The following is a 69,818-nucleotide window of genomic DNA, read 5'->3' on the forward strand; positions in this document are numbered from 1 at the left end:
GTGTTTTTTTGTTTTTTGAGACGGAGTCTTGCTCACTCACCCAGGCTGGAGTGCAGTGGTGCCATCTCAGCTCACTGCAACCTCTGCCCCCCAGGTTCAAGTGATTCTCCTGGCTCCGCCTCCCAGGTAGGTGGGACTACAGGCACCCTCCACCACGCCCGGCTAGTTTTTGTATTTTTAGTTGACACGGGGTTTCACCATGTTGGCCAGGTTGGTCTTTAATTCATGACCTCAGGTGATCCACCTGCCTTGGCCTCCCAAAGTGCTGAGAGCCCGGTGGGGAGTTCCGTTTATTAAACAGCATGAGCCCTGGGGCGGCCTGTAGTGAACCACACCCTCACTATTCAAGGCACTGTTCGACCCCAGCATCACCCAGGAGCTTGTTAGAGTGAGGCTGCAGCCCAGACTCCCTGAATCAGAATCTGATCTTACAGGAGCCCCTGGTTGCAGATAGACATCAAAGTTTAGGAAGTGTCCTTACACTTCGTCCCTACATCGTCACTAATACCGGGGAGACTGTCCCATCACCCTCATTTCTGTTTCTGGGGGCCACTGTGGGCTGGGCCTGGGGGTCTCAAGTGGTCACATTAAGGGTGGGAGAGACGAGGTTCCTGCAGAGCTTTTTTTAGCGTGGTCACTGTTGACGTTGAGAGCTGTGTCACTGTCCTACAGTGGTCCTGAGCAGTATCCCTGAGCCCTCCCCACTGAATCCAAGGGGAGCCCCCTTATCAGGACAATCGGAAGTGTTTGCAGCCAGTGCTCAGGTCTCCTACAGGCCACCATGGCCCCAGTGGAGTGCCTCTGTGCTAGTTCTGTGGTTCTCATACCTGGCTGCATAGCAGGTGAAATAAAACCGGCAAACCACAGGTTCCTCGGCCTCATGCCATCAGACTGTCTAGAACAAGGCCCTGACGTACAGTCGTGGAAGCTCCCTGGGTAGAAGATGGTGATTGATCTGTGACTGTACCAAAAACCACTCAATGGCATGCTTTAGAAAGGTGAACGTTCTGGTGTGTCAATTATACCTCAAGGCTGTTATTAAAAATAAAACAGGCTGGGCATGGTGGCTCACGCCTGTAATCCCGGCACTTTGGGAGGCTGCAGCGGGGGGATCACGAGGTCAAGAGATGGAGACCATCATGGCCAACATGGTGAAACCGCCGTCTCTACTAAAATACAAAAAATTAGCTGGGCGTGGTGGCACGCACCTGTAGTCCCAGCTACTCGGGAGGCTGAGGCAGGAGAATCGCGTGAACCCAGGAGGTGGACGTTGCAGTGAGCAGAGATCGCGCCATTGCACTCCAGCCTGGAGACAGAGCAAGACTCCATCTCAAAAAACAAAAAACAAAAAACAAAAAAAAAACAGAAAAAAATGAAAATAGCTCCTAGACTGTTTTCACATGCCATCTAGTCATGCCCCCCACATGGCGAGTGGGAGCCTGCAGACTCGATCCCCGGACTTCCAGAGCACAAGGGTCCCCTGGGTGCTTGTTGAACACCCACGTTCCCGGCCTCTCCCTTGAGGCAGTTGTTCTGGAGGAGGGTCAACAGAATCCGATTTGTTTTTTAGAGACAGGGTCTTGCTCTGTTCCCCAGACTAGAGCGCAGTGACGCAATCATAGCTCACTACAGCCTTGAAATCCTGGGCTCAGGTGATCCTCCCACCTCAGCCTCCCAAGTATCTGGGACTACAGGCGCACGCCACCACACACTGGCTAATTTTTTAAACACTTTTTTGTAGAGATGGGGTCTTGCTATGTTGCCCAGGCTGCCCTTGAACTCCTGGCCTCAAGTGATCCTCTTGGTTTGGCCTCCGAAAGTGCTGGGATTGCAGGCGTGAGCCACCTCGCCCAGCCCCAGATCTGATTTTTAATAAGTGCCCCAGGCCTGGTGGGAACCACTCCCAGCGGGAGCAGTCTGGGAGCCTTGGGGAGGGCGGGGCTGGTGCTGGGGCTGGCAGTGCAGGTGTTTGCTGGCAGATGCAGAGGCCCTACCAGGTGTGCTCGGAGCCCCTGGTCGCAGGGGCATCTTACAAAAAGAAGGGGGCTGCGCCCGTGGGCTAGGACTAACTCTAGGGGAGCCAGAGGTGGGCCTACGAAATCGCCACGTGCCCCAGACCTTGAATATGACACAAAGAACCTGGAGCCTCCCATGACTTCTCTAAGCCCTGAAAATTGAAAGCAAAACCAACAGGAGGCCGGACACGGTGGCTCACGCCTGTAATCCCAGCCCTTTGGGAGGCCAAGGCGGGTGGATCACCTGAGGTCAGGGGATCAAGAGCAGCCCTACCAACATGGTGAAACTCCATCTCTACTAAATACAAAAACTTAGCTGGGTGTGGTGGTGCATGCCTATAATCCCAGCTACTCGGGAGGCTGAGGCAGGAGAATCGCTTGAACCCAGGAGGCAGAGGTTGCAGTGAGCCGAGATGGCACCATTACACCCCAGCCTGGGCAACAAGAGCGAATTCCATCTCAAGAAAAAAATAAATCAGGAGGGTTTATGGGAAAAGCCTCACTTCCAACTTATCTTGGAAACTGGAAGATTTGGTGCAAATTCCCTTAAGGCCATAACTGGCTGAAACTGACCATGGCACTGGGGACATGGCCTGGCCTGCCCCTGCCAGCCTGCTCCACGCCACCACAGCCATACACGAGTCCAACTCCTGCGTGGGAATCGGCTGGAATCCCTGAAGGGGGGTCTGTCTTTTCACCATGGGGAGCTTCAGAAGTAAATGCCCTGTCCAGTGGGGTGGGATGAACGTCGGTGGACAGGGCTCCCCCTGGAAAGGGCTGTGAAAACAGATGGCTTGTTCTTCGAGATGCTCTCGGTCGAGGGGTTCTCACCAGGGGCTGCTGAGTGTCCCCAGGGTCTTTGCAGCGGTCCAGCCAGGGTTCTCTGAGAACACCCTGCGGCCAGCCACAGGGAACCAGACGGTCTCCGAGGCTGGCTGTGGGGCCGGGTGGGGCTGCTGTGGCCCTGGAGGTCTCTGAGGGGCTTTCACAGCAGTCCCTGGCACAGGACAGATGAGTCCTTTGACTCCGGTCTTCCTCCCCAAATAGGGCAGACCTCCTGGGTTGGCCAGAATGGAGATCTTTTGACACAAGTCTACTTCTAATTCCTGCGTTTGGAAAGTTCTCTGGGCTTTTGAGCGCTGCTCATATTTGGGCAACGGATGTATTTCAACAGAGCCTTAAAAGAACACAGCTGTTTTGGAGGTGAGGGGCTGCCGAGTCCTTCTGGGGAGGGCAGGAACTGGGGGCCCCTTCCAGGATGACCAAGGACTTGTCAGTGGCACAGCGCTAGGCACCGGGGAGCCTGCTGGTGAAATTCTGCTCTGCTTCCCGGGGTCATCTCTCATCTCCTGGGGAATTGCAAAGCCACAATCTTGATGGAGTCGTTTTGCCCTCATCCCAGTGGAGCCACAAGCAAGGCGAGGGAGGCAGAAGAGAGAAACCCTTCTCTGCCGGTTGTGTGTGTGGAAGGTCTCTGCCTAGAGCTTGCACATCCATGGAGAGTCAGAAGTCAAGCCAGCCAGGACAGTGGGCGTGGGGGGTTGGAGGGAGCATGTGTTGATTTCCGCGTCCCTAAGAAGTCGCTGCATGCCAGGCCCTTCTGTCTGGTGCCTGAACCTCCACCCTGGGCGGTCCACCTTCGGGTACTGACAGTGCCCTTTTCCAACACACGTGCCGGCGTCTGTTGTTTATCCCTTAGTGTTAATGAGTTCACGGTCCTTGAAAGGGAGAACACGTTGAATGACTTTCACTTGCAGGAGTGGGCTGGGCTGGGCCTGGCAATGTGAGGTAGTCACCACACAGCATCTCCTCTATTCCAGCAGCATCTCAAGGTGGGACCTTCCTTTCCCTTCCTGCCCACCCCATTCACAGAGCCCGGCGCCCCTCTCCCCTCCCCACATGACCAATTCATCTGTCTTCTTTTTTTGTTGTTTGAGACGGAGTTTCGCTTTTGTCCCTCTGGCTGGAGTGCAATGGCACGATCTTGGCTCACTGTAACCTCTGCTTCCTGGGTTCAAGCGATTCTCCTGCCTCAGCCTCCTGAGTAGCTGGAATTACAGGCGCATGCCACCACGCCCAGCTAATTTTGTATTTTTAGTAGAGACGGGGTTTCATCATACTGGCCAGGCCGGTCTCGAACTCCTGACCTCAGGTGATCTGCCCACCTCGGCCTCCCAAAGTGCTGGGATTACAGGCATGAGCCACCACACCCGGCCATGTTGTTGTTGTTTTTTCTGAGACAGGGTCTCACTCTGTCACCCAGGCTGGAGTGCAGTGGTGCAATCATAGCTCACTGCAGCCTTGACCTCCTGGGCTCAAGTGATCCTCCCACCTCAGCCACCCAACTAGCTGGGAACACACACATGCACTACCACGCACAGCTATTTATTTTTTTGTAGAGACTGGGTCTCACTGCTGCCCTGGCTGTTCTGGAACTCCTGGATTCAAGCAATCCTCCAGCCTCTCCCTCCAAAAGTGCTGGGCTTACAGGTGTGAGCCACTATGCCCAACCAAGCCGCAGCTGCTGCGCAGGGAGTAGCGAAGCTCCCCGCTCCCAGCTTCCAAGGCCTGCAGGCCCCACCCCTCTGCACTAGTGTGGGTTATGGGGATTCTGCCTGCAGCTCCCACCTGGGACCAGGCCAAGGCCAGCCTGCCCCACACCCTCCCTTGGGCACTGCCTTCTTCCGGGACTGCTCCCCATGGGCCTTCTGTGGGGCCGGGGTCCCCACCTTCCCAAGCCCCCAGGCGGCCTGTGAGGATGCAGAGGAGATTCCCCCAGGCCTCGATCCTCACCTGCTGGGCTGCAGAAACTCACTCCAGCCCTAGCTTGTACACCCAAGAAAGGGGTTGGGATGGTGCTCTGGAGGGGTCCAGTGGGGACAGGCAGTGAGGGGCACTAGGGAGAGTGGGGCCCAGTTGTGCAGGACCGGGGAATGCCCTGGGTGTCACGTGTCAAGATGGCCTGGCCTGGTGTCCCCCAGGAGCCCTCCCCTCCCAGCTCAGCAGAGCAGGGGCCACGCCTCCCTGCAGTGGGAGGGGGTGGAAGTCACAGGACCCAGCAGGTTCAGCCTCCTGGTGGGGGCCGGCAAGTTCGGGCCTCTCGCTCTGTGACTCTGGGTGCCTTCTCTCCTGCCCATGGGCTGAGCCTCGGGTGGTGGCTGGCGGAGGGACCAGCAAGTCCCACCTCCCCACACAGAAGGCACTCCACCAGTCCCCTCATCCACGATCTGAAAAGTGGAAGATTTTGTTCTCGGCAGAAGTTGCCTAAAATACTCATCTGTGGTATGGGGGTTGGGGTGGGGGCCGGGGCTACACCAGACAGCACCCCCAAGGCAGCTTGGACAGGTGTCACCCGGGTCAAGAGGGGCTTGGCCTCATTTGGACACAGTCTTTGGAGAAAGAAAAGAGCAGTCAGGGTGGGGGGCATGGGTCACAGTGAGCTGGGCCAGGGACCTTGAGGACAATAGGAATAGTGTAGGCATGCAGGGTCCCCAGACTCCGATGGCCACCGGGGCCAGGGAGAGCCTGGAGCCCCAAGTCCCCCACTAGGCAGCCAAAGGAGAGTGAAAGGGGAGCCCCCCTCCAGCTCCCTCCTGGCAGCTCCCCACCAGCCCCTCAGCTCCCCAGCGCCACCCCAGGGATCCAGTGGACACTGGGGACTATGGTGGCGGGTCAGGCTTCACCCCTGCACAGGGACATTGTTTTAGTCTCTGAGATGGGATAGAACCATCAATAGTACAGAAGGAGAGAGCAAAATGAGACAGCATTAGGGGCAAGAAAGGGAAGAGGGAGTAGGATTGAAAGGGAGGAAGTTGAAGGGAGAGACAGGCAAACTGTGAGAAGGGGAAGAAATGAGGCCAGAAGCATTGTGGGGAGGGGGGCCTGGGGGAGCCCTCTGCTCTGCGTGCCAAGGCCAATCCCTGAATTGCTGCAGCAAGACGGTGTGACCTCACAGTTGGCTCTTTTTCCACCAAACGCGTCGGTGGTGAGCACGGGAACCAGAAAGACTTGAAACAGGCAAGTGGCACCTAGCCCTGGATGGGATGGCCATCCCAGAATATCCCACGGGCGCCGCACCAGCCTCCTCATGGATCAGCCAAGAGGCAAATATAAACAATCAGATTTTGTTTTAAAAAAATTAATAACTAGTTACTGGTAGAAATAACATGAAATAAAAAGGATGCACACAGCCCAGTCTGGTTCCCGTGGGGAAATTGGTCTTGGAAATAATGGCCCCCAAATGAAATGCACAGTGGCAGGAACTGTAATTGGAAGTGATTCTAATGAAATCATTTCAGCAAATAAAAAGGAAAATTGTTTTGCTGTTTTTTTTTTTTTTGAGACGGAGTTTCGCTCTTTGTTGCCCAGGCTGGAATGCAATGGCGCCATCTCGGCTCACTGAAACCTCCACCTCCTGGATTCAAGTGATTCTCCTGTCTCAGCCTCCAAAGTGGCTGAAATTACAGGCGCCCACCACCATGCCCAGGTAATTTTTGTATTTTTAATAGAGATGAGGTTTCACCATGTTGGCCAGGCTGGTCTCAAACTCCTGACCTCAGGTGATCCACCCACCTTGGCCTCCCAAAGTGTTGAGATTACAGGCGTGAGCCACCGCTCCCGGCTGGAAAAGTGTTTTTAAAACCACTTGATGTTGTATTGAAAATAGATCAAGGAATTAAATTGGCTTGTTGGAAAATTCACTCTAGAAAGTTGTGTTTATATGACAATGTAGAATGAGAACGTGCACTGTGCTGTTTGTATTTATACGCGCAGGATAAAACAGCCACTGGGTCAACATGGGGGTCCCCTACACAGACCCTTCCCCTCTATCCAGGGCCCCAGCACCCTTTCTGGGCCAGGCTCAGGGCCCGGGGTCTCAGCCGGGGACGTGAAGGGGACCTGGTACAGTGGGGAGGGCACATGGGTCTCAGCCTCGGACGTGGAGGGGACTTGGGGTCTCAGCCGGGGACGTGGAGGGGACCTGGTGCAGTGGGGAGAGCGCATGGGTCTCAGCCTCGGACGTGGAGGGGACTTGGTGGGGGTGGGGGGGTGCATGGGTCTCAGCCTCGGATGTGGAGGGGACTTGGCGATGGGGGGCGCAGTGGGGTGGGGCTCACGGGTTGGCAGGCTCCTCGGGGGGCTTCCTGCTGACTGGGGATGCAATGTGCAGAGCTCTTGAGAGCCTGGTGGACCCTGGGGCCTGCTGGGGGTCCCTTAGGGGTGGAATCAGCGGTGGCAGCAGCGGCAGAGGTGGCAGGGAAGGTGGTTGAGCTGGCATCGTCGCATGAGGGCCTGAGGCAGCTGAGCGGGCACTGGAGCGGGGGCACAGGGCTGGGAGGGGCAGGAGAAACCCCAGATGTGTGCCAAGAACCTTCTGGGAGATACTATCCTGACAGGGCCATCCCCACTATAGAGAAGAGAAGCCCAGGACTAGAAGCGCTGTACAGGCCATGGCCGGCTGGGCGCCATACCTCGCCTGGGCCTTGGGCACCCTAAATGTCCTGGGTGGGTGACCCAAGATAAATGACACCAGGAATGTTTGCTTAAATGGAGCAGAGCCCCCGGGAGAGAACATGGAGCTTGGAGTCCACGGATCGGGGCTCAGCTCCCAGTTCACTAGCTCTGTGATCTTGGGCCACAGCTCAAGGTGACCGAGCTTCCGCTCCCTCCTCTGTGAAATGGGCAAACAGTGCCTACCTCACAGGAGTTGGGATGAGGTTCGGATGAGATAAGGGAGAAACTGCCTTTGAAAAATCTAAAGTACCCTCAGATGCCTGCTACATGGTGATTCAAACCAGAGGAGCTCAGTTCCTTCCAACCTCAGTTCCCTTGTCCCCACCCCTGCAGCTGGGTGGATGCTGGGGACAGATGCCTGGCCTGGGCAACGGGGACGGCACCAGGGCCAGGAATCATCTCTGAAGTGCCATGGGCAGGAAAAGCAGGCAGGAGATGGAGGAGGTGGACAGGAGTGCCCAGGCAGGGTGTGGGGGGTGGGATGAGCCGAGGAGGGACTGGAGACCCTTCCAGAATCACAGCTGTGCCGGGGCTGGGAACCAGGTACTCACGGGGGCAGATGGCGCCAAATAGGGCACTGGAGTGCACACGGTCATACAGGCTTTGTGACGGGGGACACGGAGGCTTCGCAGCTTAGCAGAAAAGAAAAGAGACAGGTGTGGGTGGCATCCACCCCTGGGCCTGTGTCAGGCCGATCCCAGCACTGGCCAGGCTTCTCCCTCTGGTGGGACCAACCCCATTTCCCAGGCTCCCTGGTCCATTCCTTTATGGGATAATCAATGTTCCTCCCTCCTTGCCTTCTTTTTTTTTTTTTTTTTTTCTTGAGGCAGGGTCTCCACTCTGTCACCCAGGCTGGAGCACATGCAGCCTTGAACTCCTGGGCTCAAGCAATCCTCCTACCTCAGCCTCCCCAGTAGCTGGGACTACAGGTGTGCGCCACCACTCCCAGTTAATTTTTTAAATGTTTCTTAGGGAGGAGGTCTCGCTTTGTTGCCCAGGCTAGTCTTGAACTCCTGGGCTCAAGCTATCCTCCCACCTTGACCTCCCAAAGTGGTGAAATTACAGGCGTGAACCATTGCTCCCAGCCTTCCTTGCCTTCTTGAGTGGAGAGTGTCTCAAGGCTAAGATAGAAAAGAAGGCTCTTTGAAAGTAACTCTAGGCCAGAGAGGAGTGCGACGTGATTGCAGCACAGTAAGACACAGGTGAAATGCTGGCAGGGCTATTTATGGTTTAGCTGTCCTGCTGGGGGCCAGAGCACCTAAATGCCCCCATCTTCCTGTCCTTCACCTTTGTTTTTTGTTTTTTTTTTCATTATTCGAAGTAAAATCCACATAATGTAAAATTAACCAGTTTAAAGTGCACAATTCAGAGGCATTTAGGACACACACAGCATTGCACACCACCACCACTACCTTGTTCTGAAACTTTCCCATTACCCCAAAAGGGGCCCTGTCCCCATTAAGCAGTGACTCTCCCTTTCCCCACCCCAAACCCCAGCCCCTGGAAATCACCAATTTTCCTTCTGTCTATAGATTTTTCTATTCTGGACATTTCTTTTCTTTTTTCTTTCTTGTTAGTCTGAGACCAAGTCTCATTCTTTTGCCCAGGCTGCAGCACAGTGGCGCAATCATGGCTCACTGCAGCTGGAACCTCTTGGGCTCAAGTGATCCTCCCGCCTCAGCCCCCCAAGTAGCTGGGACTACAGGGTGCCTCACTATGCCTCGCTAATTTTTGTATTTTTTGTAAAGGTAGGGTTTCACCGTGTTGCCCAGGTTGGTCTCGAACTTCTGGGCTCAAGTGATTCTCCGGCTTCAGCTTCCCAAAGTGCTGGGATTACAGGTGTGAGCCACTGTACCTGGCTTTGAGTCTGTTTTGAGTTAGAGGGTTCTTTTGGGGAAATAAATGAGTGACACCAGCAAACTGATCAAGATCTGGCCACAGACAGGTTTCCAACTGATTTCTAATACAGAAGGTCCCTGATTTACGATGGTTTGACTTAACCACTTTTCAGCTTTAAGATGCTATAAATCCATCACAATTTCAATGTAATATATAGTAGTCAATAAGTTACATGAGGCTGGGCGAAGTGGCTCACACCTGTAATCCCAGCACTTTGGGAGGCCGAGACAGGTGGGTCACTTGAGGCCAGACGTTCGAGACCAGCCTGGCCAACATGGCAAAACCCTGGCTCTACTAAAAATACAAAAATTATCCAGGCGTGGTGGCACACGCCTGTAGTTCCAGTCACCTGGGAGGCTTCTGAAGAGGGAGGATTTCTTGAGCCTAGGAGGTTGAGATGGCAGTGAGCTGAGATTGCCCCACTGCACTCCAGCCTTGGCAACAAGAGCGAAACTCCATCTCAAAAAAAAAAAAGATAAAGCAGTTGACGCCATCATGACTGAAGTCCTGGCTTGCTGTGTGGGTCTTGGGAATGCATGAGCCAAGGGGGAAAGCCCCTCCCTCTAGATGACAGCCCTTGGGGAGGCCAGTGAATGAGTGGGGACAGGACTGGGTGCATCAGATGTGGACTCCATCTGCCCTGGCCCCCCGGCAAGCAGCCCTCACTCAGCTGGTCATTTGTGAAATTCCTTGGCAGGTTGTTGGAGGGTGAAGGAGGTGGGGCAGGGCCTGGCACGAAGTCGGGGCTCATTAAATATTAAATATTAGCCACTGTTGTGATCCTGCCTGGTGATCCCTGACGCCCAGCCTGAGCCCTCCTAGCAGATACCAGGCAGGGGGCAGGGGCTGGAACGGCCAGTCCTCTCGAGGAGAAGCCACATCCTGCCCAGGAGAAATGCAGGGTTTGAGACGGTGTCTGGCCCGCCTGGAAACAGTGTGTGTTGAATGGTGCTCCCCAAAAAGATACATCTCTAGAAGCTGTGAATGTGACCTTATTTGGAGAAAGGGTCTTTGCAGGTATAATTAGGTTAAGGATATTGAGATGAGATCATCCTGGGTTAGGTCGGGCACAAATCCAAAGACAAATGTCCTTATGGGGGACACAGGAGAGGACACACAGAAGAGAAGCTCACATGGGGACAGATGAGTGCCAGGGAGTGCCAGCGACCCCAGAAGCTGAAGAGGCAGGGAGGGACCCTCCCTAAGCCTTTGGAGGGAGTGCAGCCCTGCTGAGTCCTTGATTTAGGATTTCCACCCTCCAGGACAGCGGGAGGACCAACTTTGGCTGTATTTTGTTTTTGTTGTTGTTTTTGTTTGGTTTTGTTCTGTTCTGGTTTTTTTGTTGTTGTTTGTTTGTTTGAGACAGGGTCTGGCTCTGTCGCCCAGGCTGGAGTGCAGTGGTGAGATCATGACTCACTGCAGCCTCAAATTCCCAGGCTCAAGTGATCCTCCTACCTCAGCCTCCAGAGAAGCTGGGACTACAGGCGCACGCCACCATGCCCAGCTAATTTGTTGTTGCCCGGGCTGGAACTTCAGCTGTTTTTTTTTTTTTGAGATGAAGTCTCGTTCTGTTGTCCAGGCTAGAGTGCAGTGGCGCGATCTTGGTTCACTGCAGCCTCCACCTCCTGGGTTCAAGTGATTCTCCCGCCCCAGCCTCCTGAGTAGCTGGGATTAATGGCGTGTGCTACCATGGCCGGCTAATTTTTGTATTTTCAGTAGAGATGAGGTTTCACCATGTTGTTCAGGCTGGTCTCGAACTCCTGACTTTGTGATCTGCCTGCCTTGGTCTCCTAAAGTGCTGGGATTACAGGTGTGAGCCACCATGCCCGGCCAATGGGACGGCGTGCTACATGGGCCAGGGAAACAAGGAACTTCAGCTGTTTTAAGCCACCCTGCTTGTGGTAATTTGTCTTGGCAGCCCCAGGAGATGAATGCAGGGTGCCTCCTCCTTTGCCCAGCACATTGACGAAACAGTCCCCCTTCCCTTCTTCCATGTCTGGTCTTCGAGTGAATGGAGGCACAGTGTTGGCAAGAAAGAATTTCTGCCGGTTGGCCAGGCGCAGAGGCTCATGCCTGCAATCCTCGCACTTTGAGAGGCCAAGGCAGGTGGATCACTTGAGGCCAAACACGGCAAAACCCCTTCTCTACTAAAAATAGAAACACTAGCTGGGCCTGGTGGCAGTCGCCTGTAATCCCAGCTACTCGGGAGGCTGAGGCAGGAGAATCGCTTGAACCTGGGAGGTGGAGGTCGCAGTGAACCGAGATCGCACCACTGCACTCCAGCCTGGGCGACAGAGCGAGACTCCGCCTCAAAAACCAACAAACAAACAACAACAACAACAACAAAAAACCCAGAATTTCTGTGTGTGGAGTTCAGGCCCCGGCTATCTTGTGGCTCTGGGACCGCTCCTCATGGGGCGGTGTGTGGCTCCCACCCAGCGGCAAAATGTAGAACTCCCCACCCCCAAAGGGGAAGAGCATTCAAGGGGTGTGCAGAGAAGGCTCCTCTTTTTGTCCTTCGAACCCAGTGATGGACTCCAGAGTCTTGGAGTCCCAGCAGGAACCGGCCAGAGCCGGGCCTCAGCACTGCAGCAACCACGTCGACTGATTCCAGATGTGCACAAGTCTGGTCTCCCCCTGGCCCAACCCTTGCCTGTGATATTAACACATAGCCTCTGGGGTCTGGCCCAAGTCTCCTCCTTGTCACCCCACTGCCCCACCCCAGTCTCCGCCCTTCAGGGAGACTCAGCGTCCTGAGCTCCTGCCTATGACTGGCTTCCACCCACCACAGGGCCTTTGCACCCACGGTTCCTGCCACACGACCACTCTCCTCTCACCTGACCCCTTCATCCAGCTACGTCCTAGTCCCTCTTCAAGGGCTTCAGGGCAGCTGTCCACTCCCTCCTCCGTGGACTGGCGTCCCTTGGCACCAGCCCAGCACCTTTCCTAGCCCATCATCCTTCGTCACAGGCCATGGTCCTGTGGCCACGGCCCTCTCTCTGGTCAGCTGTTGATCTCAGGAGCAGCAGATCCTTGCTCCCGTGGTCTCCCTCCCCCATTACAAAGACCGAGTCTCCTGGGGGCCTGCTGTGACCCAATTTTTGTGACTGACTGTGTGAGGACTCCCCGGTCAGGGATAGTGCTGGCTCTCGGCCCCACCTGCATCCTCTCGCCCTGCCCAGCAGAACCAGGGCCCCAGGCAAGGATGCCCCAGGGAGCCCCACGCCCCTCACCTGCCAGCTCCTTTGCGATGGCCGAGGGCTGAGCCCCGCTCTGGCTATTCATGCGGCCTCTGTACAGGATCCCATCCACGCCCAGGATGTCCACCTCGGCCTGTTGGATGGCCCAGGTCCTAGGTTAGGGAGCCCCCGACCCGATCTGCCCCCGAACTTTGGTACCTGCTGAAGCCCAGGAGACAGAGTGCAGCCTCTGCTGGGGTCGCCCCCTGCTCGGGGCCTGGTCCCACACCTGGGATTGGGGTGTGCTGACGTCCACCCTCTGAGAAGGAGGCCCCGGCCAGACTCACGTTGTCATAGTTGATCACGTGGGGATCCCCGTAGGGATAGAGCGTCGACAGGTTGCAGGACTTGCACTTGAGGCTGGTGGCGTTTTGGGGGCCATCACCCCAGTCCTGCTGACAATCCTCCTGGATACCGAGGTCCTGGAGCTGCAGCCGCTGCTGTTCCCTGCGGCAGGGCAGTGGGTTAGCAGCGACCTGGAGACCCTGCACGCCAGAGCCCAGGACGGGCCCCAAGGGCCTGGCCAGCATCGAGGGAAGACCAGCATTTCTTTCAGCTTGCATTTAGCTGGAACGGCCAGGCAGGCCTGGGGCCTGGCGGATGGATACAGACACACACACTGGGGCGGAGGAATCAAATTGAGACCTGCATTTCCCCAGACCTAGCCATTTCCCTTTGGACCCCTGGCCTGAAGAGCGTGTCCTTCTAATGTCTTGATCTCAAGGAGCCAGGGAGGGAGGGTGGCAGAGTCAGCAGAGGCCCCCACGTCCCTCCCCTTCCCATGGCTGTGGTGACTATTCACCGGTTCTTCCCCCACCTGGCCAGACGTCCCCACAGCAGGGTTGGAGGCTGGGGAGATCCCTAGAGCTGTGGGATGTCAGGAAGTTGAGGGGTGCGGCTAGGACCCAGGGAGCCAGCTGGGTGCGGTGGAAACCTGAGGGTTTGGACATCAGCCCTGGACTTGCTAGCAGTGACCTTGGGCAGGTCATTGCAGTTCTCTGAGCCTCAGTTTCTTCAACTATGACATGAGATGGTAACAGGATACATCTTAGAAGGCAGTTGTGAGGACTCAACAAGGCCAGGTGAGCCCCAGGGCTTGGCACAGTGCCTGCTGGGCACAGCAGCGGCTCCCTGAGGGTCCCCATCATCACCGATTCCCTCCACCAAGAAATAGGGACATGGGCATAGGAACCCTAGCTCACAGGGGGTTGTGAGATTTAAATAAGAAACACTCTAACATTTCTTGGCCCACAACAGATGTGCAGTAAATATGTCAGCTCCTCCCTCCGCCATCATCTCGTGGGCCTGTCTGCCGCCCCAGCCACCTCTCGGAGTGCCTGTCATGTGAAGGGCTGGCCATGTCCAGGACAATCTTAGGTCCCTGGGCCTGGAGGACGTGTCTCTGCAGGAACAGGGTTCCCAGGCTCCAGAGCAACCTCCATGCGTAGCGGCCTCCATGCGTGGCGGCCTCCATGCAGGGCGCCCACCCTGCTCACCTCATCTGTTGTCGCTGCAAGTACTCGTAGCTGTTGGCGCTGGCTGGCCGTAGCCGGGACAGCAGGTGGGCTTTGCGGATGGTGATCAGCTGTCTGTTGGAGGACAAGGGCGCAGCAGGGGCTGTGAGAGGCATGCTAGGCCAGCAGAGGGCTCGGCTCCCACCCCTTCAGGAAGCCTTCCCAGCAGGAGGAAGGAGGTGCGGACTCAGGTCACCACCCTCGAATGCCAGAAGTCTCCACAGCATAGAAGTAGAAGGGCCCCCACCGAGAGGCATCTCAGGAGCTCTGATCATCACAGTAAGACACAAAAAACAACTGTTCTATTTCTAAAAGTAAAAACCAGGCTGGGCGCGGTGGCATACACCTATGATCCCAGCACTTTGGGAAGCTGAGGTGGGCGGATCACTTGAGGTCAGGAGTTTGAGACCACCCTTGGCAACATGGCCTTTTTTTTTTTGATATGAGGTCTCACTGCCACCCAGGCTGGAGAGCAGTGGCACAATCCTAACTCACTACAGCCTCGAACTCCTGGGCTCAAGCCATCCTCCCATCTCAGCCTCCTGAGTAGCTGGGACTACAGGCAGCCGCCATCATACAAGGCCGCATATTTGAATATTTTTGATGGCTGTAGAACAGTGTATGTGGACATGTGTATCTTGAAGGCTGGGGAACCCTGTATATGAATGTGGATACACATGGCACATATAGAACAGTGTACATGGATGTGTATGGACTTGATGGTACAGAACAGTGTATGTGGATGTGTAGATACCTGGTGCATAGAGAATGCTGCATGTGGACGTGTATGGACTTGATGGCTGGAGAACGCTGTATATGGATGTGTAGACACACAGCATGCATGGAACAGTGCACATGGAAGTGCATGGAGATGACCTCCATGGGCCCCACAAGCCCTTAGGGCCGGGGCACCCTGGGCGGTGGTACTCACGGGCCAGTCATCATCTCCACGGGCCGGTCACAGGAGATGCACTTCACACGCTCGAACAGCTTCCTGAAAGGCACATGGTCATCAGCCACTGCCCCTGCTGGGCCCAGGCCATGTGTGGGAGGCTGCAGCCAGCCAGGGCCCCAGGGCTGCACCCCTCCTGCCAGTGCCCGGCCCAGCTCAGCCCCACAGGCCCTGTAGTCTCCAACCACTCTTGTGGTTTCTCTGCCGCCTCAAACACAAGGGATGGTCTTTAAAGCTGTGTGAGGGGCGGTCTGAGGACAGGAGCCCCATAAATATTGGGTCCCTCTGCCTGGGGCACTGTCTGGGTGGGGGTTGGGGTCCTGGATCTGCCCAGGTCCCCTTCCCTCTCTGAGCCTTGGTTTCCCCATTGGTGGGAATAGGGCTGGATCACCTCTGCCAGCTCAGGCCACAGCTTCCCTCCTCCTCAGTGCTCTCAGCCACAGCCAAGCCCCTCTCATCCACAGGTCTGGAATCTTTCCTCCCAGAGCTTCCAGGGTGTGTCCCCCACAGCCTGGGCAGCAGGACCCCAACCAGGAGGGGCTCGAGCGGGCACTCACCTCCTAAAGCCGGCAGCACTGTCAGGATCCAATCTTAAGCCCTCAATCAGCAGCTTCCGGATGATTTTCCAGATCTCTTCCATTTCTTTCTTCAAGGGATCCAGATCACTGTGGACTAACTGCCAAAAGCCAAGGTGAAGACAAGAAAGAATAGTCAACGAATTCACACCCTGCCTCCTTCCAGAAGAGGGTTGCAGCAACCTGGGAAGTTACAGGGTGTAACAAAATTCAACTAAAATAGTGAGGGACTCCGGGAAAGGGAAAATGACACAGCTTCGATGAGGCTCAACCCCTACTAGATGCTATTGGTAGAGGGCAGCTGCAAGGTGAGCTTCCTAGCAGCCGAAGCAAAAAACACCATCAGCTACTGTCTCCAAAAGGCCAAATCAAACCAAGCTCAACTGGAGGCTGGGTGGTCTGAGAAGCCTTTCTCGCAATGGTCCCACTGCATCTGATATTCACACACTCAACACATGTTTATTGAGGGTCTGTATGTAAAGTGGGCAGGTTTATGGCGTTTAGTATATTTACAGACTTGTGTGACCATCATAATCAATAGTATTTATTTATTTATTTTTAATTTTATTTATTTATTTTTGAGACAGAATCTCACTCTGTTGCCCAGGCTGGAGTGCAGTGGTGTGATCTCTGCTCACAGCAACCTCCACCTCCCGGGTTCAAGCAATTCTTCTGCCTCAGCCTCCCACCTGGCTTTTTTTTTGAGAGGGAGTTTCGCTCTTGTTGCTCAGGCTGGAGTACAATGGTGTGATCTCAGCTCACTGCAACCTCCGCCTACAAGGTTCAAGCAATTCTCCTGCCTCAGCCTCCCAAGTAGCTGGGATTACAGGCGCGTGCCCCCACACCTGGCTAATTTTTTTTTTTTTTTTTTTACTTTTAGTAGAAATGGGGTTTCACCATGTTAGCCAGGCTGGTCTCAAACTCCTGACCTCAGGTGATCCGCCCACCTCAGGCTCCCAAAGTCCTGGGATTACAAACGTGAGCCACCATGCCTGGCCTAATTTTTGTATTTTTAGTAGAGACGGGGTTTCACCATATTGGCCAGGCTGGTCTCAAACTCCTGACTTCATGATCTGCCCGCCTCAGCCTCCAAAAGTGCTGGGATTACAGATGTGAGCCACCGCACCTGGCCTTATCTATTTACTTTTATTTTATATTATTTATTTATTTATTTTTGAGACGGAGTTTCACTTCTGTTGCCCAGGCTGGAGTGCAATGGTGCGATCTCGGTTCACTGCAACCTCCACCTCCCGGGTTCAAGCGATTCTCCTTGCCTCAGTCTCCCGAGTAGCTGGGATTACAGGCCCCCACTACCGCATCCAGCTAGTTTTGTATTTTTAGTAGAGACAGTGTTTCACCATGTTGGCCAGGCTGGTCTGGAACTCCTCATCTCAAGTGATCCACCCACCTCTGCCTCTCAAAGTGCTGGGATTACAGGTGTGAGCCACCGCGCCTGGCCAAAAATAGTTTTTTTAAGTAGAGATGGAGTCTCGCTATGTTGCCAGGATTGGTCTCAAACCCCTGGGCTCAAATCCTCCCATCTCAACCTCCCAAAGTGCTGGGATTACAGGTGTGAGCCACTGTGCCACCTGAGGGAGTATTTTTTTGAGACAGAGTCTCACTCTGTCGCCCAGGTTGGAGTGCAGTGGCGTGATCTTGGCTTACTACAAGCTCTGCCTCCCGGGTTCAGGCCATTCTCCTGCCTCAGCCTCCTGAGTAGCTGGGACTACAGGCGCCCGCCACCAGGCCTCGCTAATTTTTCTTGTATTTTTTAGTAGAGACAGGGTTTCACCGTGTTGGTCAGGATGGTCTCAATCTTCTGACCTCATGATCTGCCCGCCTCAGCCTCTCAAATTGCTGGGATTACAGGCGTGAGCCACTGCGCCTAGCCGATGGAGTATTTTTTTTAAGTTACAGAAATGGTGACATTTCACTAATAAATATTTGAGTGTGATAACATTTTATTATATAACCACAACACTATTATCATGTTTAATACAATTAGCAACAATTCCTGAGTTGGATGTCAACTCCAGCCCATTTGTAGATGTGGTTCAATTAAACCAGGAAACAAGTAAAATCTCTTCATGTGTTGCTTTTGGTTGTTCTGAGCCCTTTTATTTTATTTTATTTTTTTTTTTGAGATAGGGTCTCACTCTGAGTGCCTGCCAGGGTGCTCCTGCTGCCCAGGCTGGAGTGCTGTGGCACAATTTTGGTTCACTGCAGTCTCAACCTCCCAGGCTCAGGTATTCTCTCACCTCAGCCTCCTGAGTAGTTGGAACTGCAGGTATGTGCCACCGCACCTGGCTTTTTTTTTTGGGGGGGGGGGGGACAGAGTTTCACCATGTTGCCCAGGCTGGTCTTGAACTCCTGGGCTCAAGCGATCTGCCTGCTTTGGCCTCCCAAAGTACTGGGATTACAGGAGTGAGCCACCACACCTGGCTGCAATGTCTTTTATGATGGAAGGCAGTCACCCTCCATCATCCCTCTAATATCCTGTTGGTTACACAAGTTGGTCCCATTCAACATGGGAGGGGGCTACACAACTGTGTGGATACCAAGAGGTATGGTTGGCGACCGCCCTGGAGGCTAACTATGCCACTCTCCTGGCTGGGTAAGTGCAGAGATGTGGGGTGGAGGAGGAGAGTCTCTGAGGGACGTGACAGTCATTCATTTATTCATTCATCATTTACTGACTGCCAGTGATGTGTCAGACCCCGGGGAAATGTCTAGAGGAGTCATACCCCTTCCTCATAGTAGACTGGAACAGTTGGTCCAACGACAGTGCTACATGTTTCTTGCAACTGAGGTGGCTGGACTGGCCCAAAGAGGTTAAATTTGGTTTAGAATCAGGCAGCTCTGGGTTTGAGTCTCAAGCTCCACCATGAGCAGCAGCGTTTCCTGAGGGAAGTATAATAACCTCTCTGAGGCTCAGTGTTCTCCTCAGTGAAATGGGGATCAATTCACTTATTGACTATGTATGGGCCAGGTGTCCAGAGTGAGGCCCTGTATGAAAAAAAAAAAAAAAAAGACATTGCTGCTTCTTCCTTCCCCTCTTGGATCATTTGCTCTGGGAGATGTCAGCTGCCATGTCATGAGGACACTCAAGTGGCCCAAAGGCAGAGTCCATGGGATGAGGAACTGAAGAGTGTTACCAACAGCCACGTGAGATAATTTTTCTTTGAATTGGCTCATCCAGCCTCATTCGAGCCTTCAGATGAGACCAGCACTGGATGACATCTTGACTGCAATTTCATGGGAAACCCTGAGCCACCCAGCTAAGCTGCTGGGTCACTCCCAAATTCTTGATCTTCCTAAACTGAAAACGTTTGTTGTTTGCAGTTGCTAAATTCTGGGTTAATTTGTTAGGAATAAAGTGAAAAATCAACATGGGGGCACTCACCTTGGTGTTCACGTCCTTGCTGAGCTCCTCCACAGCCTTCTTCCAGCTGTCCTCATGGATCGTGACCTTGAAGAGCATGCCCTGAATCATCTCGTTCAGCTCCAAGGCCACAGTCTCCAGGTCAACTCGGCTTGCCTTGCCTGCCAGGGCACTCCTGTCGGCTTTCTAGGGAGACAGGGAGCTCAGGGAGGCGTGGCTGCCGGGATGGAGGAAGGCAAAGCTGGGAGACATCACACCCCTTGGGTCTGATGCTTCTAGTTTGGGACTCTGGACTTTTAGCCTTGGCTTAAATGCAACCCTGGGGTCTATGTGGATTCAAACACGATCTCGAGACCAAAGCCAAGGTTTTCCTATAACAGGGAAGTTGATGTATGATTTTATTATTATCATGTGTTTTTTTGAGACAGGATCTTGCTAAAGGTTGCCCAGCCTGGATTGCAGTGGCACAATCACGGCTCACTGCAGCCTCCACCTCCTGGGCTCAAGGGGTCCTTCCACCTCCGCCTCCTGAGTGTCTGGGACTACAGGTATGCTCCATCATGCCCAGCTAATTTTTTAATTTTTTTGTAGAGATGTGATCTTGCTGTTTCCTAGGCTGTTCTCAAACTCTTGGCCTCAAGTGATCCTATCATCTCCCAAAGTGCTGGGATTACAGAAAGGAGCCACCCTGTGCACAGCTGATGTGTGATTTTCAAGTTCACATAACAAGAGAGTTAATAATCCTCAATTGCTGAAAATGGGAGTTGATGTGACTCCTGTTTTCCTTTTCTTTTTTTTTTTTTTTTTTTGAGACAGAGTTTTTGCTCTTGTTGCCCAGGCTGTAGTGCAATGGCATGATCTTGGTTCACTGCAACCTCTGCCTCCCAGGTTCAAGCGATTCTCTTGTCTCAGCCTCCCAAGTAGCTGAGATCACAGTTACCTGCCACCACGCCTGGCTACTTTTTGTATTTTTACTAGAGATGGAGTTTCATCATGTTGGCCAGGCTGGTCTTGAACTCCTGACCTCAGGTGATCCACCTGCCTTGGCCTCCCAAAGTGCTGGGATTACAGGCATGAGCCACTGTGCCCAGCCAACTCCTGTTTTCAATATGAACAAAGGGAGAGGGAAATTCTGGAAGACTCTCTGGCAGGCTTTGCCTGGATGGCGCCGTTTCCCTGGGAAGGGGAGCAGGGAAGGCAGAGGAACCTCTGCTCACTCACCTCTCTCAGCTCCTCCTCCATCGTGCTCTTATTCACCTTGTTCATTTCCAGTCTTTTGATTTGAGCCTGGAGAGTCTAAGAACAGAAGCACAGGCATGTCTGCCATCCTGGAGAGCCTTGAGGGTAAAATGCCAACCTCCCACCTCTATCACTGCCATGTGCTGGGGAGGGATAGCGGGCCGTGTGGACAACAGGCAGGTGGGTATGGGCGTTAGAAGACTAAGGCTCAAGGGCTCCAGGTGCCCAGATGAGAAGGGAAGGAACGTGCGACTTGGGACAAGCTGTCCCCTCAGAGGTGGTATCGTAGGAACTTTCCTCCATGGGGAGTTAGACCCAAGGAAGGAAAGCACAAACCAATGTGGAACGATTTCGCTCCCTGGATGTTTAAGGCATGTTTACCACTTCTGATCTGTCCTGGGGTCCCAGCAGGAATTCCAGTCTACTATCATCCGAGCACTTATCACAGCCACACACACTGTGCCCAAGTGTTAGGGGAAAACCTCACGTCCCATCCCCACAACTCCACAAAGAACCAAAAGCCCCCATGAATTCCACCCTCTCTCCAATTACTACATCCCCCTTGTAATAGGAGCAGCAGCTGGTCAGCTTGGGAAGAGTCTCCATTTCCCCACAGGGTCGGGCCATAGTGCCTGCAAAGCTGCAAACACGCTTCTACTTCTCTCTTCCTGTCGGGTGTCCCTCTCATGCTTACGAACAGAACTCTGGACTTTTAGCTGGAACCCAGCTGCCCAGAATCAAGATTCCATTTCACAGCCTCCCTTATAGCTTAGTGTGGCCACTAGGGTGTCAACAGAAGTGAATGAGTATCTTTAATGTGTTTCTTTCTTTTTCTTTTCTTTTTTTTTTTTACAGAATCTGCTCTGTCGCCCAGGCTGGAGTGCAGTGGCACGATCTCGGCTCACTGCAACCGCTGCCTCCTGGGTTCAAGAGATTTTCCCACCTCAGCCTCCCGAGTAGCTGGTGTCATTGGCACCCAACACCACACCTGGCTAAGTTTTGTATTTTTAGTAGATATGGGGTTTCACCATGTTGGCCAGGCTGGTCTCGAACTCTTGACCTCAAATGATTCGCCTGCCTCAGCCTCCCAAAGTGCTGGGATTACAGGTGCGAGCCACCGCGCCTGGCTCCAGTATGTAGTTTTCTATCCTTCCCCCTCTCTCTATTATCCTGAGTCTCCTGTGTCCATTATCCTGCTCGGTCTGTCTTTGCACATCTATGGCTTAGCTCACTTACAAGTGAGAACATGCAGTCTTTGCTTTCCACTTCCGAGTTGCTTCACTTAGAATAATGGCCCCAGCCTCCATCCAAGTCGCTCCAGAGCCAAGGGACACCTTGAGCCACCAGAAGCTGGGACAGGTGGGCCGGGCGCGGTGGCTCACGCCTGTAATCCCAGCACTTTGGGAGGCCGAGGCAGGTGGATCACAAGGTCAGGAGATCGAGACCACGGTGAAACCCCGTCTCTACTAAAAATACAAAAAATTAGCCGGGCGCAGTGGCGGGCGCCTGTAGTCCCAGCTACTCCGGAGGCTGAGGCAGGAGAATGGCATGAACCCGGGAGGCGGAGCTTGCAGTGAGCCGAGATGGGGCCACTGCACTCCAGCCTGGGCGACACACGGAGACTCTGTCTCAAAAAAAAAGAGAAGCTGGGAGAGGCGAGGAGGCTCCTCTGAGCTTTCAGGTGGAACACAGCCTATGACACCTTGATTTCAGAATTCTCACCTCCAGAACCCCAAGAGTGATTTGCCGCAGCAACCGCAGGGAACTGATCCAACCAGGAGGTGGCAGAATCAGGATTCAAACCTAGGCACGTCTGTTCCAAAGCCTGGGCTCTGAACCACAGGCATGCCAGGCCACCCCCCAGCCCAGCAGGCTTGGGCTCGTTTCTTTGCTGGAGTCTCTGTTTCCTCCTCTTTATTTTTATTTTATTTTATTTTTTTAATTTTTTGAGGCAGGCTCTTGCTCTGTCACTCAGGCTGGAGTAAAGTGGCTTGATCACAGATCACGGTAGTCTCAGCCTCCCAGGCTCAAGCAAGCCTCCTGCCTCAGCTTCCAGAGGAGCTGGGACTGCAGGTGACACCACCCACCTGGCTTTTTTTTTTTTTTTTTTAGAGACAGGGGTCTCACTATGTTGCCTCAGGCTGGTCTGGAACTCCTAGGCTCAAAGGATCCTCCCCCCTCAGCCTCCCAAAGTGCTGGGAATACAAGAGCCATCAAACCTGGCCTTATTTATGCTTTTTATTTTTATTTTTTGAGACAGGGTCTCAGTCTGTCACCCAGGCTAGAATGCAGTGGTGCGAGCTCGGCTCACTGCAATCTCCACCTCCCAGACTCTAGTGATCCTCCCACCTCTGCTTCCCCGATAGCTGGGACTACAGGTGCAAGCCACCATGCCAGGCTATATTCATGTTTTATAATCTTACTATTTTGGCTGGGCACGGTGGCTAATGCCTGTAATCCCAGCACTTTGGGACGCTGAGGTGGGTGGATCACTTGAGGTCAGGAGTTCGAGACCAGCGTGGCCAATATGGTGAAACCCCATCTCTACTAAAAATACAAAAAAATTGGCTGGACATGGTGGCTCACCCTGTAATCCCAGCACTTTGGGAGGCCGAGGTGGGCAAATCACCTGAGGTCAGGAGTTCGAGACCATGGTGAAATCCTGTCTCTACTCAAAAAATTAGCCAAGTGTGGTGGCACACGCCTGTCATCCCAGCTACTCGGGAGGCTGAGACAGGAGAATCACTTGAACTCGGGAGGCAAACGTTGCAGTGAGCCAAGATTGCGCCATTGCACTCCAGCCTGGGCAACAGAGTGAAATTCCTCCTCGAACGAAAACAAAAACAAACAAAAAAACCACAAAAATTAACTAGGCATGGTGGCACACGCCTGTAGTCCCAACTGCTCAGGAGGCTGAGGCAGAAGAATCGCTTGAACCCGGGAGGCGGAGGTTACAGTGAGCCAAGATTGAGCCACTGCACTACAGCCTGGGTGACAGAGCGAGACTCTATCTTAAAAAAAAAAAAAAAAAAAAAATTAGCCAGGCATGGTGACATGCGCCTGTAGTCCCAGCTACTCAGGAGGCCGACGTGGGAGGACCACTTGAGCCTGGGAGTTCAAGGCTGCACTGAGCCGTGATTAGGCCACTGCTTTCCAGCCTGGGTGACAGAGCAAGACCCCAAGCGACACTGGGAAACCTAAGTCTTACATGTAAGTCACATGGTGCAGAGCAAGACAGAGACACAGTTATGAGATCTTGCTCCCATCCTGCATTTGTCACCGTGCTACTGCCTTGTGTCATCTACAGGATTGCTTTCGGACTTAAGAGTTACTGTTATTCCTCGAAATGGTTTTCCTAACACTACTTGTGGAGTAATCCATCCTTCCTGTAGTGGTCATATGCTAAATTCTTGTAAATCTTAGATCTGGTCTTCTTGGCCTATTTTTTGTTTGTTTTTGAGATAGAGTCTTGCTCTCTTGCCCAGGCTAGAGTGCAGTGGTGCGATCTTAGCTCACTGTGGCCTCCACCTCCTGGGCTGAAGCAATTTTCCTGCCTCAGCCTCCCAAGTAACTAGGATTACAGGCATGCGCCACCATGCCCAGCTAATTTTTTTGTATTTTTAGTAGAGACACAGTTTCACCATGTTGGCCAGGCTGGTATCAAACTCCTGACCTCAAGTGATCCACCCACGTCAGCCTCCCAAAGTGCTGGAATTACAAGTGTGAGCCATCCTGCCCAGCCTTCTTGGCCTATTGATCTGCCTATTCCTACACTAGTTCTACCTTATTTTTTATTTTTCTTCTTTAACTATTGGTAATACAAACTATTTGTGTGGTTCAAAATCCTAAGATTGTATTTTAGTTTACTTTAGTTTTTGAGACAGAGTCTCACTCTGTCACCCAGGCTGGAGTGCAGTGGCATGACCTCAGCTCACTGCAACCTCCACTTCCTGGGTTCAAGTGATTCTCCTGCCTCAGCCTCCCTAGTAGCTAGGACTATAGGCGTATGCTGCCACATCTAGCTAATATTTTTATTTTCTTAGCGATGGGGCCTTGCTGTATTGTCCAGGCTGGTCCTGAAGTCCTGGCCTCAAGGGATCCTCCTGCCTTCGCCTCCCAAAGTGCTGAGATTTTTCCCAAGATAGAGTTTCGCTCTTGTTGCCCAGGCTGGAGGGCAATGGCACAATCTCAGCTCACTGCAACCTCTGCCTCCTGGATTCAAGCGATTCTCCTGCCTCAGCCTCCCGAGTAGCTGGGATTACAGGAACCTGCAAACACGCCCAGCTGATTTTTTTGTATTTTTAGTAGAGATGGGTTTTCATCATGTTGGTCAGGTTGGTCTTGAACTCCTGACCTCAGGTGATCTGCCCGCCTCAGCCTCCCAAAGTGCTGGGATTACAGGCGTGAGCCACCGCGCCTGGCCAGCAATGAAATCTTGATAGCACAAGAGCCAGGAAGCCGGGACAAGCGTCCTGGGACAAGGGATGTGCTCTGTTTTGGCACACGTGGCAGGGCTTCATCAGCTTCAGAGTCTAATAAGTGACAACTATGGACACGCAGGCAGACACTGCAGCCCCCGCACACCCCCATGCAGGGTCTCGCATAGCGCTGGGTGCACGTTGGACATGCTGAATGGAACTGGCTCCAGCTCCATGGAGAAAGGGCACCAAGATGACCCCAGGACATAATGGCCTGGGCCTCTCTGAAGAGCAGTGTTGGCAGGAGACCTGGTTCCTGGCCAGTGGTGCACGGTCTGAGCACGTACCCCTGCATGCAGTCCACCCACACTCGGCCCAGCATCTCCAGAGACAGCCAACCCTCCTGTCCACTCCCACTTCATAGGCTTGAATTGGTTCCCCTTTAATGAGTTCTTCCATTCAAAGTTGCCTCGAATGGGTCCCAGCCTGATTACAGTGTGGCGACCTTGGGGTCAGCCATACGCCATGGGTTTCCTTGGTCCCTTTTCCCCCAACACACCCCAATGCATCCCAGCAACAGGCCCCCGACTTGGAAGCCTTCATGGGAACAACCTTGCTGGGTTACTTATTTATTTATTTATTTTTTGACACTGAGTCTCGCTCTTGTCACCCAGGCTGGAGTGCAATGGCGCAATCTTTGCTCACTGCAACCTCCGCCTCCAGGGTTTAAGTGATTCTCCTGCCTCAGCCACTCGAGTAGCTGGGATTACAGGCGCCCGCCACCATGCCCGGCTAATTTTTGTATTTTTAGTAGAGACAGGGTTTCACCATGTTGGCCAGGCTGGTCTCGAACTCCTGACCTCAGGTGATCCGCCTGCCTCAGCCTTCCAAAGTGCTGGGATTACAGGTGTGAGCCACCGCTCCTGGCCCTTGGTGAGTTTTTGCTTTTTGCTTGTTTCTTTGCTTTCTTTTTTTGAGATGGTCTTTCTGTGTCACCCAGGCTGGAGTCGGTGATGCAGTCATAGCTCACTGCAGCCTCAACCTCCCATGCTGAAGCAATCCTCCCACCTCAGCCTCCCAGGTAGCTGGGACTACAGGCATGTGCTACCACACTTGGCTAATTTTATAATTTTTTTTTTTTTGTAGACACAGAGTTTTCTTCTGTTGGCCAAGTCTTGAACTCCTGGCCTCAAGCAATCCTCCTTCATTACAGGTGTAAGCCTCTGCACCCGAAGCACTAGGATCACAGGTATGAGCTACCACATTCAGCTAGTTTTTTCTTTTTTTCTTTTTTTTTTTTGAGACGGAGTCTTGCTCTCTCGCCCAGGCTGGAGTGCAGTGGCGGGATTTCAGCTCACTGCAAGCTCTGCCTCCCAGGTTCACGCCATTCTCCTGCCTCAGCCTCCTGAGTAGCTGGGACTACAGGCGCCGACCACCACGCCCGGCTAATTTGTTGTATTTTTAGTAGAGATGGGGTTTCACCGTGTTAACCAGGATGGTCTCGATCTCCTGACCTCGTGATCCACTCGCCTCGGCCTCCCAAAGTGCTGGGATTACAGGCGTGAGCGACCGCGCCTGGCCTTTTTTTTTTTTTTTTTTTTTGAGACAGTTTCGCTCTTGTTGCCCAGGCTGGAATGCAATGGCACAATCTCAGCTCAGTGCAACCTCCACCTCCCAGGTTCAAGCAATTTTCCTGCCTCATCCTCCCAAGTAGCTGGGATTACAGGTGTGTGCCACTACGCCTGGCTAATTATATATATATATATATTTTTTTTTTTAAGACAGAGTTTTGCTCTTGTTACCCAAGCTGGAGTGCAATGGCACGATCTGGGCTCACCGCAACCTCTGCTTCCCCGGTTCAAGCGATTCTCCTGCCTCAGCCTCCTGAGTAGCTGGGATTACAGGCATGTGCCACTACACCCGGCTAATTTTGTATTTTTAGTAGAGACAGGGTTTCTCTATGTTGGTCAGGCTGGTCTCGAACTCCTGACCTCAGATGATCTGCCCGCCTCAGCCTCCAGTGCTGGGATTACAGGCGTGAGCCACCACGCCCAGCCTAATCTTGTATTTTTCTAGAAGAGACGGGTTTTCACCATGTTGGCCAGGCTGGTCTCAAACTCCTGACCTCAAGTGATCCACCCACCTCAGCCTCCAAAGTGCTGGGATTACAGGCATGAGCCCAATCCCAGCTAATTTTTTTATTTCTGTAGAGATGGGGTCTCCCTGTGTTACCCTGACTTGTCTCAAACCCCTTGTCTCAAGTGATCCTCCCACTTCAGCTTCCCAAAGTGCTGGGATTACATATGTGAGCCACCTCACCCAGCCTAAATATTTCTTTTTATTATTTTTTTTTATTTTTATCACCCAGCCCAAAATGTCAGTAAATATTTCTACCGCTTGGCTCAGGGAAATGTTAAAAACATAACAGTTGGCACAAGAAGTTCTCTTAATCATTCACTGAGTCATTCAGCAAATGTGATGGAGCCTTCACTACCCCTGCCCTTCCAGGGGCAGGTGACACAGTGGCCAAAAAGACGAACAGTCCGGGCCCTTCTGTTTATATGGTTGAGGGTGGTGGTGGGATTCGTTTGCTTTTCATTGAAGTGTAATTTACACACGGTAAAATGCCAGTAAAGTCCCACCGGTTCCCAGCCTCAAGTGCATCCCCAGCTCGTGCAGAACCTTCAGGAAGGGTCAGAAGGTCTGGATGAGGAATTCTCCCTTTGCCAGCCCTTCTCCAGCCCACCCAGGCCTCCTAACCTTGAACTCATCCATGCGAATCTGCAGCTTCTCCACTGCCTTGTCCAAAGTGATGTAACAATCCTTTATTGTCTCTATTTGGTTGCCCCAAATTCTCTCAAGTTCTTCCTCCTAAAAGGGGGAGACACAGACATCCCAGGCCTCTGCTTCTGAGGTTACCATGGCCGGGAAGGGACCTGAGGGAGGGTTGAGGCCAAGAAGAATGTACCAGACCAGGCTGGGCATGGTGGCTCATGCCTGCAATCCCAGCACTTTGGGAGGCCGAGATGGGTGGATCAACTGAGGTCAGGAGTTCGAGACCAGCCTGCCCAACATGGCGAAACCAGTCTCTACAAAAAATACAAAAATTAGCCAGGTGTGTTGGTGGGCCCCTGTAATCCCAGCTACTTGGGAGGCTGAGGCAGGAGAATTGCTTGAACCCAGGAGGCAGAGGTTGCAGTGAGCTAGGATCATGCCACTGCACTCCAGCCTGGATGACAGAGCAAGATTCCATCTTAAAAAAAAAAAAAAAAAAAGGTATCAGACCAGGCGTCTTCCACCTGCCATTTTTTTTTTTTTTTTTTTTTTTTGAGACGGGACCTTGCTCTGTCACCCAGGTTGGAGTGCAGTGGCATGATCTTGGCTCATTGCAGCCTCCACCTCCAGGCTCAAGTGATCCTCCCACCTCAGCCTCCCAAGTAGTTAGGACTATAGGAACACACCACCACACCTGGATAACTTTTGTATTTTTTTGTAGAGAAGGGATCTCACCATGTTGCCCAGGCTGGTCTTGAACTCCTGAGCTCAAGTGATCTGCCTGCCTCAGTCTCCTAAAGAGTTGGAATTACATGCATGAGTCACTGCACCAGCCCCACCTGCCATCTGAACAGCTACCTGAGACACAGAACCGTGCAGCCCCACACCTGCCAGGCCCCCCACACCAGTGGATCCGCTTTGCAAGGTAGCAGCTGCCTTTGCGGCCAGCTCGCTCCCCCCCAGCCTCTTTTGCTACACAATACAGCTGCACCTGGGAGGGTGGCAGAGTCAAGGAGTCTTCCGTCAGCTCACCTCAAGCCGTCATTGCCTCAAAAGCCCTTCGCTGGAGACACTAACCTTGAGCCTAGATTTCTGGAGGCTGCCAATCTTTTTCTGCAATATGTCCACTGTTGTCCCGAGGCTGGAAGGGCCTCCCATATTGGCTGAAAGCAGAGGACAGGGTGGCTGCTGAGGGCTCTGATGGAGGAAGATGTTTCTGTTGGGCTCTAGCTGCTTCTCTTACAGAACATCTCAGGCAGCACTGCTCACTGGAAATGCACTGGGCCTTTCAGCTTGTGTTATCTTTTTATTTATTTCTTCACTATTTTTTAATTTATTTATTTTTTGAGATGGAGTCTCGCTCTGTCACCAGGCTGGAGTGCAGTGGTGCGATCTCAGCTCACTGCAACCTCCGCATCCCGGGTTCAAGCGATTCTCCTGCCTCAACCTCCCAAATAGCTGGGACTACAGGCACCCACCACCATGCCTGGCTAATTTTTTTGTAGTTTTAGTACAGACGGGGTTTCACCGTGTCAGCCAGGATGGTCTCCATCTCCTGACCTCGTGATCCGCCCGCCTTGGCCTCCCAAAGTGCTAGGATTACAGGCGTGAGCCACCACACACAGCCAATGTTTAAAAATTTTTTTAGAGACGGGGTCTTGATGTTACCCAGGGTGGTCTCGAACTTCCAGCTCAAGCAATTTTCCTGCCTTGGCCTCCCAAAGTGCTGAGATTACAGGCATGAGTCACCATGCTTAGCCAATACAATACTGTTTTATGGGCTATCACAAAGGAGTTTTGTTGTTGTTGTTGTTTTTGAGATGGAGTTTCGCTCTTGTTGCCCAGGCTGGAGGTCAATGGCATGATCTTAGCTCACCGCAACCTCCGCCTCCCGGGTTCAAGCGATTCTCCTGCCTCAGCCTCCCGAGTAGCTGGGATTACAGGCATATGCCACCACGCCCAGCAAATTTCTTATTTTTAGTAGAGATGGGGTTTCTCCATGTTGGTCAGGCTCATCTTGAACTCGCGGTCTCAGGTGATCCGCCCGCCTCAGCCTCCCAAAGTGCTGAGATTACAGGCGGGAGCCACCACGCCTGGCCACAAGAGTTTTTGAGAGTAATTCTGGCATGCCATTTTCCTCGTGCCAACTTTAGACCCTAACAGCCTCCCTGCCCTAAGATAAGACCTCATTGTACATTCAACAGAAAATAATAGACTCGTTAAGAGCCAAATGCTTTAGCCAAAGGAATGAATGGCTAATGGTGGGATGTAGATTTTGTTGTGGAGCCCAGTGAAGGACAGGACGTACTTCTCAAAGGCTACAGGGAGAGCCCCACTCCCTTGTGCGCTTCCCAGGGCCAGACCAGGCCTACCTAGATAACTCAAGCGCTGGTTCAGGTTAAAGGACAGCTGGGCAAATTCTTCCTTCAGGGAGTCGTGTTTGACAGGTATCTGGGCTATGTGGCTCATGGAACACCTGACAGCCCTCTTCTTGTCTTCAGGGCTCGTGGCCTGCTTGGCAGCCACCATGGCCTGGGACAGGGCTGTATCGGGACCGATGCTGGCAGCAGAGCAGGAGGGAGAGAGGATTTCGTAGATTTCGGAATCATCGCCCAAGACCTGGGATTCTGTGGCTCCCCGGGAAGGCCCTGCACCCAGGACATCTGCAAAGACCCCTAGGGGCCCAGCTGCAGCCGTGTCTGTTGCAATGGTGGCCATTTTGGTGGCTGGGGCGTCCTTGACAAACTGGGCAGCAACTTTGGCTGCCTGGGCAGCGGAGGATGCGGCGGCTGCGTAGGCTGCAGCGGCGGCGGCGGCGATGGCAGCGGTGGTTTTCAGCCGGTGAAGGGCAGACTGGGGAGCCTTAGGCTGTGCTTCTTTGGGGTCCTCATCCTTGCCAACTCTATCCTTGGGGGCCCCATCCTTGCCACCTCTATCTTTGGGGACCTCATCCTTGTGAGCTCTAGCCTTGGGGGCCCCATCCTTGCCACCTCTATCCTGGGGGTCCACATCCTTGCCACCTCTATCTTTGGGGACCCCATCCTTGCGAGTTCTATCCTTGGGGGCCCCATCCTTGCGGGCCCTCTCCCGAAGGCCCCTCAGGCTGCGGACATCATTTTCCTCCCCCTGTACTTGGACAGCTGCGAGCTGGAGGGCTTCTCCCTGGTGAGACTGATACGGCTGCAGTGGTCGAGGCCACACTGAGCCAAACTCGGTGGCTGGTGGTGGGGCCCTGGAGGCTTGGGGCTGAGTTGGCCGCAGGACACCTAAGTCCCAAAAAGGCCAAGAGCCCACCCTGGGCCAGCCTTGGGGAAGAGGCCAGCGTCTGGGGAGTGCAGGCCAGCCTCCCGGCGGTGGAGGCTGGGCACCTGGGGCAGGCACAGGTCCAAGCACAGGCCAAGGTGCTGGCAAGGACCCAGGTGTCACACTGCGCCCTGGGACAGGCCCCAGGGTAGGCACAGGCTCCAGCTCCAGCCCTGGCACAGGTTCAGTCCCAGGTGCGGGCCCAGGTGCAAATTCAGTTGCGCGCCCAGGTGCAGACTCAGGCGTGAGGGCTGGAGGCTGCGCTGGCTCCTGGGCTCTGCTGAGTGAAACTGCTTGGGCAGATGAGCCTTCCGGGAGGACCTCTGGGACCTCGTAATGCCAGATGGTCTGCAGCAGCTGGGGGTTCTGGACGGGCTCGGAGACCTGGATGGCACGAGTAGCTTCAAGGTACTCGGTGGTCTGGGCCAGGGCAGCCTCTGGGAGCTGCTCTACGGACTGCCACAGGTCCAGCTGTGATGAACCAATTTCCTGCAGAAGAGGGGGCAGAGGGGCTCGGCTGGCTTCCAGCCCCGCCTCCCACTCTCAGTCAGCCGCCCGCCTGCTTCCCAGCTTCCTGCTAACCTCCCCTTCCTTCCTCACTCACTGAGGTGAACATGGCATCATGGAGGCCACTCCAGAGCACCATGTCCTCGGTTTTGGGGATGGTTTTAAACTTATTCTGGAGAGAAGCCTGCAGGGTGGGGGTAGAAAATGAGGGGTGTGAGCCTGGAGGGGGCAGTGTCCCCGACACCTGCAAAGAAACCTTTCCAGGCTGTATTCTCCTCCTTGCCCTTCCCTACCCTCAGCACCCAGGACACGGGAGGTGGAGGGTCCTGGGGGGAGTGGGGAAAGACAGGGATGGTGGCCCTCACCACTTCCCGCTGCAGTGCAACCATCTTCCGGTTCTGTATTTTGAAGTCTTCAGCGAAGATATCCATTTTTTCTGGGTGTACCTGTCAAAGGAATTGAGTCTGTGGACTGGGGGTCCAGGTTCTGTCCCACCCCTGCCTTTTCCCGCCTTAGCTCTAGGTGACTAAGAGCTTGAGAAGGAAGAATGGGTTCCAAACCCAGTGTTTCCCAGGGAGTAGGAAAGGGTTCCATGGGCAAACAAGCTTGGGAAATGATGGGCTTAAAAGCATGTCAGGCCAGGCACAGTGTCTCATGCCTGTAATCCCAGCACTTTGAGAGGTCACGGTGGGTGGATAACTTGAGGTCAGGAGTTCGATCGCAGCCTGGCCAACATGGTGAAACATCGTCTCTACTAAAAATACAAAAATTAGCTGGGCCTGATGGCATGCGCCTGTAATCCCAGCTATCAGGAGGCTGAGGAACCCGGGAGGCAGAGGTTGCAGTGAGCTGAGATGGCGCCACTGAACTCCAGCCTGGGCAACAGATTGAGACTTTGTCTCAAAAATAAGTAAATAAGTAAATAAGTAAATAAATAAATAAATAAATAAAAAGCATTTCAACAGGTTTCTGTACTGCAGGACTTCCCAGAGCCTTGAATGAGCCAAAGCACATTAAAAATCTCCAAGAGGGCCGGGCACAGTGGCTCACGCCTGTAATCCCAGCACTTTGGGATGCTGAGGTGGTTGGATCACAAGTTCAGGGGTTCGGGACCAGCCTGACCAATGTGGTGAAACCCCCATCTCCACTAAAAACACAAAAATTAGCCAGGCCTGGCGGCTCGCACCTGTAATCCCAGCTACTCAGGAGGCTGAGGCAGGAGAATCACTTGAACCCCGGAGGCAGAGGTTGCAGTGAGCTGTGATCGTGCCACTGCACTCCAGCCTGGGTGACAGAGCAAGACTCTGTCTCAAAAACAAACAAACAAATGAAAAAACACCTCCAAGAGACAGGCCAATAAGGCATTGTTTTTCTTTTCTTTTTTTTTTTTTTTTGAGATGGAGTCTCACTCTGTTGCCCAGGCTGGACTGCAGTGGCACGATCTTAGCTTACTGCAAGCTCCACCTCCCGGGTTCACGTCATTCTCCTGCCTCAGCCTCCTGAGTAACTGTTATCTGCCACCATACCCAGCTAATTTTTTTGTATTTTTAGTAGAGATGGGGTTTCACCGTGTTAGCGAGGATGGTCTCGATCTCCTGACCTTGTGATCCGCCCACCTCAGCCTCCCCCAAATGCTGAGATTACAGGCATAAGCCACCACGGCTGCCCCCCAGCCCCACCTTTTTTTTTTTTTTTTGAGACAGAGTCTTGCTCTGTCACCCAGGCTGGAGTGCAGTGGCGCGATCTTGGCTCACTACAATCTCCGCCTCCTGGGTTCAAGTGATTCTCATGCCTCAGCCTCCCGAGTAGCTGGGGTTATAGGTGCCCGCAACCACACCCGGCTAATTTTTGTATTTTAGTAGAGACAGGGGTTTCACCATGTTGGCCAGGCTGGTCTCGAACTCCTGACCTCAGGTGGTCTGCCTGCCTTGGCTTCCCAAAGTGCTGGGATTAAAGGCGTGAGACACCAGGCTCCGCTGAGAAGGCATTGTTTCTCTAACAGCTTTGTGTAAGGAGCCCTTCTGTGTAGCTCATGATGCAGCTTTTGACAGCGCTCTTTCTGCTCAGATGGGAGCCATCCAGCCCATGACTGAAGCTCCCACAGTTGCCATGATGATCAAATACAGGCCCTGATCTGTGAAGCCGGGAGGATACAGAAAATTACACTATTTGGGGGAAGTTGTTAAACCTGGAGGTGTGGAGAGCTGGCTTCAGACCCCAGCTGTGACTCATCAGTTGTGACAGGGACAGCTGCCTCACGTCTCAGGGACTCCACATCCTTCTATGCATGGTAGGGTGTTAGAACATACTTGGCTGATGGTTTTTGGCTACAGAAGGAGCTTGTATGTATGCCTGCACTATTATGATTGTTCCACTTTCCATGTGGACAGAGCTTTCCAGAAGGGGAAGAGGTTTTCTTTTCACTAAGTTGGTGGAATATAAGTCTGGTGTTGCCAAGACTTGGGGAGCACCTGCTTGAGAATGAAGCCAACTGGGAGGAAAGCTTCACTGAGAAATGTCAGTATTGCTGGATGCAGTGGCTCACTCCTGTAATCCCGGCACTTTGGGAGGCCGAGGCGGGTGGATCACGAGGTCAGGAGATCGAGACCATCCTGGCTAACACGGTGAAACCCCTGTCTCTACTAAAAATACAAAAAAAATTAGCGGGGTGTGGTGGCGGGCGCCTGTAGTCCCAGCTACTCGGGAGGCTGAGGCAGGAGAATGGCGTGAACCCGGGAGATGAAGCTTGCAGTGAGCCGAGATTGCGCCACTGTACTCGAAGCTGGGCAACAGAGCAAGACTCCATCTCAAAAAAAAGAAATGTCAGTATTGCATGAGTACCTAGATCTGGCCATCCCTCATTAGTAAATGAGACAATAAATCCCTTATTTTGCCTAATCTGGCCATGCCTCATTAGTAAATGAGACAATAAATCCCTTATTTTGCCTAATCCAGGATGAACTTGATTTCTGTCACTTATAACTAACGTTTTAACACACTGGGATAGAAAGCATGGAGGGGTTGGCCAGGTGTGGTGGCTCACACCTGTAATCCCAGCACTTTGGGAGGCTGAGGTGGGTGGATCACAAGGTCAGAAGTTCAAGACCAGCCTGGCCAACATGGTGAACCTGTCTCTACTAAAAATACAAAAATTAGCCAGGTGTGGTGGTGCGTGCCTGTAATCCCAGCTACTCGGGAAGCTCAGGCAGGAGAATCACTTGAACCCGGGAGGCCGAGGTTGCAGTGAGCCCAGATCGTGCCACTGCACTCCAGCCTGGGCAACAGAGTAAGACTCTGTCTTAAAAAAAAAAGAAAGAAAGAAAGAAAGAAAGAAAGCATGGAGTGGTCACAGAGAAGTCAGTGGCGCTGGCCAACTGGAGGGGCCACATGACCACGCCCTCACAGCTGCACTCTTGGCCTAACAGTAAGCTTCCTAGATTTTCCTCATTGCTCCAACCCCCAGAGGCCTGAGTGATGCAGCTGGCATGGAGGATGCTGGGGGAGGGCCTACCTTGTCAAGCATGTTCTTCAGCATGTCCACTTCCTTCCTGAGGGCTGTGATGGTGACCTGGAGCGCATGAAGATCAGTGAGCAAGTCCTGCAGGGTCTGCATTGACTGCAAAAGAGGAGGAGAAAATACGAAGCCAGGTATGGCTGGGGGAGAAGGTAAGTGAAGTGCAGAAGCTTTCTGATGATAGCTGTTGCTCAAGAGGTCCTCTTGGCTCTCTCAAGGCCTAAACTGGAACCTACAAGGGGGCCAGGAGATGCTACTAAAGTCAACAGCGCTCTGATCTCCAAGTGGCCTGGATGAGGAGGCAACTCTGTATTTGAATATATCCAGTAACCAGGAGTTACTCATCATGAAGCATCTCATGCCCTTTCTTGTATGATAGATGTCAGCCAGGGAGGAAGCACAGCCCATCCCTGGGTAGGAGCCACTGGAGGATCAGGAGCAGGAGAGACAGGGTTGCATTTACTTTTGTTTCTAAGATGGAGTCTCACTCTGTGGCCCAGGCTGGAGTGCAGTGGTGCGATCTCAGCTCACTGCAACCTCCACCTCCTGGGCTGAAGTGATTCTCCTTCCTCAGCCTCCCGAGCAGCTGGGACTGCAGGTGTGCATCACCATGCCCAGCTAATTTTTTGTTTTTGTTTTTGTTTTTTTTTGGTAGAGATGGGGTTTCACCATGTTGCTCAGGCTGGTCTCGAATTCCTGAGCTCAAGCAATATGCCCGTGTCACCTCCAAAAGTGCCACTGCACCCGGCCTGTATTTATGTTTTAAAGGATCTCTCAGGCTCCTGTGGAGCCTGGCTCTGGGAGTGCAAAAGGGGAAGCAGCCTGCCTGCAGAAATGATTGCTTGCTGTAGGGAGAAATCCTCACACATCTGGTGTCAGAAATGTGTTGCGAGCTGGGCACGGTGGCACATGCCTGTAATCCCAGCACTTTGGGAGGCCGAGGCAGGCAGAACATGAGGCCAGGAGTTCGAGATCAGTCTGGCCAACACGGTGAAACCCTGTTTCTACTAAAAATACAAAAAAAACTTAGCAGGGCCTGATGTTGCATGCCTGTAATCCCAGCTACTCGGGAGGATGGGGCAGGAGAATCACTTGAACCTGGGAGGCAGAGGCTGCAGTGAGCCGAGATTACACCACTGCACTCCAGACTAGACAATGAAGTGAGTCTCTATCTCAAAAAAAAAAAAAAAAAAAGTGTGTTGTGAGAGTAGTATGAAAGAAACTGAGTTTTTTTCCACTCAGAGGGCCAATCTATCTGGAAGATACAATTATAAACATACATGCACTTAACAACAGAGCCCTTTATAAAATACATGAAGGAAACAGACAGAACTGAAAGTGTAACTGAAAAGCAAGTTGGTTGCTCGCTGCATTGCAGGGTTCAGTTACCATGAGTAAGGTCTGGTACCAAAAAGAAAGTGAATTTATTCTGAAGCTAGCTTGGGGAAGGGGCACAAAGCGCCCTGGCTTTCAACGTGACACTTCACTTCTAGAGCAGAAAGTGGGCACTTTTAAGACGTAGGGGATACAGCCAGCAAGGGCAGGGGTCTCCTTTTGAGCGTGATGTCTTATCTACTGGGCAGCTGAGTTGGCACCTTCCTGGGAAGAAGTAAGTTGTAAAAGTGGCCATGGGCACACTTTCAACACGTCTTCCTGGTGAGAGTGAGCGCTCAGGCAACCCCTGGAGAGTGGAAGTTCCTAGGTGAAAGTCCTATAGGGCCATGCTTTGGTCTCTAAATCTGTCTCTTAACTCTCCAGGAGTTATGTGAACTTGCCCTGTAGGGAATGACTGGTGAAGGAGGAATCAAAGACTATCTTTGCCTTTTTTTTGAGACAGAGTCTCACTCTGTCACCTAGGCAAACTTCACCTCCCAGGTTCAAGTGATTCTCCCACCTCAGCCTCCCCAGTAGCTGGGTCTACAGGGGCACACCACCACGCCCCGCTAATGGGGTTTCACCATGTTGGCCAAGCTGATCTCGAACTCCTGACCTCAAGTGATCCACCCACCTCGGCCTCCCAGAGTGCTGGGATTACAGGTATGAGCCAACTCAACAGGCCTCTCTTTGCATTTCTAAAGGGCTAAGTAGGAAGTGGGGAGCAGTGGGGGAGGAGAAAGGAAGAGAAAATAATTTTAAAAATAAACTATCTCTTAGAAAAATGGGGGTACTCAGTTACAAAAGGAGAAATAGTTAATTCACAAGAGTTCGAGACTTCAATGTCCTATTTTCAGTAACGAATAGAATAACTAAGATAAGGAAGGTCTAGCACGGTGGCTCACGCCTGTAATCCCAGCACTTTGGGAGGCTGAGGCCGGTGGATCTCAAGGTCAGGAGTTTGAGACCAGCCTGGCCAACATGGTGAAACCCCATCTCTACCAAAAATATAAAAATTAGCCAGGTGTGGTAGTGTTTGCCTGTAATCCCAGCTACTTGGGAGGCAGAGGTGGGAGGATCAATTGAACCCGGGAGGCAGAGGTTGCAGCAAGCCAAGATCATGCCACTGCTCTCCACCCTGTGTGACAGGGTAAGACTCCATCTCGAAAAAACAAAACCCAAGATAAAAAGAACAGTATCCCGGGTGCAGTGGCTCACATCTGTAATCCCAGCACTTTGGGAGACTGAAGCAGGTGGATCACCTGAGCCCAGGAGTTCGAAACAACCCTGGGCAACATAGCAGTCTCCCATCTCTACAAAAAAATACCAAAATTAGACAGCCGTGGTGGTGCATGCCTGTAGTCCCAGGTCCCTGGGAGGATGAGATAGGAGGATCACCCTAGCCCAGGAGGTTGAGGCTGAAGTGAGCTGTGATTGCACTACTGCCCTCTAGCTTGGGTGACAGAGCGAGACCCTGTCTCAAAAAAAAAAAAAAAAAAAAAAAGAAAAAGAAAAAGAAAAAGAAAAAAAGAACAGCAAGAGGTTGGGTTCAGTGGCTTACACCTGTAATCCCAGCACTTTGGGTGGCTGCGGTGGAAGGATGGCTTGAGCCCAGGAGTGAGGGAGTGACACCTCCCTCCCTCTGTAATAAATATTTATTATATAATTAATAAATAATTATAATTATTTATATAAAATAATTATATTTATTTTATAGTGACAAGGGAGACCCTGTCACTATAAAATAAATATAATTAACAAAACAAAAGGCCAGGAAGAAAAGAGAAGATTTGAACAATACTATAAACCAACTAGACATAACAGATATCTACAGAATACCCCACTCAACAATGGTAAAATACATATTATTCTCAAGTGCACATAGAACACTCTCCAGGGTAGACCATAAGGTAAGGCCATAAAACAAGCCTTAACAAATTTCAAAAGGACTGAAATTACGCAAAATACATACTCTGACCACAATGGAATTAAATTAGAAAGCAACAGAAGAGGCCAGGTATGGTGGCTCATGCCTGTAATCCCAGCACTTTGGGAGCTTGAGGCAGGAGTATCATTTCAGCTCAGGAGTTCCAGACCAGCCTGGGCAACATAGTGAGACCCTGTCTCTATAATTCAAAAGTAAAATAAAAAAGTTCTTGGATTGCCAATGGCTCCCATAGACAGGTCTTAAAACCAAACAAACAAACAAAAAACAAAAACAGGTCGGGCATAGTGGCTCACATCTGTAATCCCAGCACTTTGGGAGGCCGCAGCAGGCAGATCATAAGTCAGGAGATCGAGACCATCCTGGTCAACATGGTGAAACCCCATCTCTACCAAAAATACAAAAATTAGCTGGGCATGGTGGTGTGTGCCTGTAGTCCCAGCTACTAGGGAGGCTGAGGCAGGAGAATTGCTTGAACCCAGGAGCAGAGGTTGTAGTGAGCCAAGGTCATGCCATTGCACTCCATCCTGGTGACAGAGGAAGACTTTGTCTCAAAAAAAAAAAAAAAAAAAAAAAACAGAAGAAACTATTGAAAATTCACAAACATGTAAAAATTAAAAAAAATTCTACTAAATAACAAATATGTCAAAGAAGAAATCACAATAGAAATATGTCAAAGAGCCTGGGCACAGTGGCTGACGCCTGTAATCAAAGCACTTTGGGAGGCCGAGGCGGGCGGATCATCAGATAAGGAGATCGAGACCATCCTGGATAACACAGTGAAACCCAGTCTCTACTAAAAATACAAAAAAATTAACCGGGCGTGGTGGTGGGCGCCTGTTGTCCCAGCTACTTGGGAGGCTGAGGCAGGAGAATGGCGTGAACCCAGGAGGCGGAGCTTGCAGTGAGCCGAGATCGCACCACTGCACTCCAGCCTGGGCGACAGAGAGAGACTCCGTCTCAAAAAAAAAAAAAAAAGAAATATGTCAAAGAAGAAATCACAATAGAAACATAAATTAGAAACTAGTTTGAAATGAGTTAAAATGAAAGCACAACACACCAGAACTTATGGGATGCAGCTAAAGTGGTGATTAGACACATAACACTTATTGTTGTGACTATATTAACAAACAAAGATCTTGAATCAATAACTTAACCTTCCACCTTAAGACACTGGAACAAAGAAAAAGCAAACTGAACCTAAAACAAATAGAAATAAGAAAATAACAAAGAGTATGGTGAAATTAATGAAATAGAGGATAAAAAAATAGTAGAGAAAAATCAATGAAACTAAACACTGGTTAATTAAAAAGGTCAACAAAATTGACAAACTTTTAGCTAGATTGGCCAAGAATCAGACTCAAATTATTAGAATTAGAAATGAAAGAGAGGGCATTCTATCAACTCTACAGAAATAAAAAGGATTATAAAGAAATACTATGAATAATTGCCTGTGGACAAATTATATAATTTAGGTGAAATGGACAAATTCCTAGAAAGTCATTAAAACTGACTCAAGAAGAAATAGACAATCTGAATAAACGTAAAACAAGTGAAGAGATTAAAGTCATAATAAAAAGTACCTTTTGTGCTTCAAAAGACACCAGCAAGAAAATGAAAATACAACCCACGAAATGGGAGAAAAACTCATTTTGCAAATCACATATCTGACCCAGTATATGCAAAATATATACAGAATTCTTACAACTCGATGATACAAATAACCCAATTAAAAACGGGCAAAGATCTGAATACACATTTCTCCAAAGATGATGTGCAAACGGCCAATAAGCACATAAAAAGAAAAGATGCTCAACATCATTCGTCATCAGGGAAATGAAAATCAAAACTACAGTGAGATACCACTTCAAACTCTGTAGGATGGTCAGAATCGAAAGTCAGATAATAAGTGCTGTTAACCATAAGGAAAAATTGTAATTCTCATACACTGCTGGTGGGAATGTAAATTGTGCAGCCATTTTAGAAGTCAGTGTGGCAGTTCCTCACAAGATTATACAGAGATACCAGATGATCACCGATTCTAATCCTAGGTATATTCCCAAAAGAAATGAAAACATAGGTCCATATAAAAACTTGCACACATGGGCCAGGCATGGTAGCTCACGTCTGTAATCCTACTGCTTTCAGAGGCCAAGGTGGAAGAGTGCTTGAGGCCACGAGTTCAAGACCAGCGTGGGCAGCACAGCAAGACCACATCTCTACATAAAACTTAAAAATTAGCCAGGCATGGTGGAAAGCGCCTGTAGTCCCAGAAACTTGGGAGGCAGAGATGAGAGGATCGCTTGAGACCAGGAGTTTGAGGCTGCAGTGAGCTATGATGGCACCACTGAACTCCAGCCAGGGCAACAGAGCAAGACCTTGTCCCTAAAAACAAAACAAAAGTTTGTACATGAATGCTTATGGCAGCATATTCATCAGTCAAAAGGTGGAAACGAGGCTGGGTGTGGTGGCTGACGCCTGTAATCCCAACACCTCAGGAGGATGAAGTGGGCGGATCACCTGAGGTCAGGAGTTCGAGATCAGCCCGGCCAACATGGTAAAACCCCGTCTCTACTAAAAATACAAAAATTAGCAGAGCGTGGTGTTGGGCACCTGTAATCTCAGCTACTCAGGAGGCTGAGGCACAAGAATCACTTGAACCCAGGAGGTGGAGGTTGCAGTAAGCCGACACTGTGCCACTGCACTCCAGCCTAGGCGACAGAGCAAGATTCCCTGCATCTCGCATGGAGATCACAGTGGCGCCATCTCAGCTTACTACAACCTCCGCCTCCATGTGATATGCAGTGAGAGGTTTCTCACCCAAGACCCACCTGCTGTCTCACATGTGGGGGACATGCTCTGGACACCTGTCCTGGGGAAGAACGGGCAGGAGAGAGAGGTGTGGGGAAAGTAGCTGAGGTCTTTTTTCTGCCCAGAGTGATTGGGCCACATTCAGGGCTTGGATGGTGCTGAGTTCAAGGGAAAGTGCGTCCCCGACAGCTGCCCTTCCAGAAGCTGACCCATGCCATAGTCCTCGAAGCAGGGCTTGTCCAAACCTGCTCTGTCTCTCAAGAGGGCTTCAAGGATGCTGGGGTTCAGCTAGGGCCCAGTACTTACAAAGGCCTTAAGAGGCCTGAAAAAGGGGCTAAAGCAAACATCTCCTCAGACAAGCAGCTAGACTTGTCCACACGGTGACATCTAGGACTTTGGAAAATAGGAATGCTAACATTTCCCTCCATGGAAACGAGGAATGCAAGAGCACTTCACGACACTCTGTGAAGGTGACACCAACGACATCTGAGTCCATGGCAACCTTAGTACTCTAACACCCCAAAGTGTCTTCCACACCTTTAAGCAATGTTACAAAATAGTTAAAACCCAATTTTTATTTGTATTTTATTTATTTATTTTTGAGATGGAGTTTTGCTCTGTCGCTCAGGCTGGAGTGCAGCGGCGCGATCTCGGTTCACCGAAATCTCTGCCTCTCGGGTTCAAGCGATTCTCGTGCCTCAGCCTCTCGAGTGGCTGGGACTACAGGCACGGGCCACCATGCCCAGCTAATTTTGTATTTTTAGTAAAGACAAGGTTTTGCCATGTTGGCCAGGCTGGTCTGGAACTCCTGAGCTCAGGTGATCCTCCTGCCTCAGCCTCCCAAAGTGCTGGGATTATAGGCGTAAACCACCACACCCAGCCTTAAAATCCAATTTAAATGTGACATCATTTTAACCTGTGCAAGATACAGCAGGTGCTTTGTAGTTCCAGGGGGAGTAAAACCGGGAGGGTGTTTAGAAATAAAGAAAGCAACAATAGGTTGTTAGCATCCCCTTAGACTGGATCCCTCTCCCGGGGACTTCCTAGACCCAGTGCATGCAGATGGCATCATCTGAGCTGCAGAAGCTGCGTGCACGTATTCCACCAAGGCTGACAATGGCCAAGAACAAATTAGGAGGGTAGAAGTCCAGGAATGGACTTCACAAAGCCAGCCAAAAACACTTTTAGGCTAAAAACAAAGCAAAACCAGTTACCACTAATCTTTTCTTCTTTTTTTTAAGATGGAGTTTCATTTTGTCTCCCAGGCTGGAGTGCAGTGGCGCAATCTCGGCTCCCTCTGCCTCCCAGGTTCGACTGCAACCTCTACCTCCCAGGTTCAAGCAATTCTCTTGTCTCAGCCTCCCGACTAGTGGCTAATTTTTGTATTTTTAGTAGAGATGGGGTTTCACCATGTTGGCCAGGCTAGCCTTGAACTCCTGAGCTCAGGTGATCCACCCACCTCGGCCTCCGAAAGTCCTGGGATTACAGGTGTGAGCCACCACACCTGGCAGTTACCACTAGTCTTAAGACACATGTTATGATTTAAAAGTCAACAGAGGCTGGGCACAGTGGTTCATGCCTGTAATCCTAGCACTTTGGGAGGCCGAGGCGGGTGGATCACCTGAGCTCGGGAGTTCAAGACCAGCCTGGCCAACATGGTGAAACCCCGTCTCTACTAAAAATATGAAAATCAGCTGGGCGTGGTGGTGCACGCTTGTAATCCCAGTTACTCAGGAAGCTGAAGCAGGAGAATCGTTTGAACCCAGGAGGCAGAGGCTGCAGTAAGCCAAGATCATGCTGCCGCCCTCCAGCCTGGGCAACAGAGCGAGACTCCGTCTCAAAAAAAAAAAAAAAAAAAAAAAAAAGGTTAACAGAGGGTGGGCACAGTGGCTCAAGCCTGTAATCTCAGCACTTTGGGCTGAAGTGGGAGGATTACTTGAGCCCAGGAGTTCGAGACCAGCCTGGAGAACATGGCAACACCCTGTCTCTACAAAAAATACAAAGATTAGCCAGTGTGGTGGCACAGGCCTGTAGTCCTACCTACTCAGGAGGTTGAGGTGGGAGGATTGCCTCCAGGGTTGAGCCCGGGAGGTTGAGGCTGCAGTGAGCTGAGATCGTGCCACTGCACCCCAGCCTGGGCGACAGAGTGAGACCCTGCCTGAAAAATAAAAACCAGTCACTCGTGAGCGAACAAGCAAGAGGGTGTTCGACTGCTAGAGCTGAGCGAAGCGATGCCTAAATCAAAAACGTGTTTCTTCAAGCTCTTCTGGCAGTGAGTCTGACAGTGAGGTTGACAAAAAGTTAAAGAGGAAGAAGCAAGTTGCTCCAGAAAAACCTGTAAAGAAGCAAAAGACAGGTGAAACTTCGAGAGCTCTGTCATCTTCTAAACAGAGCAGCAGCAGCAGAAATAACACGTTTCAGACTGGGAAAATGAGGTACGTTAGCGTTCGAGATTTTAAAGGCAAAGTGCTAATTGATATTAGAGAATATTGGATGGATCCTGAAGGTGAAATGAAACCAGGAAGAAAAGGTATTTCTTTAAATCCAGAACAATGGAGCCAGCTGACGGAACAGATTTCTGACATTGATGATGCAGTAAGAAAACTGTAACATCCAAGCCCTATAAATAAAACCTGTGCTGTTCTAGTTGTTTTAATCTGTCTTTTCGTATTGGCTTTTGTTTTCTAAAAGTTCTCCAAGCTATTGTATGTTTGGATTGCAGAAGAATTTGTAAGATGAATACTTTTTTTTAGTGTGCATTATTAAAAATGTCGAGTGAAGCTAATTGTCAGCTTTATTAAGGATTGCTTTGTGTGCCCACTACCTAGTGTAAAATAAAATCAAGTAATACAATCTTAAAAAATAAAAACAAACAAAAAAATTAACACAGTGAATAAAGGTTTTGTAAATATATAAAATAACTTGCACACTTCTCAAAAGGCTTTTCTCTTTTTTTTTTTTTTTTGAGACCATCTTGCTCCATTGTCCAGGCTGTAATATTAATAATAGCTCACTGCGGCCTCAACCCCCCCAGGCTGAAGCAATCCTGCCTCAGCCTCCTGAGTACCTGGGACTACAGGCGCACCACCATGCCCAGCCAATTTCGAAATTTTTTGGCAGAAAGGGAGTCTCGCCATGTTGCTCAGGCTGGTCTTCAACTCCTGGGCTCAAGCGATCCTCCCACCTCAGCCTCTCAAAGTGCTGGGATTATAGGCATGAGCCACCGCACCTGGCAATCCTTTCTCTTGAACATCTGTAGAAAGAACTGATTCCCCATTGGCATCATGAAAGCAAACCAGTTAATGTTGACGAAGCTACAGGATTAATGGCTTAGTTGTAACGCAGTGGTGATGCATCTAATTCCCTCAAAAAGACCAATAAATTGAAGGTTTTCTACAATTTAAAAAAATACCCTAAGCCTTGGACACACAATGTTATGGAAACAGGGTTAGACGAAACAGTTTCAACAACAAACAGCTGACATCATCCCTCGTTTTCTCCTGTGAGGCCAGCTGCAAGAGGTTATCATTACAGGGGAGAAAAACTGAGGCCTGAAGGAGGCAGACGGGGACTCGAGAAAGGAACACTGTAAAACACGCTTGCGAGGCGACTCGCCAGCAGCCTCACTAGTTGGTGGGCGCAGACAGTTAGCTGTGCAGTTTGCACCATTCTAGAACCAGCTGCCATGGCAACCCCCTTCAATGGGTCATTGTGGGAACCTCGGGCAACTTCAATCAGGCTGGGACAAGGCAAGATTCTCTAATGATGGGGACATTCCTTAGCTGCGCAAACAGTCCTGAAGGCTGTACAGCTAGGTCTGAACCTGTCCACGAGCCCCTTTTGTGAGCTGGATGGGTTGCCCTGTTGAGCTGCTTTTTAAAAGCCTTCATCCATCAAGGCAGGCCAGGAGGCAAGCTGCCTCTGGAGTGCTGGCACCTTGGATCCTGGTATCCACCCATCCTGCCTGCAAGGCCCTCATAACTTGCCCTCGGCCACCCCAGGCAGCCCTGCCTCTAGTAACAATTTTTGTCTTAAAGTCTATCTTGTCTGAGAAGATCCCACTCTCCTCTGCTCACTGCTTACAAGGAATATCTTTTGTTATTTTTTAATTTTTTTGAGATGGAGTTTCGCTTTTGCCGCCCAGGCTGGAGTGTGGTGGCGCGATCTTGGTTCACTGCAAATTCTGCCTCCCGGGTTCAAGTGATTCTCCTGCCTCAGCCTCCCCAGTACCTGGGATTACAGGTTCCCGCCACCACGCTAGGCTAATTTTTTTTTTTTTTTTGACCGAGTTTCAGCTCTTGTTGCCCAGGCTGGAGTGCAATGGCACAGTCTCAGCTCACCACAACCTCCACCTCCCAGGTTCAAGCCATTCTCAGCCTCCTGAGTAGCTGCGATTACAGGCATGTGCCACCACACCCGACAAATGTTGTATTTTTAGTAGACACGGGTTTCTCCACGTTGGTCAGGCTGGTCTTGAGTTCCTGACCTCAGGTGATCCACCCACCTCAGCCTCCCAAAGTGTTGGGATTATAGGGGTGAGCCACTGTGCCCCGCTGGAATATCTTTTTGTATCATTTTACTTTTAACGTATTTGTTTTTTTTTTTTGCTTTTTTTTTTGAGACAGAGTCTCGCTCTGTCGCCCAGGCTGGAGTGCAGTGGCGCAATCTCGGCTCACCACAAGCTCCGCCTCCCGGGTTCACGCCATTCTCCTGCCTCAGCTACCCGAGTAGCTGGGACTACAGGCACCCGCCACCACGCCCGGCTAATTTTTTGTATTTTTTAGTAGAGACAGGGTTTCACTGTGGTCTCGATCTCCTGACCTCGTGATCTGCCCGCCTCGGCCTCCCAAAGTGCTGGGATTACAAGCGTGAGCCACCGCGCCCAGCTCTTTTAACATATTTGTGTCTTGTCTTTTTTTCGTAGAGACAGGATCTCACTGTGTCACCCAGGCTGGAGTGCAGTGGAGCGATCAGAGCTCACTGCAATGACCAACTCTTGGGCTCAAGTGATCCTCTTGCCTCAGCCTCCCAAAGAGCTGAGATTACAGGTGCATGCCACCGTGCCTGGCCCTATTTGTGTCTTTGAATCTTAAGTGTGTCTCTTGCAAACAGCATATAGTAGTTAGGTCATTTTTTTGGTTTGTTTGTTTTTTATCTATTCTGCCAATATCTGCTTTTTTTGTGGTAAAATACACACAATATTAAAGTATAAAAATATAAAAATATTTTAGTATTGGCCAGGCGTAGTGGCTCATGCCTGTAATCTCAGCACTTTGAGAGGCCAAGGCGGGGAGATCACGAGGTCAGGAGATCAAGACCATCCTGGCCAACATGGTGAAACCGCGTCTCTACTAAAAATACAAAAATTAGCTGGGTGTGGTGGCGGGCACCTATAGTCCCAGCTACTTGGGAGGCTGAGGCAGAGGAACTGCTTGAACCTGGGAGACAGAGGTTGCAGTGAGCCGAGACCACACCACTGCACTCCAGCCTGGGCAACAGAGCAAGACTCTGTCTCAAAAACAAACATATATATATATATATGCAAAGAAAAATTAGCCAGGCGTGGTGGCATGCACCTGTATCTCTAGCTACTCAGGAGGCTGAAGCACAAGAATCACTTGAACCTTGGTGGCAGAGGTAGCAGTCAGCAGAGATTGCACCACTCCACTCCAGCCTGGATGACAGAGTGAGACTCTGTCTCAAAAAAATAAAAATAAAATAAAAATGAAGTGTGCAATTTGATGGCATTTGGTATGTACACCACTATCTACTTCCAAGACATTTCATTCTCCTAAAAGGAAATCCCGTCCCTGTTACAGTCTCTCTCTGTTCCCCACTTCCTGAGCCTCTGGAAACCACTAATCTACTTTCTGTCTCTATGAAATACACAGATTATACCTTTAGATGAAATGTCCAGAATAGGCAAATCCATAAGACAGAAAGCAGATTAGTGGTTGCCAGGGATTGCAGGGAGAAGTAACGGGGAAATAGGGTTTTTCCTTTGAGGGTGATGGAAATGGCTTAGAACTAGATAGAGGTGGCTGGCTGCACAACAATGTCAATATATCATGTGCCACTGAATTTTCATTAATTCAGTGTTTAATGTCCACTTTTAAATGGTTGATTTTATGTTAGATCAATTTCCCCTCAATTTATTTATTTATTTATTTTTACTTTTTTTTTTTTGAGATGGAGTCTGGCTCTGTTGCCCAGGCTGGAGTGCAGTGGTGCGATCTCCGCTCACTGGAACCTCCACCTCCAGGGTTCAAGCACTTCTCGTGCCTCAGCCTCCTGAGCAGCTGGGATTCCAGGCATGCGCCACCATGCCTGTCTAATTCTTTTAATTTTTATTTTTAGTAGAGACGGGGTTTCACCATGTTGGCCAGGCTGGTCACAAACTCCTGATCTCAAGTGATCCACCTGCCGCAGCCTCCCAAAGTGCTGGGATTACAGGTGTGAGCCACCCCACCCAGCCAATTTCCCCTCAATTTGAAAGAGAAGAGTGGTAACTTGGGAACACTCTGAAAATGGCCCTGACTCCCAGGGAGATCCAGCTGGACACACCAATGGGCACAGTCTGGCTCAGAGAGGACTAGGACATGCTGCCTCCAGGGATAGGAAGGCGATCATTGCTGGATGGTCTCCTTTTTGGAGACAAGAGTCTCTCTGTCACCCAGGCTGGAGGGCAGTGGTGCAATCTCAACTCACTGCAACATCTGCCTTCCAAGTTCAAGCGATTCTCTCGCCTCAGCCTCCCGAGTAGCTGGGATTACAGGTGCCTGCCACCACACCTGGCTAATTTTTTGTATTTTTAGTAGAGATGGGGTTTCACCATGTTGGCCAGGCTGGTCTCGAACTCCTCACCTCAGGTGATCCACCCACCTTGACCTCCCAAAGTGATGGGATTACAGGTGTGAGCCACTGTGCCTGGCCAAATTATTATTACTATTTTTAGACATAGGGTCTTGCTCTGTCCCCCAGGCTGGAGTTCAGGGGAGTGACTACAACTCACTGCAGCTTCCAACTCCTGGGGTTAAGTGATTCTCCCACCTCAGCCTCCTGAGGAAGTAAGACTACAGGTGGACGCCACCACACCCGGCTCATTTTTTTTATTTTTTTGTAAAGATGAGGTCTCACTAAGCTGCCCAGGCTGGTCTCGAACTCCTGGGCTCAAGTGATCATCCCGCCTTGGCCTCCCAAAGTGCTGGGATTATAGGTGTGAGCCACTGTGCTCGGCTTATTTTCCCTTTCTTATTTCTTCTTGGGCTGCCAGTAATTGAACATTGTCCATGTGCCGGTTGGGGTTAGCACGGGTCAGCAGTCAAAGGTAAGCCAGGGTCAGAGGCCCCGCCTCAGCTTGCCACTCCCTTGCCCACCAGCTGCTGGGCCTTCAGCAAATCACTGAGCTCCTCTGAGCATCAGTTTCCTCACCTATAAGACAGAAGGAATGCCTCTTTGCTGCTCCTCACAGGGCTGGTTCTTGGAGGTTCTCACTCACTTGTGTCTGTCTAGCTCGCCTGCTAGGCCGGATGTGCCTGTTCACTGTGACTACTCTGGTACTTCTACCATGGTAGCTCCTCTAGGCATTTTTTAGAAATTGGGGTAAGGCCGAGCACAGTGACTCACGCTTATAATCCCAGCACTTTGGGAGGCCAAAGCAGGAGGATCACTTGAGCCTAGGAGTTTGAGTCCAGCCTGGGCAACATAAGGAGACCCTATCTCTGCAAAGAATACAAAAAGTAGCCAGGTGCAGTGGTGCACACCTGTGGTCCCAGTTACTCGGGAGGCTGAGGTGGGAGGATTGCTTGAGTCTGGGAGGTCGAGGCTACAGTGAGCCATGATTGAGTCACTGCACTCCAGCCTGGGTGACAGAGTGAGAGCCTGTCTCAAAAAAAAAAAAAAAAAAAAAAATGGGGGTGAAATTCACATGATATACAATTAGCCATTTTTAAGCGAACAATTCGGTGTCATTTAGTACATCAACGAGGTTGTATAACTATCACCTCCATCTAGTTCCAAAACATTTTCATCACCCCAAAAGGAAACCCTGTATCCACAAAGCAATTACTCCCCATTCTCTCCTCCTCCAAGCCCCTGGCAACCACTGCTTTCTGTCTCCATGGATTTACCTATTCTGGACATTTTGTATAAACGGAATCATACACTGGGTGGCCTTTTGTGTCTGGCTTCTTTGCAATACTTGATGGAGACTGCAGGCTTGGCGTTTTGGTTGTGCCTGACTCTAAAGCCCCCTTCTTCCCACTCTGCATAAGGGGATGACCCATTGTGGGGGAATAAGCAACAAGATGTCCCAGGAGAGAGCTGGGCGCAGTGGCTCATGCTTGTCATCCCAGCACTTTGGGAGGCCGAGGCAGGTGGATCAGTTGAGATCAGGGGTTTGAGACCAGCTTGGCCAACATAGTGAAACCCCATCTCTACTAAAAATACAAAAATTAACTGGATGTGGTGGCATGCACCTGTAATCCTAGCTACTAGAGAGGCTGAGGCAAGAGAATCACTTGAACCCGGAAGGCGGAGGTTGCAGTGAGCCGAGATCGTGCCACTGCACTCCAGCCCGGGCGACAGAGCGAGACTCCATCTCAAAAACAAACAAAAGACGTCCCAGGAGAGAGCAAGTGGTGAAGGGAGGAAAGCAAGTGTCTGGAGGCTGGGGGCGTACCTTGGCCATGACTTCATCATGACCCTCCACCATCTTCCGGAGCTTGATGAGATGCCACAGGTCCTGGACGGGCCGGGCAGTGCCCTGGCTGGCTTCCAGCAGCTGGGCGGTGGAGGGCAGGTCCTGCAGCAGGGCCAGCTGGTTCTCCATCTTGTCGAGGCGGCTCACCACATGGTCGAAGACATTGCTGAGCCTGTTCATGGGGTTGAGGATGGGCTGGGCGTCTCCTTCCCTGGGCACGATGACCACCTGTGAGGTCTGCAGGAAGTCCTCATCCCCCGAGAGGACCTTCTTGAGCTCAGCCATGTGGATGTGCTCCAAGATGCCGTGCAGCAGGAGGTGCAGGGCCTTGAAGTTCAGCACCCCGCACTGTGGGATGGCGATGTTGGCCAGCTCGGTGAACGTGAGTGAGAAGCTCATCCTGCCGGGGTAGGTCAGTGGGGCTGGGGTTCCAGGCGTCCTCAACGACAAGGGGTACCTTTCAGTGGTTCCGAGAGCTACACGGACTGGTCCTCAGAGGCTTGGGATGGTGGTGAGTGACAGCGGTCAGGGAGGAATGGCCTCTGTTCTGGCTGGAGCTCAGATCAGAGTCTCTGGTTGCCAGGACACCAAAGAATGTGATGAAACGGGCGCACTTCAAAGTCTGGAGTGGGGCAGGTGCTCCCTAGTGAGCCTCACCCAGAGTAGGTGCTCAGTTAATATTGGATGAATGTTTGAATAGCTGACGGCAGCCTCTTCATTCAAGCCCTCTGGTGATGTGAGACTGATAACTTTTTCCTAGAAGCACATATGGAAGGGATGGAGAGGCAGCTCCCTCCTCGGAATTCTCTCAAATCTGGGCAGAAGACAGGTTTCTTGGAGTGAGGAAGACCCAGGTTTTACAAAGAGATAAGAATCTGAAGTACTGGCTGCGTGGGTGTGGGGGCTCAGGCCTGTAATCCAGCACTTTGGGGAGGCAAAGGCAGGAGGACTGCTTGAAGCCAGGAGTTCGAGAGCAGCCTGGGCAACATAGTGAGACCCTGTTTCTAAAAAAAAAAAAATTTGTAATTAGCTGGGTGTGCTGGCGCACATCTGTAGTCCCAGCTACTCAGGAGGATGGGGTGGGAGGATTGCTTGAAGCCAGGAGTTTGAAGCTGCAGTGAGCTATGATTGTGCCACCGCACTTGGCCTGGGCAACAGAGTGAGACCTTGCCTCAAAAAAAAAAAAAGAAAGAAAGAAAAAGAAAAGAGAAAAGGCTGGGCACGGTGGCTCACATCTGTAATCCCAGCACTTTGGGAGGCCAAGGCGGGTGGATCACGAGGTCAGCAATTGAAGACCAGCCTGGCCAAGACGGTGAAACCCCGCCTCTACTAAAAATACAAAAATCAGCCAGGTGTGGTGGCACGTGCCTGTAATCCCAGCTACTCTGGGGGCTGAGGCAGAGAATTGCTTAAATTCGGGAAGCAGAGGTTTCAATGAGCCAAGATCATGCCACTGCACTCCAGCCTGGGCGACAGAGCGAGACTCCGTCTCAAAAAAAAAAAAAAAGGGTGTTGTCCTTTCTAGGCCCTACACGTCCCTGCCCACCCAAGTGACGGTGCCCTCACCAGACCCTACTCTGCTCTCCGCTTGAGCTGGGCTCTCCACAACCCCTGTGCCCTCAAGCAGGGTCTCAACCCTGCTCTGACATCATAAGGACATGGCCATGAGCCAGCTGCCGCAGGACCAGGAGGCTGCGTGGAGATACGAGGTTTGGTCAGGCTCTGCTTGGTCAGTTCTGGGACAAGAGAATCCCAGACTGCTTGTCTCCTGGGAAAGTCTGCAGGGATACTCTCGGCTTAACACCGGGAGCCCTGACTCCCAGCCCAGCCAGCACTGTGATCCCACATTCCTGGCCCTGCGCCACACAGCAGGAGCCCTGCTGAGGGCTTCCACATTGAGTTCATGCAGGTGGGGAGGCAAATCCTTGCACCAGCTGTGGAATCTTGAGCAAGTGACTTAACCTCTTTGAGCCTCAGCTTCCCTCTCTGCTAAATGGGGAAATAAAACATGGGGGCTAGAAATAACATATGTAACGTGCCAGGCCAGTGCTGATGGAAAACGTTCCTTGCAGTCAGGCACCATGGCTCATGCCTGTAATCCCAGCACTTTGGGAGGCCAATGTGGGCGGGTTGCTTGAATCCAGGAGTTGGAGAGCGGCCTGAGCAACATAGCAAGACATCATCTCTACAAAATAAAATAAATAAAAATAAAAAATTAGCTGGGCGTAGTGGCTCATATCTGTAATCCCAGCTACTCAAGAGGCTGAGGCAGGTAGATTGCTTGAGCTCAGGAGTGGCGTGTGAGACCAGCCTGCACAACACGGTGAAACCCCATCTCTAAAAAATATACAAAAATTATGGCCGGGCGCGGTGGCTCACGCTTGTAATCCCAGCACTTTGGGAGGCCGAGGCGGGCGGATCACGAGGTCAGGAGATCGAGACCACAATGAAACTCCGTCTCTACTAAAAACACAAAAAAATTAGCCGGGTGTGGTGGCGGGCGCCTGTACTCCCAGCTACTCAGAGAGGCTGAGGCAGGAGAATGGCGTGAACCCGGGAGGCGGAGCTTGCAGTGAGCCAAGATTGCGCCACTGCACTCTAGCCTGGGTGACCCTTCTCAAAAAAAAAAAAAAAAAAAATATATATATATATATATATATATATATACACAAAAATTAGCTGGGCATGGTGGTGTGTGCCTGTAATCCCAGCTACTCGAGGTTGCAGTAAGCCAGAATCACACGCCTGCACTGCAGCCTGGGCAACCGAGTGAGACTTCCATCTCAAATAAAACAAAACACAAATCGCTCCTTGACCAGAACTGATCTGGCAGCCACTCTTGCCAATGGTTAGAACTGTGGGAGCAAGAGCCCAGGAAAACGCCTTCTGAATTGAACAGTGGGATATTTTCAGGGATGCTGCTGGTGAATCAATCCCATGTTCCTACTTCACAACAGATGCTTCTGCAGAGGTCATTACCAGTCCATCCACAAAACCTAGCTCTTCGGCCAGGCGTGGAGGCAGACAATGAGATAACAGCTGGGCAAAGGAGGCTCCTCTGGGGAGGTGACATCTGAGCTGAGACCTGAAGAGAGGGCATTCCTGAAGCTCTTTCAGAATAGATACCTTATCTTTCTTCTCTTTCTAGTATCAGAACACAGATCCCTGCACACAGTAGGTGCTCAGTAAGTGTTTGCTAAATGGATGATAGCTCCAAAGGAGCTGTCAACTCTCATGGGGCCATATTAATGATAGAAATATTATAAAATAAATGTTAACACTGTAACCATTCAAGTTTGTTTTAGAATAATTTAGCATTTAAATGTGAATATCTGGCAACACCAAGCATTGGCAAGCATATGAACAACAGATCTCTCATCTGCTCTGACAGAGCAGAAATTAGCAGACTTTGGAAAACTGTTCGGCAGGGTCTGCAATGCTGAAAAATTGCACACACTATGACCCAGCCAGTCCAACCCTCGACCGGAACCCACCAGGAATTGACATACACCATGCACAAGGATGTTTGTGACAGCACTACTCATAGTAGCTAAAAATTCCCATCCAACTATCGCATATTCAAATACTAGACTATGACACAGCAGTGAGAATGAACAAAGACAACTACATGTAATACTGGGATGAATTTCTTTTCTTTTCTTTTCTTTCTTTTTTTTTTTTTTTTGAGACAGAGTCTCACATTGTCGCCCAGGCTGGAGTGCAATGGCGCGATCTCGGCTCACTGCCACCTCCACCTCCTGGGTTCAAGTGATTCTCCTGCCTCAGCCTCCCAAGTAGCTGGGATTACAGGTGTGAGCCACTGCGCCCGGCCAACTTTCATAGATAGAAAACTGAGTGGAATTACATATATAAAAGGGTTCATGCTGTATGAAACCATTGCTATAAAAAAGTCCCCAAACTGCAGCCACAAAAAAGGATGAGTTCACGTCCTTTGCAAGGACGTGGATGAAGCTGGAAACTGTCATCCTCAGCAAACTAACACAGGAAAAGAAAACCAAACACCGCATATTCTCACTCGTAAGTGGGAGTTGAACAATGAGAACACATGGACACAGGGAGGGGAACGTCACACACCAGGGCCTGTCGTGGGGTGGGGGAAGCAAGGTGAGGGAGAGCATCAGGACAAATACCTAATGCATGCAGGGCTTAAAACCTAGATGATGGGTTGATAGGTGCAGCAAACCACCATGGCACACATACACCTATGTAACAAACCTGCACATTCAGCACATATATCCCAGAATTTAAAAACAAACAAATGGCCGGGCGCGGTGGCTCACGCCTATAATCTGAGCACTTTGGGAGGCTGAGGCGGGCAGATCTCGAGGTCAGGAGATGGAGACCATCCTGGCTAACACGGTGAAACCCCATCTCTACTAAAAAAATACAAAAAATCAGCCGGGCGTGGTGGCAGGCCCCTGTAGTCCCAGCTACTGGGGAGGCTGAGTCAGGAGAATGGCGTGAACCTGGCAGGCGGAGCTTGCAGTGAGCCAAGATCAAGCCACTGCACTCCAGCCTGGGCGACAGAGCAAGACTCCGTCTCAAAAACAAACAAATAAACAAACATCCCGAAATGGAGAAAACAAATCTTAGGTGTTGGAGGTGAGGCGAGTGGTTTACCCTTGGGTGACCTCATGCTTGAAAGGAAGCACGAAGCCGAGCTGTAGGGGGGTGGGCACACCGGTGCGGTCAGTTTGGGAAAATTCATCAAGCTGTTCGCTTCTAATATGGGCACTTTTTTTTTTTTTTTGAGATAGGGTCTCACTGTCACCCAGGCTGGAGTGCAGTGGTGCGATCACAGCTCATGCAGCCTCAAACACCTGGGTTCCAGCAATCCTTCTGCCTCAACCTCCGGGTAGCTAAAACTATAGGTGTGCACCACCTCTCCTGGCTGATTATTTTTATTTTTATTATTGTGGAGATGGGGTCTCACCATGTTGGCCAGGCTGGCCTCAAACTCCTGGCCTCAAGCAGTCCTCTGGCCTCAGCCTCCCAAAGTCCTGGGATTATAGGCGTGAGTCACCGTGCCCGACCCTGAGCACTTTTGTGTATCAAAGTTCTGGGAATCTGCAACGATTCAAACAAATTAAGAGGCCAACAACGTGGATTCCATTTGGGTTTTGCTGGCTCAGCTCCAGTGGGCTCCTTCCCAGTTCTTGCTGGGTGTAAAGAAAGATTTTTGCAAAAAAATCTGGCCTGAATATAACAGCTTCTTCTCTCACCTCAGTGTGTGCTGACTCACACACACGCCAGGAGAGCAGCTTGGGCAGTGAGCAGCACCATCAGGCTAGAACCACAAGACCTGGGGTCTGCTGGGCATGGGTTGTGTGACCCTGAGCCTGTGCCTTAAACCCTCCATGTAGGTTTAGGAGCTGGAGGTAAACATTTGCTAGTTCCTTGTCGAGATGAAGGGAGGCAAGGAGAGTGGCATGGTACCCAGCACAAAGTGCTCACTGACGTTAGCTGCATCTCCCAAAATGAGTACATGATTTTGTTTGAGGCTTTCAAGGCAACAATGCATTAGCGTGATGCTGGGGAAGGGGCCAAGGAGGAAGTAGAGAACATGGGAGGAGAGAGGTACCTCCTCGGACTAGTCAGTCTTTGCTCTGATGCGCAGAACTGCATTCAAAATGCCCTGGGGTTTTGTATTACGAAAATTACTGTAATCTCAGCACTGTGGGAGGCTGAGATGGGTGGATCACGTGAGGTCAGTACTTACAGACCAACTTGTCCAACATGATGAAACCCTGTCTCTACTAAAATTACAAAAATTAGCTGGGCGTGGTGGTGGGCGCCTGTAATCCCAGCTACTTGGGAGGCTGAGGCAGGAGAATCGCTTGAGCCTGGGAGGCGGAGGGTGCAGTGAGCTGAGATCATGCCATTGCACTCCAGCGGGGGCAACAAGAGTGCAACTGTCTCAAAAAAAAAAAAAAAGAAAAGAAAAATTACCCACTGTGCGCTCTAACCAGCTTAATAACAGAAAATACAGAAACAGGCAAAGTGAGTACATGAGTTCATTTGCATTGCTATAAAAGAATACCTGAGACTGAGTAATTGATAAAGAAAAGAGGTTTTGGCTCACGGTTCTGCAGGCTGTACACAAAGCACAGCGCCAACATCTGCTCCTGGTGAGGCCTCAGGAAGCTTCAAATTGTGGAAGGTGAAGGGGAGCCGGCATGTTGCATGGTGAGAGAAGAGCAAGAGAGTGGGGAGACGCCAGGCTCCTTTTTATTTTATTTTGTTTTTTTTTTTGAGACAGGGTCTCCCTGTGTTTCCCAGCTCTTGGCCCACTGCAACCTCTGCCTCCCAGATTCAAGTGATTCTCCTGCCTCAGCCTCCCAAGTAGTTGGGATTGCAGGTGCCCACAACCCTGCCTGGCTAATTTTTGTATTTGTAGTAGAGATGGGGTTTCCCTATGTTGGCCAGGCTGGTTTCGAATTCCTAATCTCAGATGATCCACCCGCCTCGGCCTCCCAACGTGCTGAGATTACAGGATTACAGGTGTGAGCCACTGTGCCCAGTTGGTGTTCTGGTTTTTTTTTTTTTTTTTTAGACGGAGTCTTGCTCTGTCGCCCAGGCTGGAGTGCAGTGGCGCCATCTCGGCTCACCGCGAGCTCCGCCTCCCGGGTTCACGCCATTCTCCTGCCTCAGCCTCCTGAGCAGCTGGGACTACAGGTGCCCGCCACCACACCCAGCTGATTTTTCTATTTTTAGTAGAGACGGGGTTTCACCGTGTTAGCCTGGATGGTCTTGATCTCCTGACCTTGTGATCTGCCCACCTCGGCCTCACAAAGTGCTGGGATTATAGGCATGAGCCACCGCGCCTGGCCTGGTGTTTTATTTTGATGTGGTGCTGGTTGCACTAGTGAGTGAGGTTTGTGAAAATTCTTCAAGCTTAACACTCATATGCACTTTTTTTAGTGGGGTCTCCATATGAGACTCGGCTCTTATTTTAACTCTGGCCTAAAAAACATAAATTAAGAGAGATAAACATTACCCCTGGGTCTCTGTAATGCAAACTGCAAGACAGGAAAGGAAAGGCAAGGAAGGAACTCCACCACATCCCCGGTGCCACCGTGTTGCCAGCAGATGGCACTGGTTGTAGAGAAAGCTGAAGAGCTCCCGCTTTTCTTTCTTTCTTTCTTTCTTTTTTGAGAGTCTCACTTTGTCACCCAGGCTGGAGTGCAATGGAGTGACACTGCAACCTTGGCTCACTGCAACCTCCGCCTCCCGGGTTCAAGCGATTCTCCTGCCTCAGCCTCCCAAGTAGCTGGGATTATAGGCATGCACCACCACGCCTGGCTAATTTTTGTATCTTCTGTAGTGATGGGGTTTCACCATGTTGGCCAGGCTGGTCTCAAACTCCTGACTTCAGGTGATCCGCCTGCCTCGGCCTCCCAGAGGGCTGGGATTACAGGCATGAGCCACCACACCCAGCTGAGCTCCCGCTTTTCATACTTTTAGGCACAAAAGTTCTTGGGAGCCCCATGGGCTGGCCCTGCTGAAGGTCAGCAGGTGTTCGCCCACTGGTGGGAGAATGGTCTTCTGGTAGCAGGCGCCGTGAGGTGGAAAGACACCTGTCACTGAAGATGTCCCGGGCCTACAGCACTCCTGCTGCCCCAATTATGGTGAAATCTGGACTAAAAATAAAAGGTGGTGGCTTTACAGTACCGATGTGAGTCTCAGAGGCGCGCCGCGGGTGCCAGGGAGGAGGAGCTGCGTTCTGCAGAAAGTGAACGTTGCCCAGGAAAAGGTGACACAAGCAGCTCCACTGCAAGCCTGAAAATAATGCCATTCGGGACAGCCGTGGGCTCCTGATCTGACAGCGAGTGAGGCAGGAACATGAGGAACATCGTCCTGTTTCCGGGCCTGCATTTACTTTGTTATTTCATCACATGTTCGAATTCTTCCAGAGTTGCTTTTTGTGTACCGCTGCCCCTCCTTTTCTGATAACAGGTTTATTAAGATATAATTGATCTAACATACAATCCATCCATCTGTAATTCAATGGCTTTTAGTATATTTGCAGATGGTTGCAAACGCCATGACAATCAATTTTAGAACATTTCATTACCCTAAAAAGAAAACTCAGCTGGGCGCAGTGGCTCACCCCTGTAATCTCAGCTACCCAGGAAGCTGAGGAAGGAGGACTGAACACAGCTTGAGCTCAGGAGTTTGGACTAACCTGGGCAATACTGGGAGACCTTATCTCAAGGAAGGAAGGAAGGAAGGGAGGGAGGGAGGGAGGGAGGGAAAGAAAGAGAGAGTGAGAGAGAGAGAGAGGGAGGGAGGAAGGAAGGAAGCAAGGAAGGAGAGAAAGAAAGAAAGAGAAAGAAAGAAAGAAGAGAAGAGAAAAGAGGAAGAGAAAGAAAACCTGTACCCATAGCACTTACCTCCCATTTTGCCTGAACTCCCCCCACCCTAGGTAATCACTAATCTATTTTCTGACTTTCTGTCTCTATGGGTTTGCCTATTCTGGCCATTTAATGTAAACTGAATCACACAATAAGTGGGCCGTGCGCAGTGGCTCACATCTGTAATCTCAGCACTTTGGGAGGCCAAGGTGGGTGGATCACTTGAGGTCAGGAGTTCGAGATCAGCCTGACCAACATGGTGAAACCCCGTCTCTACTAAAAATACAAAAATTAGCCGGGCATGGTGGTGTGCGCCTGTAGTCCCAGCTACTCGGGAGGCTGAGGCAGGAGAATCACTTGAACCTGGGAGGCGGAAGTTGTGGTGAGCTGAGATCGCGCCATTGCACTCCAGCCTGGGCAACAGAGCAAGATTCTGTCTCAAAAAAATGAAAGAAAAAGAGAAAAAGAAAACCAGAGCTGGACAGTAGTTAAAGCTGTAAAAACAAATTTTACTCAGGACTATGGCAATAGGGGAAAAGAGACCTCAGTACAGAAAGAGGCTCAACTCTGAATACAACAAGGGAAAATAGAGATAACCAAGGAGTGGGAGGTGGGTGCTGTTGGTGGATGGAAAGTTACTAGGAGAGGAGGGTAATTCTTTGCTAAATTGAGTCTTAACAAGAGTCTTGCTGAAGGCAGGTCAGGGTGATCAAATATCACCTGGAGGATGAGGGGGGTTGTGAAATTTGGTCAGATATGCAGGGGTGATTTTGGCTAAATCAATTTAACAGAATTCTTGCTGAAACCCGGCTCGGCTGGGTGCAGCAGCTCACGCCTGTAATCCCAGCACTTTGGGAGGCCAGGGCACGAGGATCACTTGAGCTCAGGAAATTGAAATCAGCTTGGGCAACAAGCAAATTAAAAACTATATATAGCTGATTATGGTTGCATGCACATGTAGTCCCAGCTACTTGGGAGGCTGAGATAGGAGGATCACTTGAGTTCAGGAGCTTGAAGCTGTAGTGAGCTATGATCACACTACTGCACTCCAGCCTAGGTGACAGAACAGACCCTGTTCCTAAACAAACAATTGGGTGACGCAAAGACCGATACAGAAGTCCAAAAGTTGAGGTCTGGTTGGGGAGAGGATTCAGAGGAGCACCCAACTAATGTCTGGTCACGGAGAACCTTTGTTAGTTGTTTGGACTTTCTGGCTATTATGAATATAAACATCCATGCTATGATATGAATACTTGCTATGCATATTTGTGTACTATAGGTTTTTATGTGGCTGTGTGTTTTCATTTATCTCAGATGCAATCCTAGGAGTGGGACTGCTGGGTCACATAGTGGCTCTATGTTCAATCTTTCAAGGAATACCGCCTTTACGTTTGCACGGACACTTCAATCGTCTCATCTAGTCCCCAGTTCCCATCAACAGCAGGTGGGAGACGACAATTTCATTTTTGTAGGTGAGGGAGCTGAGGCCCAGAGCACTTAGAGGCTAACAAATAATACCAGCTGCCATTGGTCTGAGGGCTGGCTGTGTGCCAGGCACTATGAGCAGTGACCTAAATGCATTAAGCCATCCCATCCTCGCAACAGCCCCATGAAATTGGTATTAGGTTTACCCTCATTTGGTAGTTAGAAAAATTAAATATACCTATTTTTCAGACAGGGTCGGGCTCTGTCACCCAGGCTGGAGTGCAGCGGCATGATCACCAGACTGACTGCAACTCCAGCCTCCCGGTCTTAAGCGATCCTCCCACCTCAGTCTCTGGAGTAGCTGGGACCACAGGCACATGCACCACACCCAGCTAATATTTTTGTATTTTTTGTAGATATGGGGTTTTGCCATGTTGTCCAGGTTGGTCTCAAACCCCTGTGCTCAAGTGATCTGCCTGCCTTGGCCTCCCAAAGTTCTTGGATTACAGGAGTGAGCCATTGCGTCCAGCCAGAAAAATGAAATATTTTGGAGAGGGCTGTGAAGTGGTGTGGCCTAAGACTTGAACCCACTTCCAGCTCACTGCATTTCTGGCTCTCACTGGCTCTCAAACCCTCCACTACTCAGTGGGCTCCAGAGATCAGCAAGTTTTCATCCAGTACCTAGCATGGTAAGGTTCACGTTGACTGTTCTACTTGACTTTTACTGCATGGGACACTTGCGACCACCCCTTTGCCTACCCTAGCCCCTATCCCCTCTATGACCCTCTTCTTAGTTTCCACAGGTCCTTCCTCTGGATCCATCCTAGAGCCCCTTCCCTTCCCAGTGGGTCCTCCTGCCTCAAATTTGCACCCCCTCCACACTTTCAGAATGATTTGTCTAAAACGTGAATCCCGGCTGGGTGCGGTGGCTCACACCTGTAATCCCAGCACTTTAGGAGGCCTAGGTGGGAGGATCACTTGAAGTCAGGAGTTCGAGACCAGCCTGGCCAACGTGGTGAAACCCTGTCTCTACTAAAAATACAAAAATTAGCCAGTTGTGATGGTACGTGCCTGTAATTCCAGCTACTTGGGAGGCTGAGGCAGAAGAATCGCTTGCCAAGAGGCAGAGGCTGCAGGGAGCCAAGATCGCGCCACTGTAATCTCTGTCCCAAAATAAAATAAAATTAAAAAAAATAAAAGCAAACCTAAATAAATAAAACACGGATCATGGCTAGGTATGGTGGCTCATGCCTGTAATCCCAGCATTTTGGGTGGCCAAGGTGAGAAGATCACTTGAGCCTAGGAGTTCAAGACCAGCCTGGCAACCGAGTGAGACCCTGTCTCTATTTTAATATAAATAAATAAATTAATTAAAATAAAACATGAATCCAGTCATATCACTCAGCCCAAAATTCTCAACATTACATCACCCACTACCTACCCAATAGGATACAGTCTAAATTCCACAGATTGGTCTATAAAGCCCTCATCTTTCCTCACCCTCTGCCCTCCTCTTTCATATCCTACCATCCAGCCGTACAGAACTGCTTGCATCTCCCCACACACTGCGTTTCATTTCTCTGCAACTTTGCACTAGCAGCTCTCACTACTTGGAGTACCCTTCCCCATTTCTTTCACCTGGGGAATCCGACACATCCTTCAAGTCCCAACTTAAATGTCCTCCTCTCTGAAGCCTTCCTTGTTCGGGCACTCCCTCGCCTGAACTCTCAAAGCACTCTGTTTTGACATCTTGAACATAAGCTATTATATTAGTCTCCCATGCTGGACTGTGTGCGCTTTGAGGACAGAGATTGGGCTTTATTCCATTTTGTGTATTTCCACGCCTAGAGCAGGACCTTGCTTGCTCAAATGAGTAAATGAATAAATATTCCAGATCTGTGCTGTCCAATACAGTAGCCACAAGCCATATGTGGCTATTGAGCCCCTGAAATGTGACTGCTCCAAATTGAGATGTCCTGTAAATATAAAGTACACATTGCATTTCAAAAACAGTGTGAAAAAAAGAGTAAAATATATCATTGATAATTTTTTTTTTGAGACAAAGTTTTGCTCGTCGGCCAGGCTGGAGTGCAATGGCATGATCTTGGCTCATGGCAACCTCCGCCTCCCGGTTCAAGCTATTCTCCTGCCTCAGCCTCCCGAGTAGCTGGGATTACAGGCGCCTGCCACCATGTCAAGCTAATTTTTTGTATTTTTAGTAGAGACGGGGTTTCACTATATTGGCCAGGCTGGTCTTGAACTCCTGGCCTCAGGTGATCTGCCCACCTCGGCCTCCCAAAGTGCTGGGATTACAGGCATGAGCCACTGCGCCCGGCTGATACTTTTTTATGTTGACTACTAAAACAATATTTTGCATATATTGAGTTAAATTTATTACTAAAATTAATTTCACCTGTGTCTTTCTATACTTTTAATGTGGTTACTGGGAAATTTTTATTTTTAAATTTTTATTTTTTTTTTAGAGACTGAGTCTAACTCTGTTGCTCAAGCTGGAATGCAGCGGCACAATTCTTGCTCACTGCAGTCTCAAACTCCTGGGCTCAAGTGATCCTCCTGCCTCAGACTCCCCAGTAGGTGGGACTATGGGCGTGAGCCACCACAGCTGGCTAATTTTTTAATTTTATAAATTTTTTTGTACAGATGGGAGACTCACTATGTTGCTCAGGCTAGTCTCAAACTCTTGAACTCAACGTCCCAAAATGTTGGTATTACAGGTGTGAGCCACAGGGCCCAGCCTGGAAATTTCTGGTTACATATGTGCTGGTCGCCCAGCCTTCCATTTGCCTCTCTTGGTCTAAACCATTCTCCACACCGTAGTCAGATGATCCTGTGAAATGTCAATCGAATCATATAAGTTGCCACAAACACTAATTAAGCAAATACTGAACCATTGCTTCTGGGGGAACAACCTAGGTTCCTGTGAGCCTGTGGACACAACATTTTTGTCAACCAATCAATACATTACCTTGTTTTACGGGTGTTTCTGTTTAAAGGCAACTTAGTTAATATATATTGTTGATTCAGTGCAATTGAACTCAATTGCCTGCACCAAGCTAACTGAGCACAGCTGTTTTCTCTATAAGGCAAATCACCACCTTCTTGCACTTAGGAATGCCAGACAGCACTTCTGCACAACACTAAGGGCCTTTTTAAACAGCAGAATCACCAACGAAAAGCGTAAAAATGAGAAAAAGATGACACTAAATAGACCAAAAAGGAGACCTGCAGGCAGCGCTGCCCTATTATTTTTGGAGACACGGTCTTGCTCTGTTGCCCAGGCTGGAGTGCAGTGGCACAATCCCAGCTCACAGCAGCCTCTACCTGCTGGGCTGAAGGGATCCTCCCACCTCAGCCTCCCGAGTGCCTGGGACAGAAGGCAAGTGCCACCATGACAGGCCAGTGTTGCCTTATTTGACCTCAGTGGAGAATGTGCAGGATCGTTACGTCCACGAATGAATGAGAAAGCACCACAAGTATTGATTTTGGGATTAGAAATAAATGTTAGTGAGTAGGCAAACTTGCAAACACAAAATCCGTAAATAATGAAGATTGATTGTAACTCTACTGCTTAAAACTCTTCAAGGGCTTCAAATTCCACTTGAAATAAAATCCAAACTCCAGCCAGGTATGGTGACTTATGCCTGTACTCCCAGCTACTTGGGAGGCTGAGGCGGGAGGACTGCTTGAGCCTAGGAGTTTAGTCACAGTGAGCTATGATCATGCCACTGTACTCCAGCCTGGGTGCCAGATCAAGATCCTATCTCAAAAAACAGAAAGAAGAATCCAGAGTTTTATTTTATTTTGAGAGAGTCTTGCTCTCTCAGGCTGGAGAGCAGTGGTGTGATCTTGGCTCACTGCAATCTCTGCCTCCTAGGTTCAAGGGATTCTCCTGCCTCAGCCTCCCAAATAGCTGGGATTACACGTGTGTATGCCTGGCTAGTTTCTGTATTTTTAGTAGAGACGGGGTTTCACTATCTTGTCCAGGCTGGTGTCGAACTCCTGACCTCAAGTGATCCACCTGCCTCAGCCTACCAAAGTGCTGGGATTACAGGCATGAGCCAGCACGCCCGGCCAGAGTTCTTAAAATGACCTACAAATCTCAACATGACTTGGATCCAGCCTGCCCCACTGACATCCTCACCTTGCTGACTCACCAAAGGCAATCCCTCTCTCTGGAATGCCCTTCCAGAACAGAATGTCTTTTCAGTTTCATGCCCCTGCCTCAGCATCACCTCCTCTGAGAGGCCTTTTCTTTTTTTTTTTTCTTTCTTTTTTTTTTTTTTTTTTGAGACGGAGTGTCACTCTGTCACCCAGGCTGGAGTGCCGTGGCGCGATCTCAGCTCACTGCAAGCTCCGCCTCCCGGGTTCACACCATTCTTCTGCCTCAGCCTCTCTGAGTAGCTGGGACTACAGGCACCCGCCACCACGCCCGGCTAATTTTTTTGTATTTTTAGTAGAGACGGGGTTTCACCGTGGTCTCGATCTCCTGACCTCGTGATCTGCCGCCTCCGCCTCCCAAAGTGCTGGGATTACAAGCATGAGCCACCGTGCTCTGAGAGGCCTTTTCTAACCTCCCTGTTTAGAGGCACCATCCCAGAACTCTGTTAGGGCATCCCTTCCTCTCCTTCACAGTCCTGGGCATTTTGTGGTTTCTTTGTATACTGTCTGTAACAAAGGAAGTACCTGAGCAAGTAGCCACTCAGTGGGTTCTTCTTCCTGGCTGCCCTGATAGAGCCAATGTATCAAGACAGGGGAACTGCAATAGAGAAAGAGTTTAATCCACACAGAGCTGGCTGAATGGGAGACCAAAGTTTCATTACTCCAATCAGTCTCCCTGAAAATTCAGAGCCTAGAGTTTTTAAAGAGTAATTTGGCAGATAAACTGCCAAGGAGTAAGGAGTGCTGGTTGGTGGGGTGGGAGATGAAATCACAGGGTGTTGAAGGATGCAAGAACTGGTTGAGTCAGATTACAGGTCTAGGTGGCCTTGGCTGGTGCATCAGACTGCAGGGTCAGAAAAACACCTAAGAGTACCAATCCTAGGTTTTACAATAGTGATATTATACCTAGGATCAACTGGCGAGGTTTAGAATCTTGTGGCCTCTGGGTGCATGACTCCTAAAGCGTAACTTATTTTTTTGAGATGGAGTCTCAGTGTGTCGCTCAGGCTGGAGTGCAGAGGCATAATCTCAGCTCACTGCAACCTCCGTCTCCCGGGTTCAAGCAATTCTTGGGCTTCAGTCTCCCTAGTAGTTGGGATTACAGGTGCGTGCCACCATACCCGGCTAATTTTTGTATTTTTAAATAGAGACAGGGTTTCACCATGTTGGCCAGGCTGGTCTCTAACTCCTGACCTCAAGTGATCCACCTGCGTCAGCTTTCCAAAGTGCTGGGATTACAGATGTGAGCCACTGAGCTGGGCCCTAAACCATAATTTCTAATCTTGTAGCTAACGTGTTAGTCTTACAAAGGAAGCCTGGTTCTCAGGCAACAAGGGGGTTTGTTTTGGGAATGGGCTGTTACTATCTTTGTTTCAATATTAAACTATAAACTAAGTTGCTCCCAAAGTTAGTTCCGCCTATGCCTAGGAATGAACAAGGACAACCTGGAGGTTAGAAGCAAGATGGAGTGGGTTAGGTCAGCTCTCTTTCACTGTCGTAATTTTCTGTTGCAATTTTTGCAAAGGCAGTTTCAAGCGCAGGGACAGTGACCGCGTGGTTCAAGGTTTTATGTAATGCACCTCCCAAACTCAATAAATATTAGTCGCATAAAGGAAAAAATGCAGCCCTGGAGGAAGATGCCCTGCCCTGTTGCTTGCATTAGTGAAGAGGAGGCGCTCACAGGGAGGGTTCTTTCCCTATTCTCCAGCCTCGTATACACTGGGCAAACAGGCCCCATTGGGCAAACAGGCCCCGAGCATCCCACGTGCTCAGCCCCAGCTCCAGGCCAAATCGCCTCCGCTCCCACTGACGTCACCACGGCGCATCACGTGCCTCCCGAGACCCCGCCCCCGCCGTGACGTCCCGGGCCTCGGCCCTGGTCCAAAGTCTACCCGCCTCCTTGTGACAGAAGTGCGACCGCCAGCTGCTGAGGCGTTCGGTCGTGCTGTTGCGGCCGCTGCCCCAGGGCTGCGGGGACGGTGAGTCGCCTGGACGCATTCGGAGACGGCCTCTCGCGGGAGCCCTCCTCCCCAGGGGAAGGGTCTGGGCGCCGGCTCCCCTCAGGTCGGGGCGTGACCTCGGACCGTGGCGCCCCCTCCCCGCCCCCGCCCGCGGCGCCTGGGCGGTGCATGCCGGGCACCGTAGTCCCCAGCCTCTCAGAGCGCGCTGTGGGGGGCGACCGGGCGGACTACAAGTCCTAGAAGCCTCTGGGCTGTGGGGCGGGCGGTGGGCGGGGGGGCGTTCGTGTGCGCGCAAAGCCCCGCGGGGCTGAGGGTCTTGTCCTGCCGGCGCCTGTCCGGACCCGGGCCCGTCTCCGCGTTCGGCCGGCCTCGGGCACCGGGCTTCTGGAGGTAAAGCGGGGCCGGCGGTTGGGGCGGCATGGCGGGGCCCGTCCTCCCCTCAGGGCGCTGCCGAGACCTAGCGCGGCCCTGGGGATGTCGAAGCCGCTGCGGTGGCGGGGCCCGGGCGGGCGCCCCCCTGTGTGCCGCGGGGTTGTGCGCCCGGAATGGCAGCCTGCTCGCCCGCACGCTTTTCCGTCAGGGAAGGTTGTGGAAATTGCCATCTCCGTCCTGCAGGGCGAGACGGGGAGGGGAGGGGCGGGAGTTGTTTTCTCAAGGAAAGAGGGTCGAGGAGGAGCCCCGTGGCCAAGCCAGCCCCTGCCGAGCCCAAGCCAGCCCCTGCCGAGCCCAAGCCAGCCCCTGCCCAGCCCCGCGGGTGACCTTGGCAGTCCGGGAGCCCAGCAGCGTCCTGCACCCGCGCCCGGCTCGCCGACGTGTGGAGTCGGGATGTGGCGCTCGGCCGCGCATCACCGGCGGAGATGGCGACGGCCTGGCCTAGCTTTGGGCTAGGAGTCGCGTCTTCGAGGACTTTGGCTTAGCGAGTTCCTTGGGGGGCTTCTCAACAGGTGTTAGGTGAGGTGGGGCGAGCCGCTGTGAGTTCCTCCAAAGGTGGGCTCAAGATCTTCTGCGTCAGAACCACCTGGGGCTCTTGGGAAACGGGCAGATTCCTGGGGCCCACTCGAGGTGTTGCGATGCTGTAGTTCCGTCGCGCGGCCCGGGAATCTGCATTTAGTAGGCTCCCCAGATCATTCCCGGGCGCAGCTGTGGCTGAGAACCTGTCGCAGTAAGGAGGATGGTGGGCCCGGGTCAGGGACGTTCCTTAGCGTTTCTGCCAGTTTCTTCTGTATTCTGGGGCCTGATGCTGGGCAGAGCGGTGCGTGGGCAAGTGACTGCTCTCCTGGGTTCTTTGCTGCTTCCCTTGGGGCCGATCTAGGTAGAACTGGGTGGAGGGAGGTGTGCCAGCTCTGCCTTGCCCTCTGCCCTTAATCGGAAAGGTTATGTCCAGTCACTTCCCAGTCTCAGAAGACTCCCGCTCTACACATTCAGTTATGAAAAACGTGAAACATACAAAAGTTGAAGGAATTTTACAGTGAACACCCACAGACCACCACCTAGAATGTAGAGTTAACACTTTATTGTATTTCATCACATATCTGTCCAACCAGCAGTCCCTCTTGTTTTTTGTGTCAGAGTAAGTTGCAGATATCAGTGCCTTTCCCTCCCAAATAAGCATACATATCATTAATTAGAGTCTTAGAATTGTTGTTTATTGGGTTTGACTTTTTTATCTTCTTAATGGTTTTTACCTTAATGGAAGCCCTGGGTATTTAGAAATCCGTCTCTCACCCTTGAGAATTTGAAGGAGTTTGGAGGTTTTCCACAGGATGGGAGAACCAGGGAAGAGCTTTACAGGTTCTCTTACAAGGATTCTTTTATTTATTTAGAGCCAGGGTCTTGCTCTGTGGCCCAGGCTGGAGTGCAGCGGTGCCGTCACGTTTACTGCAGCCTTAAACTCCTGGGCTCCAGCGATCCTCCTGAGTACCTGGAACTACAGGCATGCGCCACCATGCCCAGCTAATTTTTTTTTTTTGTAGAGATGGCGTGTCATTATTTTGCCCAGGTGGTCTCTAACTCCTGGGCTCAAGCGATCCTCTCGCCTGACCCTCCCAAAGTGCTGGGATTACAGGCAGGAGCTACCATGCCCAACTTCTTACAAGGATTTAAGAGCAGCCAGCCATGGTTCTAGATTCACCGTAAGAGCAGAACATTGACTGTGTGATGTAAAGTAACACTTCAGGGAACAAAATTGTTTTGAGAAGGAGCTAACGGAATGCGTCCCAAAGGCCAGCTTGCCCCAGCAGATCACGTTGGCAGTAATTGAAGCTAGTCATCACCTTGCAGCTCCGTGTCGGCTCTTTACACTGCAAGCTTGTCCAGGTTGAACCTACCAGTTAAGTGTGTGTTTTCTAAGGTCTAGGGGAACTGGGGTGTGTAGTGCAATTGAGCTCATGGTGTTGATGGACTAGAGGCCATGGCTTTGAGGCCCTTGGGCCCAGGTACTTTTGTTCCTTAGCCACAAACGCCAGCCCTTCACCCTACTCAGTTGCCTGAGTGGGAGAGAAAAGATAGGCCCTGTGAAAATTTGTCTCCACTTTGAGGAACATGGTTCCAAGGGCAAGGACATGTTTTTACTCATAGGAGGACACAGGGAAATGTGGCAGTTAAAGTTGTGGCATTTTATAGCATGTCACTGTCCTGTAGGTGGAGGCAGTGCTGGTGAGAAGGTGGCAGGCAGGGAGAGCTCTGCAGAGGACCTTGGTGCTCCATGGGGAGGATGGAGAGAGCGAGCCAGGCTGGCAGTGGTGACAGGAGGTTCCCTTTCCCCCACGAGGGGACTTGGAAATAGATTACTCAAAATGGAAATGTGCCCCTTTCTAAGATCCCACAAAAAGTTTCTGTTTCTGTCTCTGCCTAGTCAGGAGTCTCCCAGCCACAGTATCTGTGGGAGGTGGTAGAGGCTGCCTTGCAATACAGTGCAGCAGAGGTGGGGGCGCCTAGTGCCTGGGCCAGAATCTCCCCATGCCCAGAGGGCTGTCCACTCTGGGAGACACTGGTCTGGCAGCTCCTGAACCCGTGGGCCTGATGGCCCCGGTCACCACTTCTCCTACTCTGTGAGTCATCAGGCAGTGGTCCGGTGACAGTGGTGGTGTCCTGGGACCAGGGCTGCCTAGACATGGAGACCTCTGTCACGTTGAAGCTGTGTGACAGACAGGCCTTGCTGGCTGCATCTGTGATAGGTGAAGAACAACACCCAGGCCACAGGAAGGCCTGCATCTGCTGTTAGTGCTGAAGAGATGAAGGGCCCCTGACAGCGGACAAAGCAAAACCAATACAAAGCCTGCAGTGCAGGGTGAGGGGGTCCAGCAGCATTCTGATTCTTTCCTTGAAAGCAGTTGTGATGCATTTTTGGTAATACTGGATCATTTTTCCAGAAAACATTTCTTGTCACCTTTTCAGTGCTCCTGATTTGTGGGTGAGACCTGGCTTGGTCTGTATATTGAGTGATCCAGTACCATCGATTCTTACTGCAAGGAGGTGTAACGGGGGTTCAGTAAACACTGAGGGTCTTCTTGAGATGTAATTATTCAATCAATGCTAGTTAAGTCTGAATTCATATCTAGTCCCAGTGTCTGGGTTTTCCCCCCAAGAAGGAAAAGAGGGCAAGACAGATGGAAGCAGGTAGAGAAGGGTGCGAGAGTTGCCTTGGGAGGGTTTAGGGAGAATTTCAACCCGTATTACTTCAGGAAGAAAGCGAGTTCGGTTGTCACAATTCTGATTAACATGCAGGCCGGGTGCTGTGGCTCACGCCTGTAATCCCAGCACTTTGGGAGGCCGACAGGGGCGGATCACCTGAGGTTGGGAGTTTGAGACCAGCCTGACCAACATGGAGAAACCCCGTCTCTATTAAAAATACAAAATTAGCTGGGCCTGGTGGTGCATGCCTGTAATCCGAGCTACTCTGGAGGCTGAGGCAGGAGAATCACTTGAACCTGGCAGATGGAGGTTGCAGTGAGCCGAGATTGTGCCACTGCACTCCAGCCTGGGTGACAGAGCAAGACTCTATCTCAAAAAACCAAACAAACAAAAACCAAAAAAAAAAAAAAAAAAACATGCAAACAGCGGCCTGACAGGCTGGGGAAGCAGGAGGAAATAGGGTTCTTTGCAGCGTACCGCCCTATGAACATGCGTTGTTCTCACCTGTCAGCCAGGGAGGTGGCAGCACAGTGGGACTTGGCCAGCTGAGGCAGCAGCCAGAGTGTCT

At 51.0% G+C, this 69,818-nt stretch overlaps 3 protein-coding genes across 6 annotated transcripts in view; 2 read left to right on the forward strand and 1 right to left on the reverse strand.

Moving 5' to 3' along the window:
- Positions 1–6,716: 6,716 nt before the first annotated feature.
- Positions 6,717–50,672, reverse strand: CUNH16orf96 (chromosome unknown C16orf96 homolog). Of its 3 annotated transcripts, none has more exons than XM_032144913.2 (16): positions 49,657–50,672; positions 34,844–34,948; positions 31,698–31,778; positions 31,430–31,516; positions 29,895–31,314; positions 28,600–28,685; positions 27,508–27,618; positions 20,312–20,386; positions 19,112–19,276; positions 15,691–15,809; positions 15,113–15,175; positions 14,164–14,256; positions 12,955–13,114; positions 12,662–12,761; positions 8,081–8,161; positions 6,717–7,346 (listed from the first exon to the last, which is right to left on the reverse strand). In XM_032144913.2, exons 1-16 carry the CDS (start codon positions 50,074–50,076, stop codon positions 7,129–7,131), a joined length of 3,384 nt encoding a protein of 1,127 aa, XP_032000804.1. In that variant the 5' UTR covers positions 50,077–50,672; the 3' UTR covers positions 6,717–7,128. The 3 variants fall into 3 exon arrangements, with proteins under 3 accessions (XP_032000804.1, XP_058290108.1, XP_058290107.1); XM_058434125.1 differs by lacking the exon at positions 49,657–50,672 and adding an exon at positions 44,044–44,121; XM_058434124.1 differs by lacking the exon at positions 31,430–31,516.
- On the forward strand, positions 42,039–43,588 carry LOC116462695 (activated RNA polymerase II transcriptional coactivator p15-like). The gene is made up of 2 exons (XM_058434236.1): positions 42,039–42,072; positions 43,201–43,588. The coding sequence occupies exons 1-2, from the start codon at positions 42,039–42,041 to the stop codon at positions 43,584–43,586; spliced, it is 420 nt and encodes a 139-aa protein (XP_058290219.1). The 3' UTR covers positions 43,587–43,588.
- Positions 50,673–65,523: 14,851 nt separating the features above from the next.
- The window catches only part of CDIP1 (cell death inducing p53 target 1), a 27,889-nt gene continuing 23,594 nt past the window's right edge, over positions 65,524–69,818 (forward strand). Inside the window, exon 1 of one of the 2 annotated variants that reach the window (XM_032144806.2) lies at positions 65,524–65,635. The gene's annotated coding sequence lies outside the window, so the exon portion shown is untranslated. Of the gene's footprint in view, positions 65,636–65,898; positions 66,008–69,818 lie in introns of those variants that run through there. The other variant, XM_032144805.2, reaches the window with a different exon arrangement.

The sequence above is a fragment of the Hylobates moloch genome, unplaced genomic scaffold, assembly GCF_009828535.3.
Source record: "Hylobates moloch isolate HMO894 unplaced genomic scaffold, HMol_V3 SCAFFOLD_23, whole genome shotgun sequence".
NCBI classification, from domain to species: Eukaryota; Metazoa; Chordata; class Mammalia; order Primates; family Hylobatidae; genus Hylobates; species Hylobates moloch.

Excerpts from the sequence above, each read along its gene's own strand:
- LOC116462695 (XM_058434236.1), top strand. The coding sequence starts at position 42,039 with ATGGCATCATCTGAGCTGCAGAAGCTGCGTGCAC. Across the intron at positions 42,073-43,200 it reads GCTGCAGAAGCTGCGTGCAC|CGAAGCGATGCCTAAATCAA; the intron begins GTATTCCACCAA and ends GCTAGAGCTGAG.
- CUNH16orf96 (XM_032144913.2), bottom strand. The coding sequence starts at position 50,076 with ATGAGCTTCTCACTCACGTTCACCGAGCTGGCCAACATCGCCATCCCA. Across the intron at positions 34,949-49,656 it reads ATGATGAAGTCATGGCCAAG|TCAATGCAGACCCTGCAGGA; the intron begins GTACGCCCCCAG and ends CCTCTTTTGCAG. Across the intron at positions 7,347-8,080 it reads ATTTGGCGCCATCTGCCCCC|CCCTGTGCCCCCGCTCCAGT; the intron begins GTGAGTACCTGG and ends TGCCCCTCCCAG.